The 67,557-nt window shown below is 33.7% G+C and overlaps 3 protein-coding genes across 5 annotated transcripts; 2 read left to right on the forward strand and 1 right to left on the reverse strand.

Moving 5' to 3' along the window:
* Nucleotides 1–25,378: 25,378 nt before the first annotated feature.
* On the reverse strand, nt 25,379–31,939 carry LOC120068510 (WD repeat-containing protein 43). 2 transcript variants are annotated; one of them, XM_039020306.1, is made up of 13 exons: nt 31,737–31,939; nt 30,778–30,871; nt 30,101–30,244; nt 29,860–29,975; nt 29,522–29,676; nt 28,661–28,749; nt 28,020–28,563; nt 27,628–27,780; nt 27,029–27,186; nt 26,828–26,907; nt 26,606–26,717; nt 25,778–25,852; nt 25,379–25,686 (listed from the first exon to the last, which is right to left on the reverse strand). In XM_039020306.1, exons 2-13 carry the CDS (start codon nt 30,865–30,867, stop codon nt 25,525–25,527), a joined length of 1,878 nt encoding a protein of 625 aa, XP_038876234.1. In that variant the 5' UTR covers nt 30,868–30,871; nt 31,737–31,939; the 3' UTR covers nt 25,379–25,524. The 2 variants fall into 2 exon arrangements, with proteins under 2 accessions (XP_038876234.1, XP_038876235.1); XM_039020307.1 differs by having other exon boundaries at nt 31,778–31,933.
* Nucleotides 31,940–34,484: 2,545 nt separating this feature from the next.
* LOC120068539 (pumilio homolog 24) lies at nt 34,485–41,372 on the forward strand. 2 transcript variants are annotated; one of them, XM_039020353.1, is made up of 18 exons: nt 34,485–34,688; nt 35,237–35,547; nt 35,717–35,770; nt 36,290–36,351; nt 36,442–36,523; nt 36,613–36,736; nt 36,863–36,946; nt 37,421–37,535; nt 37,612–37,762; nt 37,880–37,993; nt 38,108–38,179; nt 39,177–39,227; nt 39,318–39,368; nt 39,479–39,586; nt 39,684–39,857; nt 40,224–40,298; nt 40,389–40,642; nt 41,016–41,372. In XM_039020353.1, the coding sequence occupies exons 2-18, from the start codon at nt 35,278–35,280 to the stop codon at nt 41,149–41,151; spliced, it is 1,977 nt and encodes a 658-aa protein (XP_038876281.1). In that variant the 5' UTR covers nt 34,485–34,688; nt 35,237–35,277; the 3' UTR covers nt 41,152–41,372. The 2 variants fall into 2 exon arrangements, with proteins under 2 accessions (XP_038876281.1, XP_038876282.1); XM_039020354.1 differs by lacking the exon at nt 34,485–34,688 and having other exon boundaries at nt 35,493–35,547; nt 36,215–36,351.
* A 6,237-nt stretch (nt 41,373–47,609) lies between these two features.
* Nucleotides 47,610–55,761, forward strand: LOC120067274. Its single transcript, XM_039018808.1, has 7 exons — nt 47,610–48,221; nt 49,188–49,385; nt 50,091–50,363; nt 53,059–53,161; nt 54,007–54,125; nt 54,720–54,896; nt 54,985–55,761. The coding sequence occupies exons 1-7, from the start codon at nt 47,931–47,933 to the stop codon at nt 55,738–55,740; spliced, it is 1,917 nt and encodes a 638-aa protein (XP_038874736.1). The 5' UTR covers nt 47,610–47,930; the 3' UTR covers nt 55,741–55,761.
* Nucleotides 55,762–67,557: the final 11,796 nt, after the last annotated feature.

The raw sequence follows: 67,557 nt of genomic DNA on the forward strand, positions 1-67,557 counted from the left end.
AAACAATAATATTAGAAAATGAGGATGCCATGGCAATTAATTGAAGTTTTATTCAATAGAAGTTGGTTTCCAAATCTTTTTCTTTACCTATTCTAAAACAATTTGGACTAAGAAAAGGGAAGTCGGCATTCTTAATAAAATGTTTCTCTTGTTTTCTTTTTCTTTTTTCAAATAAAAAATATTTGGTACTTATAAATTATAGCTAAATATAAATGTAGTTTAAATTACCGCTGCATAATAACTTGCCATGTTGTTTCTTTTCCAAAGTTGTGATGCTCAATAAATTTTAATTAAAAAATATATTAGTTAGTTTAAAGGTTCTAAAAAAAGGTAGGAGCTAATTGAAATTTAAATCTCTAAAGCAATTAACATCTCTAAATATGGTCAATCTAAGTATACTCAATTCGTCAAGACATGTACTGCTCTTAATTATAAGGACCCATTTGAATCGTAAGTATTGTTTTATAGGTATAGATATTAAATATTTGGAATTTGAATGTCTAGAATAATTAATGTTTGTGTTTAGATATACATGATAATTAATATTTGGAAGTTAAATATGTATGTTTAATTTACCAATTTTGTATATAAAAACTAAAGTTAAATAATTACTTAGGGACTGTTTAGAGTGCTGAGATAATATAAGATATGAGAAGTTTTGATGTCTGGAGAGTTATGATATCTAGGAAATTTTGATCGAGTATGATCAAGTATGTTCAAGCATTGAGATGATATACGATATAAGAAAGGAAAATGACGGTGAGATACGAAACATGTTTCGAAAATGGGTCCACAAACAATTAAAATCGGTGAGATAGGATAATGAACGAGATGATATAGGCATCTCATGTTGGGCCCCCAAACAACCCCTTAATTAAATACAAGAGACTAATTATTGTAGTCATCATATTAATTTAGCATTATTTGATCAATAAAAATAAAAATAAATGATTACTTTTATATTAAACCTTTATTAAACATAATTAATTAATTAAAATTAATTATTTAAAATAATTAACTTATTAAAATTAATTAGAATATTAATAATAATCATCATCATAAGAATAATTTATATTAAATAGTTAAGATAATACAAAATATTGATTGTATATTAACTGAAATTTATTGAATCTAATTAATATATTTATATTTATTAATTAATTAAAATTAATAATAATGAATAATTGATATTGATTTATTAATTAATTAAGCTATATATTTACTAGTAATCTTGGTATTAAAAATTAATGTCATATGTGTTTTGAAGTTCATAAAACTGGAATGATGTGAAACAAATAGAAATATTAAATATTTGTCTAAAATTTCATGAAAATATTTGCGAAACAAACTGTCCTTAAAAGGTTAATCATTTTGTTAAACATATTCAAATTTTCTTCCAATTATAAAAAAATCATTCTTCTCTTTGGCATTTGAAAATTTGCTTATTGCTTGGGAAAAGCAAAGTCCTTAGGCTAAAATAAAAGAGCTAGTAATAAAACATGCTACTTTTCCCTTTTGATTGAGTTTGTTCTAGGATCTATTGCATATAAAACAGGGAGACATGTAAATAATTAAAAAAATTTAAAAAAAAAAATCATTTTCTAGCCTAACTCTAGCAAGCTTTAACAAAAATTCTAATTTCTTACTAAATTGGTAGATTATTAAATAATTTTTCTACATCCATATAACTTCATGAACTTTTAATTTACAAAAGAAGTCTCATTCTCTTTTTGTTATATATGTGATAGAATTGAACTCTCTTGGTTGATTTTTTTTTTTAATTCATTTCAAAATATTATTGGAAATTAAACTAATCTTCTATGAATTTACTTAATTCGGGCATTTCAATAGTAATACTTGACTGCAATCTTATTTGTTACATGTGTTGGTCAAATTTATCCAACATTTGAGCATAGTTTATTGGATAAGGTTCGAACTATTATGAATCTATCTTCCATTCCTACAATTATTCAATTAAAAGAAAACTTGGTTTCACTAAATTAATAAAAAATATTATATTTTTTTAAAAAAAAAAATACTCTTAATCTCTAAACTACAAATTTAATACATATACGTAGTTTAACCTTTGTAATAATTTAGTTGGTTCTATCATAAAAATTTAGAGAATTATTTTACCTATAAACATATTTTTTTCTCTCGTTTTCACTAGTAGAACTATCATTTTCCTTTTATATGTGCATCTCCTATACTTCATATTATATGAAATAAAAGAAAATAGGAATGGACTTTCATTTACAAGTTTTAAAAGTGGAGAAAAAATAATAATTGACATGAAACCATAACCAATAACCCACCCACAAATTAAAGTAAACCACAATTAATAAAGAAATCTTATTAGGTATGGACATACATGGAATACAATAGATCATAGTCCAATAAGAAATATAAGCTACACTAATTACTTGATACGATTTTAAAAGAAAATTATTATATAGATATATTTTAAAATGTATTTTTATTCTATTATTTTAAGGAGATTTTAAAAGTAGAAAAATATGAGAAATTGTTTACATAAAAACAAAATTTTAATTTTTTTATATTGAAACTGATAGAAGTCTATCAATGTCTATCAGTGATAGAATTTGATAAAAGTTTTTCACTAATAGACATTGATAGAAGTCTATCAGTGTCTATCAATATTTTTTTTTTTACTATTTCTGTAAATAGTTTAATATTTTTTCTATGTGTGGAAATTTTCTTTTATTTTAATAATATATTGAATCCGTGGATTTTAGTAAGGGATTATTGGCAAGAAAAGGATAAAAAAGAAAAAAAAATAACAAAGAACAAAGTTATATATAAGAACAATTTAATTGTCATGTGCATTTGGGGATTCCGTATAAGAATAAACATCTAAAAGAAATTAGTAATATTTGGAATTTGTTTATGCTTGTGAGTCCATGAAAATACTCCAACAAAGTATTTTTTATTTTTTATTTTTAACAATAATGTGGATGAAAAAATTGAGCTTAGATTAATTATACGAATGATGCTAGTTGAATTATGCTATTTTTTAAAAAAAAATCTTAACCAACAATATTTTGCATCTTCCATTGTGCTCGTTTAACTCATCATGGGGTCTAATTAGCTTTTGTCACATTGAACAACTCAAAATTGTGTGGCTAATAGCATTACCAATATGATAATTACTATGCAGCTTTCACAGAACTAAAAAACTATATTTCTAAATTAGCTTTAGACTTTGATATTATTAATATAAGAATTCAAAAATCCATCAAATATCGTCATCACTAGTCAACTCGACATAGTTAAAATCGATTTAGATATATATTCATATCAAGAGATCAAAAGTTTGAATTTTTTCTCATGGAAAAAAAATAATTAATAGCATTTGTTATGCTAAAAAACATGTATGGTTGAAATAGTTGCATTTGTCCCATATAGAATAAGGATAGTGGTGAGGCAATGAAAGTCGTAATATAAGCCAGATTTTAATTAATTGCTTTTTCTTAATAAAGATTAATTGATAACTTTTTTCAAGGGGGAAAAAAAGATTTATTTGAAATAATTTTAGATACAAAAGGAATCATACATTTATAGATGCATGGATCATGCGTATATTCCAACAGAACACAAAAATTAATTTCTTAATATATATGAAATATAAAGTAATGCATTTTGCTCTATGTTTATTTTTATTGTTTTTATTTGTTTTTTTCTTCCTATGTGTTGTAGAATCAAACGCAAGGAAATCATTTCTTTTGTTTGCAAACAAACGAGTAAAGAAATCAAAATAAGGAATTAGGTTAAAATGCCATTTTCACATTTTTTATAATTTGAGATTTATAATTCTCTCCTGATCTAGGTTCGTTCTATTTACTTTTGATCAATCTTAAAATTAGTTTTTTTTTTATTATATGTTTAACATAAATATTAGAGAAATACAGTATTTCATCTCAAAACGAATTGCCGATGAGAGAGACGTATATCTTGTAAAGATTGTGAGACATGTTCATCTTTTCGATGTTGGTTTTTTATCAACATGTCTCCTCAAGATGGTATCTCTTTGTGGATTCACCATTCTTGGATCAAATTATTATTATTTTCTCTTTTGTGGATCAAATACTCATTTTGGGTTTCATAGATTTTGATGCAGAAAAACATATTGTTCTATTTCAAAACCAATTATCAAATGAGAGAGGAATAACTCATGTGTATCTAATACAAACTCTGAGGTTTTTTTTATCTTCTCATTGTTACGGATCTTAAAAAATAAATAATATTCTCATTAAGAAAAGATCTAATGTGAAGAATATATTTAATTCTTAACATTTTAGGGGAGGCTATACATACCCTTTTTTTTTTCAAGAAAAAAACATAAACAAACAATAGGGCTGAGACTAATTTAAGATTTATTGAGAATAGAAAATATTTTTTTCCTTTCATGAATTCATTGATGTGTTGGATGTCCTATTAAACTAATCTAGATACATCACATAAATATAAAAAGTAAAAAAAAGAGAGAAATAAGTTTATCGAAAAAGCTATATGTTTGGCTACCAATGACTTCAACATGTGGGATGGAGTAGAATCACACCTTTGATCTTTGATCGAGAGAGCGTATATATCTTTATCAAGTAGAATAATGTTCCATTTAACGTTGCTACTAATAATTTAAAATATTATTTTATCTCTACTATAAATAAATAGGATAGATCCATCTTCAAACCTAAATTAATTAAACCATGACTTTATCTCATACTCGGAAAATGACTAGTGGTACCAAAACTCTAGAGACTTCTTGATCTTTTTCCTATCTTATACTTCACAATTTTAACAAAATAAGCCCTTCTTTAATCACACCCACAAAAGTATATATAGATAGCAAAAATAAAATAAAAAATAAAAAATATTACAAGCAAGACAATTGATTTCCCTAAATGGTTGAAAGTTTAGGCTACCACGTTTTTGTGCATACATGTAGGAGATTACAAGATCCGTGAACATTAGGGATTAGGTTGCCTATTACACATATTAATGAGAGTATTAATGGCTTTCTCATTTGAGTTTTTTAAGTTGAATGACGTATAGATGGGAAGATTTAAAATTCTGACGTCTATTGAAATTATATTTTGTTTTAATCAATTGAACTATACTCAAATTGACAAGTTGATGATATGTTGATCCAGAAATATCACTGTCTGAGATCTCATTAATCGCATATATTGAAATATTGTTGTTGTTATATTGCTTTTTGAGATTCTGTTTGAAGTTGATCGATACACATCACCCAATACATAACTTTTTTTTGTGGCCAAGAGCAAAAGTGGTGGTGGGGACTTTATGAGAATAAATCAGTAGATGTAACCGGCCTAGCTAGTATCATCCTTTCAAATGCATGAAGATGAAAGAAAAAGAAAAATCGAAAGATTTGTGTGTTATTGTCATTTTTATAATCATTAACAATGGGTGGTATTGAAAATAAAAATTGTATTCTTTTTAAATTTTTTCTTATCAATCCAACAATGTTATAGCATAGACGAGACTTTCTTCTTTTATTTAAATGAAAATTTTTCGTTAATATTTATGGCACGACGATGAAAGTAGGAGTTCATCCATCTTATTTAGATAATGAAATTCTATAACTTTTTTCAATATGGGAGATTTTCAATGCCCTCTCAAGATGGTGCTTTTTTGGGTTCACCAATCTTAAATCGATTTTTTTTTTAATCGAATGCATGTGTGGGATTTATGGGACAATAATACCATATTAGATAATATGAGGTTTCATCTCAAAATCAATTGACAATAATAAGAGTAGCTTATTTATCTTAGAAAAATTGTAATGTCTCTTAATTTATACGATTTGATATCCTCGACATAAAATAGTAGTAATTATCGTGGTGAAGTAATTGTAAATAGAAGGTATTAAAGAGAATTATGGGAAGAATGATCTTGGAGAACCCTACCTCTCAAAGTTCTGGTTGGAGAGTCTAGGCTTCTCAGAAGGTGCTTGGATTTTGACCTTTGTAATGTAATTATTTTAATTTGATGTTTGGTTTCAAACTTTTAAAATGTAACTTCATATATTTAAAATTAATTTTGAGTTATTATATTTTATTTTAAAATTAATTTTGAATTACCAAATAACTAAAATCAACGTTTTAAGTTTGACTTAACAATATGAAAAGTACCAACAAATATGCTTCTATTTTTCCTTTTTAATAGTAAAACAACGGGTAAAATACGTGTTTGGTCGCTAAGGTTTAGAGTTGATGTTTATTAGTCTCTGAAGTTTCAAAATGGACATATTAGTTCCTTTGTTTTTGCAAAATCATTCTTAATGGACCCGGACTATTATCTGTTAATTTTTTAATACACGATCAAGTATCCGACCTCTAAAGAGGAAAACTATGTCAATTACTATTGAGCTAAGCTCATTTTGGCTCATATTTGAAGTATATACTAAATTGTTACGTGTTAAAGTTCTCTAACCAAATTATTACGATTATTAAAATATATGAGACTAAATTATTATACACAAAAATTGAGGGAAATTGTTATTTTATTAAAAGTCCATATACCAAAACTAATGGATCACTTTGGACTGTTTTGGAGTATATTCATGCAAGTATTGCGTAAAGCTATGCAATGACATTGGGCAAAGTCAATGTCACATCGATTCTCTTTTTTAAAGTTGAGGATAGCTTACGATCAAAGTCCCAAACTTACATTTGCTTTCTCAGTTGGATTTCTGTTACTCTTATTGTACCTTTCAATTTAACCAATGAATGTTCTTTTCACAACTCTAAACTTTGTGTTCATTAAAAAAAATAATAAAAAAAACAAATAAAAAAAATTACATTTAGGCTATGTTTACTTTCAGGTTAATCCATCAATGTTAATTTGAAAATTGAGCTCCATTTGATTATGTTTGTTGTTTGTCGGTATTTTATAATTGTAACAAAATGTGACCTCCGCTATGAAATCTATAATCAACAAACGTAATCTTATTGCGAAGGAGAGGGCACTACAAAAAATATGGGCTTTGATGTTAGTTGAAAAAGCTAAAAACAGATGTACAATTTCAGTTTCTTAAAAAAAAAAAAAAAACGAATCTTTAATGTCGATTTTAAACCAACATTAAAGACGAGACTACAATGTCGGTTTAGAACTGATATAATAGCTACCCATTTATTGTTTTTTCCCCTTTAATAAAAATTTCTCTTCATTTTTCTACCTTTCTTCTCTCTCTTTCTAACAAAGTCTCCTCTCTCCCTCAGAGCCCTCTCGAGCTCGTGGCCAAGCCTTCACTATCTTCCACCGCCATTGTCAGTCCTTCAAATCTGCATCGACGTCATGCAGTACCGTTCGCCAACATCAGCATCAACGTCGATGACGTGTAGATCTGTCAGTGTGAGAGATCCGCTCGTTGGCATCTTGCATATCCGTTCACCAGTGTCAGTATTAGCGTCAACGTCATGCAAATCTTTAGATCCGTCAATAATATGTCGGATTTGCTTATCTGCATCATGATTCAGCTCCATCTACTAGGTCCGCCGCCTGTTCGTCAGATCTACTGTTCTTCAACCCCGATCTTAGCTCAGATTAGTTCCAATGATCAAGCACCGGGTCAGATCCATTCAAGCTCCAATTTTTTTGAGTGGTTTGCTCAGTTTCGTTCGTCGTCAAGCTCCAATTCCTCCTCGTTTTCGTTTTCAAGGTCAGTACTGAACTTTATTTGATTACTATTTGAAATCATTTTTTCCTGTAGAGCGTTTTCTGATCGTCTATAGACAATGCTTCTTCATCCTCAATCGCCAGCAAACACAGAGATGCAACTTCTCTCTAGGGTGAGGAATCCCGCTATGGCGGTGGTGATAACGATAGCGATGATGCCGGTCATTTTCATCGCATCAATGTCATTGGCTTGGTCAATGAGCAACTCAGTTCGAGGTGATGTGAGGATCTAAGTTTCGCAAGCCTTGCTCTCTGTTCTGATTGTCACACTTTAGCTAAATATATCAAAGATTAAGGCGATGTGTTTAATTCATTGGTTTTTTACACTGATTCTTGATTCGATTTTGAATTTATTGTTGGGGTTGATGCCCTAAATCTTGTGGGTCCTGTAGTTTTTAATTGTATTGTACAAACAATTTATTTATTTAATAAGATATGAGGTATTTTATTCGACATTTAGTAGGATTAACCCACAAAATCAATAAATAAACATCCAAGGTTATCTTCTGTAGCTTAAACATGTATGTAGAGATATACGGGTGGATTATGTTTAAGTGATAACCTGAACGGTTTATAGTAAATGGATAAGGTTGGGTATCTTATCCTAGCGATACTACGAACACGACCCGCTTTGTAGATGTTACAATTATTGTAAAGCTCTACAAATGATCTAATCCTGATCATTCATGTAGAAACATGTGAATGAGGGTGTTCTATATAAAAAGGTTTGTATAAGACTGGACCATGAAATGAATAGTCTCATTATATAACACCGTTAATAATAGAGACTTACATTTCACCAGGATGACCATAGGTGACATGACCTGATCCTGAGTGAGTTGTGAACTCCTGCCTATGAAGGTTGTCCTTTAATTTTCATGGGTGAGAGTGGCCATTTCGATGACTCAATATGCCTACATTTTGGAGATTTTGTCTGATTGGGGAGATGGAAACACAACCAAACAAGATGGAGTTCACTCATTCCCTAGTGTCGGGATAAGTAGATAAATTGCTCCCCTAGGGGCTGATTCCGAGACTTGAACAATATGGCGCCACACCCTCTCTTAGCCCGAGAGAAGTTTGGTTATAGTTGGACTATGACTTACTATTCATAGAAGGATAAGTGGTACTTAAGGAGATAGATCTAACTACAGGGGCAAAACAATAATTTTGCACAGCTGTACTTACGAGCAATTTGTGAAGGATCATCGCATTGTTGACTGGTTATATCCAATGGACATAGAAATATATCTGTAGTACGAAGAGTGCAACTGTTGGTCTTTAGTGGAGTGACCGAAAATTAATGAAAGTTAGGTAATTTAATTAAAAAAGTTTAATTAATTATCCAAGTACCGTTAGAGCTTCAATCTACAGGTTCATAAGGTTCCTTCGGTAGCTCAACTGGGGTTGTTGAGAATCAAATTAATTTTAGATTAATTTGAATTGTTCAAATTAATTGAGGGAATTAATTATATATGATATAATTAATATAATACATTTGATACATTATAATATAAAGTTTATTTGAGAGGAAATAAATATTCGAATATGATTCAAATATTAATTATATGAATTCATATAATTAATTTTTAATATAAATTTGATTTATATTAAATAATATAACTATCGAGAGATAATAAACTATGGATTATATTAAATGTGATATTAGATAAACTATAGGTTACATATGTTTATTTTTTTTGATATAACATAAGAATATTTATATATATATATTTATTTATATATTTATATAATATATTTTTTTTTAAAATAGGGAGGGAGTTATGTAACTCCTTCCACATATCTCTCTAATTCATTGACGTGCGAAAGTGGGTAGTTGAATCTTTTTCTTCTTCTCCCAAAAACACAGTGAGTATACGTGTGAGTTCTCTCGATCTCTCTGCTCCTAAGATTTTACTGCAAATTTTCCTCCCAAAAGATTACTCTCTCCTTCTCTCAAGATAATATTCAGAGCTCACAACTCCTATGGATTCTCAATCACAAAAGAGAGTACAAAGGTTCTTTTGTGGTAGTGTTCGCATTTGGTGGAGTTGCTGATTTTGTTCGTGTTTCAAGGTGGTTTCGTGATCGGATGGAAAGGGTTTCCTGAATATCTCTAGACTTCAAGGGTTAGTATCTTTGAACCTTAATTTCATCCTCTATGTATTGTTCTTGAGCATGCTGTAGTTTTCTTTGTAGAATGCATTATAAGGTTCTGAATTTTATCTTTCTGTGTAAATTAAAATTTGGGCAACGATCTTGCTTCTGTCTGTTTTTCACAAACCTTCATGTGGTATCAGAGTGGCGTTTTTGGTTTCCAATTTTTAAATTTCTAGAATTAAATTTCATTATTGGTGGGTATAGCATTTTTTGATGTGTTTCATGTTGATGAATGTTGGTTGTGCAATTTATGGATGTTTTTATCGAGATTGGACTTCAGATTTACTATTTTCTTTACAAATTGGTTTGTAAGGGCCTGATGTTTTAGGCGTAATTTATGAAATCGAGTCTGTATTTTTTATGTCTCATGTCGTTTGTGATTGTGTTGGTGAAGTTTTGAAGAAAATGAGGCCCAAATCAAAGCAAAGATGGTGGAAATCGCCACTATACAGCAGCGTCGCAACGTCGTGCTCTAACGTTGCGACGCTATGAAGAGGTGAACGAAAGAAATAATCCGTAGTGTAGCAACGCTAGGGCACAAAATTGCGATACTTCAAGATGGAATTTTCACGTAGTTCACTCGCGGTTCGACCAGTTCGCGTGCAGTTTGTGGGTTCGAGTGGTTCACATGGTTTGTGGCTTAGTTCACCTATTTTGGTTCGATTCAGTTGCTTATTTTATGTAATAATTAGTTTTTTAATTAATTAAATTAATATAAAAGCTATATTAATTTAATTAATTGTTTAGAGTCCAATCCGGGTCCATTTATTGCTCTTTAAATTATGCATTTGATGTATGGTTTATATATTTTATTTATATGTCATAATGTATGCAATATAGAAAATTCCACCATAGGTTATGCATTTAATCATGCATCATAAGTATTATAATATAAATGTTATTATATATGTTATAATATGGTTGTATGATTTAATTTTATAGCATGCTCATTCATCATATAATATAAATGTTATAATATATAATGCATGCATTAATAACATTATCATGCATCATTTGTATTATAATTGTTATAATATATAGTAAGTAGTTTGGATGAATGTCATTATTAATTTCATTACTTTAGTATATAAATGTTATATATGTTAAGTAATGAAATTGAAATTGCATGAAGCATGTCATTACTTTAGGTAATTTATAAAATTGTTATAGTTTTCCTAAGTATGATTTCGAATGCAACGTATGGTTTTAATTTATTTCATTTGATTTTATCATTTTTATAATTAAATAAAATTAGAAATTAAAATCAATAATAAAGAATTGTATGCAAACTTAGGTTAAAATCATTTTTCAAATAGTTTAAAATATGATTCACATAGACCTAAGTTCACAATATTTCTAATATGATTAGAAATTAGTTTAATTTTTTTTATCAGTTTAATAGGATTAAATTGGTTTTTAATAAAATATCAAAATTGTAGCAAATGTACCTATAAGGGATCTTTGTCTAAGGCTAGTTTTGTCTAGGTTGGGGTATTTAAGCTAACAGAAATAGAACATCCCTACCTAGGAACTAACCTGGAAGGTGAATTAGATAGATTCACTACAAGCATGCAGTTGTTGGTTAAAAGTTTATTAAAATGTTTAATGAGCATTAATCAAAGTTGTTTAACTATCCAAAGTAAGTATTACTTTTGGAAAACTTAAACAATCACTTAATAAAAATAAATAGTGTCTTTTTCCTAAGTTAAATTAACCATAGGTAAAACACTCAGTGGGAAGAAAATGGGTTATATGATACTTCGTTGTTCCTATCACGTTTCTCCCTCATAGTTCACACGGTGAGACCTATACTTGGTCTCAAGGCACCTTTGCTTGTGCCCCCCTACAGGTGGTGTTTGTATAAGTCGATACTAAGGTGAATTGAGAGAGTGTTTATAGTAAGTCGTACATGTTGGGTACGAGCAAATGAAAAGACCCAAGTGTACATCTTGGAAACCCTTTCTGAGGTCTTGGCCATGAAGCATGAGCCCATGCTCACTACCTGTGAGATTATGGAGTCCCTGGGGAGAATTTTCGAATAACTGTTTGCTCAGCTCAGGCATGACGCTCCTAAGTTCATCTTCTATGCCCGTATGCAAGAGGGAGCCTCTATTCAAGAACACGTTCTGAATATGATGGTCTACTTTAATTTGGTTGGGATGAATGGGTCTATCATTGATGAGGCTATTCAGATTAGTTTCATCATGGAAACTTTACTTGAAAGTTTCCTACAGTTCTATAGCAATACTATTATGAATAGGATTGACTACAACCTAACTACCTTGCTCAACGAGCTACATACTTTCCACCTTGATGAAAGTCAAAAAATAGAAGGGTGAGGCAAATGTTGCTTCGTCCTCCCAAAAATTTCTACAGAGGTTCAACATTTGGAACTGAGTCGGTGCCTTTCTCTTTTAGCACCAAAAAGTGAAAGAAGAAGAAAGGTGGAAAGGGGAAGGCTAACCTACTAGCTGCTGCCCAAAAATGGCAAGAAGGTCAAGGCTGCAAAGGGAATATGTTTCCCATTACAACCAGGAGAAACATTGAAGAAGGAATTATCCCAAGTATATGGAAAAAAAGAAGAAGGCCAAATAAGGTAAATGCAATTTACTTGTATTGGAGACTTGTTTAGTAGAGAATGATGATTCGGTCCGGATAATAGATCCAGACGCCACTAACCACATTTGTTCTTCATTTCAGGGAATTAATTCCTAGCGGCAGCTAACACTTGGTGAGATGACGATGCATGTAGGAATTGGGCACGTTATCTCTGTGATGGTAGTAGGAGGACTCCAGCTTACTTTACAGAAAAATTATATTTTGTTAGAAAATGTATATGTAGTTCCCGACTTAAAGAGGAACTTAATTTCTGTAAAATGTCTTATTGAACAAAATTATACTTTATCTTTTTCTATAAATAAAGTGTTTATTTACAAAAATAATATTAATATTTATTCTGCTAAACTAGACGATAATCTATATATGCTAAGATTGTTAGCAACTAAAGCTCTCCTAAATACTAAACTGTTTAAAACTGCGGTAACTCAAAATAAAAGATGGAAAATTTCTCCTAAATAAAATGCCTATCTTTGGCACCTAAGATTAGGACACATAAATCTCAATAGGATTGAGAGACTGGTTAAGAATGGACTTGTAAGTGAGTTAGAAGAAAATTCTTTACCTATATGTGAGTCATGCCTTGAAGGTAAAATGACTAAAAGATCTTTTATTGGAAAAGGTGACAGAGCCAAAGAACCTTTAGAGTTTATACATTTAGACCTTTGTGGTCCGATGCATGTTAAGGTAAGATGAAAGTTTGAATATTTCATCATTTTTACTGACGATTATTCTAGATATGGGTATGTCTATTTAATGCAAAATAAGTTTGAAGCCCTTGAAAAGTTCAAGGAGTACAAGGTTAAAGTTGAAAATATATTAAATAAAACAATTAAAACATTTTGTCTGATCGAGGTGGAGAGTATATGGATATGAAATTCCAAGACTATTTGATAGAACATGGAATTGTATCCCAACTCTCAGCATCTGGCTCAATTGAATGGTGTATCAAAAAGGATAAATCGAACCCTATTGAGCATGGTTGGGTCTATGATGAGTTATACTTTCTTACCTGACTTGTTTTAGGGATATGCAGTATAGTCTGCAACTTACATTTTGAACTTCGTTCCATCCAAAAGTATTGCTATAACACCTTTGGAATTATGGAATGGCCGTAAAGGTAGTTTATGCCATTTCAGAATTTGGGGTTGCCCAGCGCATGTGCTTGAGACAAATCCTAAGAAATTGGAACCTCATTCAAAATTGTGCCTATTTGTAGGTTACCCAAAGAAACGAGAGGTGGTTACTTCTACGATCCTAAAAATAATAAAGAGTTTGTGTTAACAAACGTACATTTTTAGAAGAGTACCACATAAGGGAGCTAGTTTGTGTCGAAAAACGTACTTTTTTAGAAAAGGATCACATAAGGGAGCATAAGCCCCCCAATAAGATAATGTTAAATGAACTTTCTAGTACTACTGAACCTTCAACTAGAGTTGTTGAAGAGCCCAATAGCTCAACAAGAGTTGTTGAAGTTGGTTCATTTAGCAGGTCACATCCACCTCAAACGTTGAAGGAGCCTCGACGTAGTGAGAAGGTTGTGAACCTGTCTATTCTTTTTATTGGATTAGCAAAAACTTTAGCTATCATAGTTGACGATGATGTTGAGGATCCATTATTTTACAAGAAGAAAATGAAAGATGTTGACAAAGATGAGCGGATCAAAGCTATGGATCTTGAAATGGAGTCTATGTATTTCAATTCAGTTTAAGATCTTGTAGATCAACCTGATGGGGTCAAACCTATCGGTTTCAAATGGATCTACAAGAGAAAACGGGGTGCTGATGGAAAGGTGCAAACCTTTAAGGCTAGACTTGTGGCAAAAGGTTATACCAAAGTTGAGGGAGTCGACTATGAAGAGACTTTCTCACTTGTTGCCATATTGAAGTTCATCCGGATACTCCTATCCATTGCCTCATATTATGACTATGAGATTTGGCAAATGGATGTCAAGACTGCTTTTCTGAATGGCTATCTTGAGGAGACCATATATATGGAGCAGTCTGAGGGATTCATAACCCAAGGTCAAGAGCAAAAGGTTTGTAAGCTTAATCAGTCCATTTATGGATTGAAACAAGCTTCTCGATCTCGGAATATAAGAATTGATATGATCAGAATGGTGATCAGCCTTGTATTTACAAAAAAAAAAATCATCAATAATTCAGTAGTTTTTCTTGTGTTGTATGTAGACGATATCTTACTCATTGGAAATGATGTAGGTCTACTGACTGAAATTAAAAATTGGCTAGCAACCCAATTTCAAATGAAATATTTGGGATAGACACAGTTTGTTCTGGGCATTTAGATCTTTAGGGATCGAAAGAACAAGGCTCTATCTCAGGCATCATACATTAACAAGATGCTTGTTAAGTTTTGGATGCAAAACTCCAATAGAGGTTTGCTCCCTTTCATGCATGGAGTTATTGAAGGAACTCTTATACAAGAGTACATTTGAGCGGAAGAGGATCTTTCTAAAGACATTGTGACAGAATTACCACATGTACATTCAAATAGACAGATATGTATTAAACGACAAAATTACCGGTATGCTTAGAATAATAAATAATAAACAAGAAAACAAGAAAACTTACTAGTTGAAAAACCTTTCTCCATAAAAAATCTCGTTCTCTCCAAGCGAACGGCTCCTCTCGCTCTCGCTGGAATGTCAAGCAATCGTTCATCAACATTTGGTCGTCTACACATGAATGACCTCCACACGAACAGAACAAAGATGAGGATGACACCATCACTTGGAACCCTCAGTATTTTAGGTGTGAGAATCCAAAGAGTGGGCTCTATTGGAATATGGTAGAGAGGATGAGGATATGAACATCGTATAACATGACCAAGCAAGTGGGAGAAGGGCAGGATCTATCATATAGACTTTGTTTGATCGTTTAAAAGAAGGTATACAATCGTGTAGTAAAAAGGTTGCGATCGTATGGAAGATCTTTAGTAATCGCTCGGGCGCTAGACGATCATTTAGAAAAATGTATGCGATCGTTTAGAAGATGGCGCACGTGTATACAATCGGGTAGTAACTTTGAGCTATCGCATACTCTCTCGGTTAGGTGCCAGTATACACTATGCTTGAGCGAAATACGTGATCCCTTGCAAAATGAAAACAATTTTCATTTTATTCTTCAGTTACGAAAACTGATTGAAACTTCCCACTAACACACGGTTACGGAGAAAACAACGGCCAATTATCCCATAATTTTCCAATTAATAATAATAAATATAATCATATTATATTCATTAACCTATAGTTTGATATCACATATCAATCATAGTGTTGATAAATAATATTTGTATCCATTTCCTCCAATTAATGCATCTTATACATAAAGTCAATCATATCAAATATAATTAACCAGTTCAATCATATCATATATAATCGAACTCCCTCTAGTCAATTTGAACATTTCAAACTGACCCAAAAGATGATTCTCAACTTGAATCCAATGAGTTATCAAGGGGACCTTATGAACCTATGACTTGAAGCTCCAATGGTACATGAATAACTGACTAAACTCTTTAGCCACAAGATCTACCATTCGTTAACTACTAGGAATGCCACTAAAGACCGACAGCTGAACTCTCCTTACCACAGATATATTTTTGTGTCCATCAGATATAACCAATCAATAGTACGATAATCCTTCATAGATGCTCGTAAGTACAGTTTGGCCAATTTACCGTTTTGGCCCTTTAGTTACATTTAACTCCTTAAGTGATCCCTCTAATGAACAATACAACATAGTCCTACTATGTGTAGACACCTCTCGGGCCATGAGAAGGTGTGTGGCGCTACATCGTTTAAGCCCGAGATCAACCCTTAAGGGAGCAATCTATCTACTTACCCCTGCTTCGAGAAAGAAGTGAATTCCATCTTGTGTAGTTGAGTTCCTAGCTCCCAAATCAAACGAATCCCCAAAGTGGTAGGTTTGAGTCAACGGCCAGTCCACTTGCATCCATCCAAATCAAAGGACCGCCTTCAAAGGCAGAAGTTCCCAACTCACTCAGGATTGAGGTCATGTTACCTATGGTCATCATAGTGAAGTGAAGTTTCTATCATGAACGACGTTATATAATGAGACGTTAACACTTCGTGGTCAGGCCTTATACAAACTCTTTGTATAGGACGCCCCTGCTCGCACATCCCCATATAAATGATCAGGATCAGACCATTTGTAGCAAGTCACAACACTTGTAACTATTCTACAAAGCAGGCCGCATCCGTAGCGTTATCAGGATAAGGTTTTCCTCCTAGATCCATATACTACAGACTATTTTTGTTATCACTTAAGACATGATCCGCATGTATGTCACCACATACATGCTTATTTTAGTTTATTGGTTTGTGGTAAAGCAAATAAAAAATCCAATGTTCAAAGACAAGTAGTAAAAAAAATATCATATATTATACATCACAAGCGTTCGTACAAAATTGTGTTTACAAACTACAGGACATGAGAGTTTAGGGTATCATCCCCAACAGTTATTTTGTCTAAGGAACAATGTCCTAAGACACCTCAAGAGGTTGAGAAAATGAGATGGATCCCCTATGCATCGGTTGTTGATAGCCTAATGTATGCGATGTTATATACTAGACCTGACATCTGCTATGCAGTGAGGATAGTCAGTAGATATCAGTCTAATCTAGGATTTGATCATTGGACTTTTGTTAAGAACATCCTCAAGTATTTTCGAAGAATGAGGAACCAAATGCTCGTGTATGATTCTAAAGATTTGATCCTTACAAGCATGAACTCTAATTTTCATACTGATAAGGATTCTAGAAAATCCACTTTAGGATCAATGTTCACTCTTAATAGAGGGGTTGAAGTTTGGAGAAGCACGAGGTCATTGCTGACTCCACTATGGAGGCTGAGTATGTAGCAGCTTGTGAAGCTGCCAAGGAAGCTGTGTGGCTCAAGAAATTCCTGACTGATCTAGAAGTGGTTTTAGGCATGTCAAAGCCCATCACCCTTTATTTTTATAATAGTTTTGTTGTGGCTAATTTCCGAGAGCCTAGGAGTCATAAATGCAGGATGCATATAGAGCGGAAGTATCATCTCATTCGAGAAATTATGCATTGAGAGGACGCGATCGTCACGCAGATAGCTTCGGCACACAACATTGTTGATCCATTTATGAAGGCCCTCACAACTAAGGTGTTTTAGGATCACCTGCAAAGTATGGGTCTACGGGACATGACATATCTAGTCTAGGGTAAGTGGGAGATTTTGTATAAGGTGCATATTATGCCCGAGTTTCTTATTTTGTGTACTTTTGTATTATTTGAATTTTATTATGTACACCCCACTAGCTTTAGGACAAGTGGGAGATTGTTGGGGTTGATGCCCTCAATCTCATGGGTTCTATATTTGAATTATATTGTATAGAAAATTTATTTATTTAATAAAATCTAAGGTATTTTATTCGACATTTAGTAGCATTAACCCATAAAAGAAATAAATAAAGATCCAAGATTATATTTTGTAGCTTAAACATGTATGTAGAGACATACAGGTGGAATATGTTTAAGTGATAACCTAAACAGTTTGTAGTAGATGGATAAGGCTGGGACCTTAGCCTGGTGACACTATAAATATGGCTCGCTTTATATATGTTACAATTGTTGTGAAGTTCTACAAATGATTTGATCCTAATCAGTCATGTAAAGACATGTGAGTGAGGGTGTTCTATATAAAAGGGTTTGTAAAAGGCCGGACCACGAAATGAATAGTCTCATTATATAACACCATTAATAGTAGAGACTTACATTTCATCAGGATGACCATAGGTGATGTTCGTGTTCCTCGTGATCCGAATTAGGAGTGTATTATGTGAAGAAAATTGAAAAATAGGGTGGAAGTAAGAGTATGAATGATGCGTTGATGATGCATTAGTGATGCGTGCAGGGATGTGTGACACTCCTCTTTATGCGTTCAAGTTTTCCTGAATCAAATCCAAGTATAAATCTAATTCAGGTTCCTAGTAAGTCCAGGGTCGAACTCAGGGATTTAGATAAGAGCTAACGCAGGGTTTTCGTTGTAGCTAATGTAAAAGGATCCTAAGTAAATTTTGAATGAGTTTTATCTACACTAAGTTTGTTGCATGCATACAAGAAGATGCAAAAGTTCAAGTGGAAGACGGGTTCATGTAAAAATGGTGTTCAGTGAAAGTGTTATGCGTTGATCTAAGTGAAATGTACACGTGCGAGAATGTGTTGTGGATGGAAATGAACTTTGCTTGCTTATATTCCAAGCATGTGTAGATGCGTTAGGTTTTTGCTTAACTTTTATTCAACACTTCTCAATGTGAATGCCATATAAATTCCTATCTCTAGGATGCATGCATCAATAACAGAAAGCAATGAAATGCTAGTGCCTCTATCTCTAGATGTACCAAGCGTTTTGACTTAATGCTTGCTTGCTTATTCTCTCGAATAATTCAAGCTAAAATAACTTTTACCAAGTAATTATGTTGGCTTAAGCGTTTAGAATTTGAACTTGCATGAAGTCATAGATGCATCTAACATATAGCGAGGAATAAACAGTAGCAAAGTAGTTGATCAAATATGTGAATTCATAAAGACCCAAATTGTCTTTGCAATATCAATGCTTAATCGAATGAGAAGAGGAGAATGGAATTGAGATGAAAAGAAAAGAATCAAGTTGCAGAATACAATCTCTTGTTCTCTTTAGCTCAATTTAAATTTGTGTACAACCAACTTGTGGAAGAAGTGGAAGAGAATTCTCTCTCGAGCTAGGTCTCCTTCACTCCTTTGATCAATGGTAGAGGTGGATCTTTTCCTTTTTGCTTTCCTTGCAGCAGTAGCAGAGCTCTAAGTCCTTCTAGTTTTTGGAACTATACACAATGAGTTGATTACCCTTCTTCTGGTGTGATTTCATCTATTTATAGGCGTTGCTCTTCACTAGCTTAATGATGAGGCAGCATTAAATTCCATACCCTGGTCAGCCGCCTAACATTCAGACACTTTTCAGATGCCGTCAGTCAGTTGCACATGTTTGCAAGTGGTGATTTGACACAACAGCCTAAGTCAATGAACCTTTGCAGTGTTGAAATCCCTCCGACACATGTCCATGCATTATCTTTGCTTGCGACTTAGAATCTTTGTTGAAATCCTATGATAATATGCATTAGTGACACATCTTTTAGCAATAAACATTCTTTTGTATAGGTTTAGTAGTGTTTGAATAATTCCATGCGTTTTCTCTAAGAATGATGAGATTTTATCATTAAAAATCCTAATTGTTCCAACTTTTGAGAGACAATAACTTGTATTTCTACAAGTTATCACATCCCCAAATTTTGAACAATGCTCGTCCTCGAGCATTCCAAAACAATTCTTTGTTATCTCCATTGTCTTAAGTATGCAGGTTTCACATCTCATCATATTTAAATTATAAGCTTTTGAGATTGGCTTCTTGAAAATGTAACGCATGTTTGATTCTTTTCTCAAAGGAAGAATGTTTTATTTCCAGTGCAACAAGCCTTTTGTCAATAACTCCTTTCGCTTCTCAAAATATTCTCGTTTTTCTAAACTAGGATTGCGTTAGATGCTTTCTTTTTAAACCAGATGCAGGTAAGAAAATATGAATTATGGACCACCCATGCGTTGTTCTAGGTGTCTCACTTTTGTTTTGGATTGCCCCCACGGGTATATGGAAACTATTTTGCTAAAACTAAAATTGGTGTTAAAAGTGGTATTGCATAGACTTATTAAGTTTGTTCATTTTCTAGCAACGTAATGGCTATAGCCAATTAGCTCTATTAAGCATCAACAAACTAACTGGCGAAAACTATGCTAGTTGGAAACACACGATCATAACAATATTAATCATTAATGACTTGAGGTTCATCCTTACGGAGGAGTGTTATCCTATGCCATCTCAGAATGCCACTCGAAATTTTCGAGAGGCTTATGAGCGTTGGACATAGGCGAACGAGAAGGCCCGAGCTTACATCTTGCCAGTCTAAATAACGTTTTGGCCAAGAAGCATGAGCCTATGGTCTCAGTGCGTGAGATTATGGAGTCCCTGCGGGGAATGTTCGGACAACTGTCTGGACAACTCAAGCATAAAGCTCTAAAATGCATCTTCAACTCCAAAATGGAGGAAGGCACCTCTGTTCATGAACATGTGTTTAACATGATGGTCCACTTCAATGTGGTGGAGATGAATGAGTCACGCATCGATGAGGGCAGCCAGGTTAGCATCATTCTGCACTCGTTACCAGATAGCTTCCTGCACTTTGTCAGTAACGCGATACTAAACAAAGTTGACTATACCTCGCCTCAACGAGTTGCAGACATTCCAACCCTTGCTGAAAAGTAAGGAGGAGAAGGTTGGTGAGCCAAATGTTGTCTCGTCATCAAATAAGTTCCATAAGGGTTCGATCTCAGGAACTAAGTCTGCACCTTCTACTTCTAACACTTCCAAGTGGAAGAAGAAGAAGGGTGGTAAGGGGAAAGGGAAGGCATTTATTAACCCACAGCCTGTCGCCCAGCGGGGTAGGTGACCAACGCCGGTTGACAAGTGAAAGTGTTTTCACTGCAACCAGGATGGGCACTGAAGCATAACTGTCCTCGCTGGATCAAGGAGAAGAAGAAGGCTAAGGCCAAGGCAAAACAAGGTAAATGTGATTTACTAGTTTTTGATACCTGTTTAGTGGAGAATAATGATTCTGTCTGGATTATTGACTCTGGGGCCACTTATCATGTCTGTTCTTCTTTTCAGGGGATTAGATCCGAGCGGGAGCTTGAGGTTGGAGAGATGATGATGGGAGTAGGCACGGAGCACGTCATCTCAGCTATTGCAGTGAAAGGGCTCCAGTTGACTTTACAGAAGAAGTTTATCATTTTGAATTATGTTTATGTAGTTTTTGAGTTAAAGTGGAACTTGATTTCTATAAAGTGTCTGATTCAGTGTAAATATACGTTAAATTTTGATTTGACTAAAGTGTTTATTCATAAAGATGGTGTTGAGATTTATTTAGCAAAACTGGAAAACAACTTGTATGTGTAAGGCCGTTAGCAACAAGTTCCCTCCATAACATAGAGATGTTTAAAATTGTCGTAACTCAAAATAAACAACTAAAGATTTCTCCTAAGGAAAATGCCCAACTTTGGCACCTTCGATTAGAGCACATCAATCTCAATAGGATTGAGAGGTTGGTGAAGAATGGATTTCTAAGCGAGTTAGAGGAAAATTATTTATCGGTGTGCGAATCATGCCTTGGCAAGATGACTAAAAGATCTTTTACTGGAAAAGGTTATCGAGCCAAAGAGCCTCTAGAGTTAGTGCATTCAGACCTTTGCAATCCGATGAATGTGCGAGCCAGGAGAGGCTATGAGTATTTCATCACTTTTTTTTATGATTACTCTCGGTAAGGGTATGTTTATTTGATTCAATGGAAGTCTGAATCCTTTGAAAAGTTCAGAGAGCTCAAGGTTGAAGTTGAAAATGCATTGGATTAGACAGATTAAAACACTTCGATCGGATCAGGGTGGTGAGTTTTTAGATTAGGAGTTCTAGAACTATATGATAGAACATGGAATCGTTTCCTAACTTTCAGCGTTGGATACACCTCAGCAGATTGGTGTAGCGGAGAGGAGAAATAGATTCTTGTTAGACATGGTTCGATCGATGATGAGTTACGCTTCCTTACCGGACTCGTTTTGGGGTTTTGCAGTGGAGATTACAACTTATATCCTCAACTGTGTTCCTTCCAAGAGTGTTGCAAGAACACCTTTGGAGTTGTGGAACGGGCGTAAAGCTAGTTTGCATTACTTTCGCATATGGGGTTGCCCACTACATGTGCTTGAGATTAATCCAAAGAAACTAGAACCATGTTCGAGGTTGTGCCTCTTTTTAGGCTACCCCAAAAGTACACGAGGGATCCTAAGGAAAACAGAGTGTTTGTGTCTACGAACGCTACCTTCTTGGAGGAGGATCATATTAGGGAGCACAGTCCACGTAGTAAGATCGTGTTGCATGAACTTTTCAACAAAACTACTGAAACTTCAACAAGAGTTGTTGAAGGGCCTGCTTCATCAACAAGAGTTTTTCATAGAATTTCATCTAGTAGGTCAGTTCCACCTCAAAAGTTGAGGGAACCTCGACGTAGTGGGAGGGTTGCGAACCCACCTATTCGCAATATGGGTTTCATGGAAATCCTGGCTATGGTAGCTGATGGCGAGGTTGAGGATCCGTTGTCTTATCAGAAGGCAATGAAGGATGTTGACTGGGATGAATGGGTTAAATCCATGGATCTTGAGATGGAGTCGATGTATTTCAATTCAGTTTGGGATCTTGTAGATCAACCTGATGGGGTAAAACCTATAGGTTGCAAATGGATCTACAAGAAGAAACAGGATGTCGATGGAAAGGTGCAAACCTTCAAGGCTAGACTTGTGGCACAGGTGGAAGGAGTCGACTATGAGGATACTTTCTTGCATGGTTGCCATGTTAAAGTCTATCCGCATCCTCCTATCCATTGCCTCATATTATGACTATGAAATTTGGTAAATAGACATCATGAGTGTCTTTCTGAATGGTAATCTTGAGGAGACCATTTATATGGTGTAGCCCCGAGGGATTCATAGCCCGAGGGACTATGATGTATTGTTCATTAGAGAAATCAATGGTATTTAAGAAGTTAGATGTAATTACAAAAGCAAAACGGTAAATTGGTCTAGTTGTACTTACGAACGATTTGTGAAAGGTCGTCGTACTGTTGATTGGTTATATCCAATGGACACAGAAATATATCTGTAGCGCGAAGAGTGCAATTGTCAGTCTTTAGTGGAATGTCCAACAGTTAATGGATGGTGGATATCGTGATTAAAGAGTTTAGTCAGTTATTCACGTACTGTTGGAGCTTCAAGTTACAGGTTCATAAGGTCCCCTTGGTAGCTCAATGGATTCATGTTGATAATCAGTTTTTTGGTTAATTTGAAGTGTTCAAATTAAGAAGAAGAAATTTGATTATATATGATATAATTAAATTGCATCAATTATATAAGATATAATTGATTTAATGTATTAGATACATTAATTGGAGGAATTATTATTAAATGTTATAAGGGAGAAAAAGAACTATTGTTTATATATTGCGTAAGATATGATATTAAAACTATAGGTTATGAATATATTATTTATATTTTTAATTAAATCAATTATGGGATAATTGGTTACGGTTTTTTCTCCCAATAACCAACTTGGTGGGAAGTTGTGATCAGTTATAATAACTGATGGATAAAATGAAAATCGTTTTCATTTTCACAAAAGGCGATCATTATGCGATTGAGAATCGTATGATCAAAAGAATTAGCTATACAATAGCTTGAGAGCATACACGATCGTGTAACAAGTTTTCTATACGATAGTCACTTGTTTTCTAAACGATCGAGTACACAGTATATACGATAGGCTATAGTCATCTCCCACTTACTCGATCGTCTATACGATCTGTTAAATTCCTCCTACCCTCTACTAAATCCTACAGAGCCCACAACTCCTGGATTCTCACACTAAGAATACCAAGGTAGCCTTCTGGTGGTGTCTACTTCTTGTTCAACGTTCGAGTGAGATTTGTTCTTGTTCAAGGAGATAGTTAAGGCATGACGTTTGTGTTGGTGAACGATTGTGTAGTAAGGTCTAGGGAACCAGAAAAAAAGTTCTTCAAGGGTGAGTTCTCTTGATCCTTAGTATTTCCCTTTTGTAGCATGCTGTAATTTAGAGTTTTGCATAACTATTACTATTTGATTGTAAATGTGTATGTTCTTTTACAACAGGGTTTGGAACGATCTCGCTTCTGCTCACTGGTCTCTTTGTTAAGAATTCCTTCATGTATGTAGTCGAAAAGTATGTAATATATAACAAAAAAATTATTAAATGAAAAAAAAATAACTGGAACATTTTCCAACAAGAATTAATGAAAAATAGAAATTTGTTCTGATTTAGTTTCATTAATCCGAATAATTAATAGAAAAATGAAGATATGGGCCTAGCAAAAGAAAAATTTGGATAGGATAATCCTTCAAATGTAGAGGAAATGAAAGTGAAACTATTAAAGAAATATGGTGACATTTCATTGGTTGTTATGATGACGGGGAAGATCTAATTAAAAAAGATTCATGACATAGTAAAAATATTAGAACAATAGGAAGAAGAAGATGATAATGAAATTCATGGAGAAAAAATAGCTAGAATCAAAAGTTTTGATTTCGCTTTAGTTTCTCATTTTATTATACCATATTTCTACAAGAAATGTAATGAGTTAATTGTTGTTCACTACCCAAAAAAGAAAAAAAAGAAAAGTTTTAAAAATTAAAAGAAAAAAATTGCAATTCATATTTCATTCAAACAAAGATGTGTAGAATTATTGAATAAAAAGGTTTCAAAACAAAAATAGTAATTATAAAAGCATATTATTTAGAGTTTAAAAAACTACATCAAATACCAGACATATAAACTCAACTTTGCTCGGCGCTCCAAAAAGTCTCTAACTTGTTGATTATAGATGTATGTATTGACTAGTTAAAGTATGTTTTGGTTTAAATATTATTTAAAATGGACATGAATTGGAATGATTTTTTCTCTTCTACATGTTCATAAAATTTTGATCGCTCACAACTAAAGCCCAATTTAGTAACCATTTGATTTTTAAAACTTTTGCTTGATTCACAGGTTTTTTATCATAATTTTATCATATTTTCTATATAAACTTTCATTCTTACTCAAATTTTAAAGACAAAAACTAATTTTTAAAAACTACTTTTTTTGTAGATTTTAAAATTTACCTTTCATTTTAAAAACTCTTAAAAACGTAAACAGGAAGAAACGAGTAGATGAAAGTGATGTTTATTGATCAAAATTTTCTCATATTGCCAAAATTCATCATCAATCGTTACAAAGTAACAGCAAAGTATATGATTAAGCCTATTTGATTTCCTAAAATTGATCATTACAATTACAACATGATAAAAAGAATCTAACTCTCATCATCACTACTTAATTCAGATTCATTTTCTTCTTCCCCGTAAAAAACATCATCGACTTCGTCTTCGTCTTCGTCATCGCTGCTCTCACTTCCATCTATTTCGAGACTGTGTTGTATGGTTTGATCAGTTTTGTTGGCCGATGCCCTTTCAATCTGTCAAATATGTAAAGTAATGCAATCCAACATAAGCTTTTCAAGAACCCACATGAAATAAAATTACCTAAACGAAAGTGAAATGACTCACTTGTGCCAACACCAATTGCAAACGACCTGATAATTGAAGAAGGGGTTGAACCGCAGTCTCTTTGGATTTAGTAATCTGGAAGAGGAAATATATATATATATATATAATCAGCTCTCAAATACCTTTCCTCTCTTGTTGTAATGGAAAAAAAATTATCCTTTCAAAAGTGGCAGATCTATACATTGAGATTTCTTAGTATAACTTGAGATTAAGAGATGCCGATTTAGTGATGAACTTTAAATTTCATTCCATGTATTCTTATACAACTTTAAATGTTCAAATTTAATCCCTATACTAGCAGTAAATCTTAAATTAGTCTTTCGAAGTTAAATTAGTTAAATAACAATACTAATTTTTATGCAAGAAAAGAGGCTATATAATTTGTTTCTAAAATCCAATAAAGAGAAGGTTACTGGACTTTTTTTCCTCGGAAAAATAAACGGAAAAATAACATTAAATATTATTTTTAAGATTTATTGGTGTAAATTTGGACAAAGACTGAAATAGAATTGAACTCTAAGGTAAAGAGACCAATAGAGTATTTTGAACCTAACATTAACTGTTAGTAGCTATTTGATCACAAATTTAAAACAGCTTTGAAAACAAAAACTGAACCGTTTTCAAGATAGTTATCCAAACCAAACAACACAACACCTAATTGATCTGACATCCAGGTAAGAGCAAGTTCAGTACTAGAGATATCTCACAATGAATGAAAATAGGACAAGGAGAGGAGGGAAGTAACAATGTCAGTCAGAGACAACAAGACAAATTGCTAACACCAAACAACGAAATGGATAACAAGAACGGAAAAGCACAACGGACTACCTTAAATAAAGAATCTAGTATCTGAGCCGATTGTTCTTGAGACAAGATATGTTGACTGTGATTCAACAATAAACTATATATCCATGGTAGAACATTCTTTCCACTATGCAACCTGAGGCAGGCAAGACAAGTCACTCAGTTAACCAAAGTATAGGGTTTTTCAAAAGAAGTAAAAATGAATCACTTTTCAAGTTGCATTTCCAATGTGTAAACCTATGTTACCTATATTGCCAGATGCTAACCAAGTTTCCGAGTAACTTGCATGCATCGCCTGGTGCTAACGATAAAACTGCTTCTCTTAACTAATCAAGAAAATTGTAATGTGTGTTATGAACAATGAAATTAAATGAAGAAAAAAAGTAAAAGAACAGCCATTTGTGTAATGAAATAATGATTAGTGTGAAATTGAGAGTCATCCCGGACCTTTTTCTGTGACATATTAACTTCGAGATCAATGCCCTTGGATATTGCCAACTTAAGAATGGACTCCGATGTATGATCATCTGTACTGTGGAGTATGCCTAACGATCGAAGTTGGTCCTCCATGCAAACTGATGCAGAGTCCTCAACTCCGCCTTCATCTGGTGCAAAGAGAATTGACAACCGGATCAGATAGAATCGTTTTACGGTAAACTATTGTACACCATCATAAATCATAGATAAGAGAAAAACATTGCATTAGAAACAGTAGTCTCTTTAATGTCTCTGTCAGATGTATATGAATTTAGACCGTGTTTGATTATTCATTCACAGAAAACTCAAGTAAGATCCTTCTGCAAAAGAAAGAGGTGAACGTTTTCACTTTTGGTCAGAGAAAAACAGAAAATGGTTGGGAATGATTTAATGCAAAAGTACACTTTCTTGTAGCTCCCTCATTTCATTTGAGATCTAAGTCAACATTATTGGGGCACCTCATTTCATTGGAGTCATGATCTTCTGTAAATTTCATCTAGCAATTGATTATCCATACATACATTATACATATAACCCTCAAATAACATAGCTCAAATTTGCATCTGTACCTTCTACTTGGCTCCCACTGTCAACCAATTGAGTCATCACATCATTGCGGTCAATGTGCAAATCTTGATATAAGGTACTTTTCTCTTGAGAATCGAAAACCTTCGGGATTGGACGTAAGGCATCTTCAGCATTAGCTCGATCTAATGCAACGACTGCACCAATATAAGAGAAGTGATTAAAGAGCAAAAAGGCATTACAAGATTTGAAAATAATCCATCTTTAAAGCAAATCAACAGTTTAATGTAATGAATCTCTTATAAATTCGTTTCTTGTGCAAGACTTATAAACAAGGTACTGATGAAAAAGGAAAATAATATAGTAAGCAACAGTGTTATCTGATGTCATAACATTTGCTAGCTCTATGGGAAGCCATAAAAGTACAAGGTCTCACCTCCACCCTGTACATCTAAACCCTTCTTAGATTTTCCAATCGACTGACTGGGCAGAAGAATTCCTTCGTTGGAGCTGTTTAAATTTATGTCAGTTCCAGATTGGACTAAGACGTTCTGAAATGAAGGCTTCACTAGCAATCCATGAGCAAGGAACACCTGTCCTGATCCAGACTTAGGAACTCCTTGTAATTTTGCAGCATAAATTGCAGGTGTCACCCGGTTTTTACTCTTTGAGGAAATATCATTATCAGAAATCAATATTTTAGTAGGCTTGGCACTTCGTAACTCTCCAAGATTCTGTCCATACCATAAATAACAAACACCAATTTCTGATATGGCCAAAATGTATAGAGCAGTTTCATCACCTCCATCATTTGAACGTCTGCTGTCCACAAAGATGGCAGGATGCTCCATTGCAAGAACACAACTAGCTGATTGTTTTTTCCCTCCATCTAAACTCCAAACAACAACATACCTTTCACCAACTGCAGATGAAAGGATGTACCTTCCATCTTCGGTAAATACCATACATCGAACGGCTCCCTATTTGTCAGAAAAGAAACTATTATTCCACTAGGACTTGAAACTCATGCACAAACATTAAAAGACCATCAAGAAAGGTAAAGAGCAGAATACTCACAGGATGCCCCGAAAACTTCTGTATCTTTTTGTGATTGGAGCAGTTGAAGATCTTCATTTGTGAAGCTGCAGTTGCTATTATCTTGCCATCTTTACCAGCCAAAAACCAAACCAGACATGTTCTCAGTCAAATATTATCTGATACTTAAAATACTTTTTTCTTTTTCCTTTTTCATAACTGGGGTATCTTCTCCTTGTATTATATTCATAGCCCACCATAACTAAAACCTAGATTCCTAGAAATGGAGTTTTCTTTTATACATATATAATTTCATAGCACACCCAAAGACTAGCTCCTGAAGGCTCAAATCAAAGACCTTATATATCTTTCTAGGTAATTGGAGTTTTCTTTTATACATAAATAATTTTAATGTATAACCAAATTTACATTAAGAAAAATCAAATAGAAAGACATACAAAAAAGGAGCTCACAAGAGTGGGAGGCTAGCTAAAAAGGCCTTTGATAAAATAAAATGAGACCTGATGGGTTTAAAGGAAAAAAAAAAAAAAAAAACCGCCACCGAAGCCCATAAAGAAAGTTAGAAACATGAAATCTAAAAGGGATCAGATTGCACAGAAAACACTTGAGCTCTCTAAAACTTCAATTATTCCTCTCTTCAAAGACCACACAAACAGAACACTCCCTAACTTGCCACAAAAAGCTCTCTCTCTCTAGAAAGGTGAAGCGGAGAAGGAACACATCTATCATATCTTTGCAAGTTGCAACCCCTATGTCTAGCCAAGTAAGACTAAATTCCTCAACAAACCAATTCCAAATTCCTAGGTCACTGGAGTTATGTAAGTCAGTTCTTTGTAAATTTCTGATTTAGCAAAGAAATGAACAAGGTAAGCATGTGAATACCTGGTGAAACTGAAATACAGGATATTGCCTTTGTAGAAGCCTTGAACTTCCTCGACAGGTTTCCCGTCAATGAATCAATTTCGCATAGCATTCCATCAGCACCAGCAGTATAAATCCATGAACCATGTGCAGGAAATGAAATTGATGCAACACCCCTGGCATAAAAGAACAATGACTAAATGCAACACAACTCTAATACCCCTGGATTAGGAGGTCATAGTGGTTCATTCAACTTCATTGTTAAGAAAGAAACTTGCACCTTCCTAAGGAATGTTGTCTTCTAAGAGAAGAGTGAAGGGACTAAACAGGTGGTACTGTAGAAGAGACTTTGATCTTACCCAGGATGACAATCACTAATTTTCCACTTCAATTCACCAGCAGCTACGTCAAGAGCCAAAACATCGCCACTACCAGTTCCCAACAACAACAACGAACATTGACGCTTTCTTTTTCTCTGCATTGGAATAAAAATGCACGTTTAACAATGACAGACTAAAATGCCTGAGAAATAAAACTAAAAGTTTAAATATTCAAGAACTCGTAATAAGAAATTCATTTATATAATCCATAAATGAAAACCTTTTTCTCCAATGACAACCACTTCATGCATTTGTAATCAACTGATAGATGCCCTTTTTCTGGTTTCGTGAGTATGCTTGTTGAATCAGATGTAAAGAAGTCTGCAAACTCGGTCTGTATCTGCCCCTTCAACGTGTCCCAGATCTAACATAAAAATGATTAAAAAAAAATAATCATATTTCGGGATAAAACTGAATGCTAACAAAATTGCAGTAGGCTATCACTGATTCACTATCCAAAAATGAACACGCCATAGATGAAACCTTAATGTCCCATGTTTTGATATGTTTCTTTTATGTCTTTTTTGAAACATAATATAATATTTAGAAGATAGTTCCTACAGTACATAAGCTAGGGCCTCAATTTTACTGGCAAATAAATCATACCTAAGAAACTCACTTTTAGTTTTTAACTAATGTTTAATCAGCGTTCAACCCAAAAGCTTAAGCTGATAAATTGAGATATACTTAAAATCTCATACATATTCTCAACACTCTCCTTTTATGTGTGAGATTGGATGTAAACTATTAAAATCTTAACCTAATAAATTATGGTAGGTTTAATCTCTTATGTAAAAGTTTTGCAAAGTAAACACACAATTACAATTCAAAATACAATATACAGAACACGTCATGGTCTCCACATCCCTGTTTGGCATACAGTGAAGAAAAAGATACCTTGATTCGACCATCTCCAGAGCTAATGGCAAAGAAGTGCAAATCCGGACTAAAAGATGTCAATAGATCTATGATATTTGAGAACCCCATGATTCTGAAACGTAAAAATTAATCATAATAATAATTATTGAATAAAATCTTTTAGAAAATAGAATAACCATATATCATAAATTCATACCTATATCTATACTTCTATACTATCACTATAAGTCTATATGTTACCCTGAACATTTTCCAACTTTTTAAGGTTTGGGGTCCGTAATGGAATGAGTTTGTAATGTAATCCAAAATCCATGTTTGGATTGAACGCTTTAGGCTCGATTTGTAATACCAAATTCATTCTGTTCTACAGCTTTCAACCCAACCCTCTTTCCACCGTTTTCACACTTCACAATCTCACTTCCATTCTGCCCTCAATTCCTCGTTCATTCCAACACTCCTCTAATTCCAAATAATCCTGATTACATTTCAACACTCCAACAGCCCCTAAATCATGTACGTGTATTACGAAGCTTATAGATGGCTCTTATTTCAAGTAAATTCAAAAAATCATTGATGATTGATCAATATGAGAGAGAGAATCCCAGTTTCAAAGAGACTCACTGTCTCTTTTCCAATTACAATCTAATTTTAAATATATATATATAGTAATTCTAGATAAATAAAGAAGAGGGATATGCTGGAAAATTCATGGTGGGTAATGCTTTGGACGATAAACAAGGCAATTTTCAGCAGAGACCAAATAGATGTACAGATGATCAAAGCAAGAAATCAAAAGGCAGTCCGGGAAGTCCCAATTTTCAGCAGCTGAGTTTGTTTTACGTTGCTATTCTACTATTGTTATACAAAACAATAATATTAATCATACTAAAATTAAACAACTCCTTTATTTCATTGGACAGTTCCTAATTTCAGTTTTCAAGTGAGAAGCAAGACATAGATGTAGATTGGGAGAATACCAGTGCCGACAACAAGAGAGTAGAAACTCAATGCAACCCACCAGGAGATATACTGCGGCAGCACGAGCGGAGGACAGACGGCGACGAGGCGGCGACACTGAACTGCTGAAAGGGAAAGAGAAGCCGGCTAAAGAATAAGAAGAAGCTGAAGCACGTGAGAGTGAGAGGAAAATGAAAAGGGTTTTAGCCGTTTAGGTTTACGCTTCCTTCTTTTTTTTCTTTTTCTTTTTTTTTCTCTCTCTCTTCCTTTCTTTTACCGTACGGTGGGGTGGATGTATTGGATTGACAGAGTTTTTTTTCAACAAAAAATAAATTTATTTTTATCTCTTTAATTTTTTTTTTTTTTTTTACATAATTGTATTATTGTTATTATTATTATTTTGCATAGTTGTATTATTTAAGGCTTTTTTATTATAACTGAAATCTTTATGTTAGCATTTTTTTTCTAGGCAAAGCTTATGTTTAGCAATTTAGCATCTTGCTTGAAAGCTTATTTAAAAATTTTCTTCCATTATTCAAAAGATACCTCCTTAAGGACTTCCTTCCCCACAATTTGTATGATTGAGTTACGTTCAAATCAAGAAAAAATAAATGGAAAAATTTTGTAATTTTTATAGCCAGTTTGGATCACGATATTATTATATGGGAATGAATAATAAATATTTGGGATTTAAATATCTAGAATAATAAATATATGTATTTAGATGTGCAGTATAATTGATGTCTAAGATTTAAATGTTTGTATTAAAATTTTAAATAGTGATAAACAGGAAAAAAATCAGGAAAATAACAAATTAAAGCTAATATACAATATTATTGCCTCATTAATTTAATATTAATATATTTATTTAAAATATTAAATAATGATGTTATTGCTATAGAAGAAGAAAGATAATAACTTTTTCTGACCCAGCGAATCTTTTCTCTCTTATGCACAAGTCCATAAAAAATCCCGATAATAAAAACCCACATTTTTTGGGACTCTTTTTTACCTAAAGATAATTAATACCCAGGATTTTGAAAACTAAAATTCATAAAACATATACATGTGATAATTTTCCTCATAAAAATCCATGTAATGTTCCGTGAACCAAACAGGATGTTAAGGATGATTTTTCTGCACTGTTTCTAAAAAAACATGGATAATCAAAACAATATAGAAAGAATAACTTTTCACATTCGTGTCATCAAATCATCCACTTTTCATCATCTTATATTTCTATCCCATTCCAAAAACATAAACCAAATGCCCTAATTCCACTAAGTCAATGCTTGTGAACCCACTAAAAATAGAAACGCTAAGAGGCCGTTTGATTGGAGGAAAAAAAAGGTGGAAATGAGAATGGTTTTACAAAGCTCATGTTTGGTTGGTATGATTTGTTTATTTATTTTGAAAAAAGAAAATCCTAGGTATTTTTTATCCACATAAATGGAAAAATTGCATACCCATTGAGAAGTGTGGGTTTTCATTTATTCTTCCGCTTCCTACCACGATTTTTCTTCCTTCCAACTGTGAAAGCGATCGTATAGCATTTTGTTACTTAGCGATCGTGTAGCATTTGGTAAGCGATCGTGTGGTATTTGGTAAGCGATCGTATAGCATTTTGTTACTCAGCAATCGTATAACGTTTGGTAGGCAGTCGTATAGCATTTGGTAAGCGGTCGTATAGCATTTGGTAGGCGATCGTATAGCATTTTGTTACTCAGCGATCGTCTAGCAAAGCTCAGTGATCGTGTAGCCGAGCTCAGCAATCATGTAGCATTTGGTAAGCGATCGTATAGCGTTTTGTTACTCAGCGATCGTGTAGATAATTTAAGCGATCGTATAGTATTTTGTAAACGATCTTGTAGCGGAGCTCAGCGATCGTGTAGATAATTTACGCGATCGTATTGTTACGAAATCGAAAATTAAATAACACAACAAAAATGAAATGTAGAGATAGAGAAGATCGACACACATATATACGTGGTTCACTAACAGCGTGTTAGCTACGTCCACGGGCAAAGGGATAATAATATTATTAGAATGAATGTTTTCAGAAAATTACATCATAATGGCGCCTCTAAGGTTAGAGAGTTTATATAGCGCACTACTCTAAACTCTAGGGTCATAATCGTAAATAACTACAAATAAATAAATGTGCTGAATACGAATTATTTCGGGCATATGATAGGGACAAGACCCTCAAACTATCTCATACAATGGTATGATATTGTCCATTGTTGGCATAAACCCTAGTGGACTTGTTTTCACACTCTCAAATTTTTTTTAACTCCCATATACTATTCCTTGTTTTCCATGCACAACCAAACATAGTCATCCTTGATTGTCAGTAATTTTATTCCCAGACATATAATTTCTAGACATTCTTAATTTCTGGGCATTGAGAAAACCTCAATCCAAACGGTCCTTTAGAGAAAAGACGAAAGAGAAAAATTTTGTGAGTGGCATTTGCTAATGAAAATATTTAAGTTTAGTTTAATAAATTTAGGGCTGAATCGAAGTAAATGTTTATTATTGATTTTTTTTTTTTTTTTAGAAAATCTTAGTCTGCATTACTCGTCTAACCATGTACTTAACTAAATCGATCGTTTATTTGATTTTTTTTTTTTTAATTTTTATTTAACAATTTATTAGTAGGGAGGTAGGAACCAAACGTACCTAATACAAAATTCGGACTAAAAAGGTAATTTTCTAAAGTAAAATAAAACTCGAAATAATATGCAAATAAATAAAAGAAAGAGAAACCTAAACCCTTGTATCCGTCATAAACCCTTGCGTCTTCATCTAGCATTCACGTGCTCCCCCCTTCTTCTTCCTCTTTCTTCACCCCCTTCTCCTCCTCCTCCCGTCCAGCAGCTCATTGTCGCCGCCGCTTCCTCCTCTCTTCGGTTCAGTGTTTCCACCGTCGTTTTTCTTCCGCTCGTGCCGCCGCAGCTCTCCTCTAGCGTGTATGTACTTATTTTATACTTTCTTCGGTTCAGTTATTTGTATTCTCTCAATCTCCATATTTGTCTTTCTTCTCACAACTTGTTTAGTGAAAGTATGGATGAGTTGTTTTGATTTTGATTTTTTTAATTTACAATAGCCGGAAAAAGAAAAACTTGCGGTAATTTGGGACTTTTCGAACTACCGTGTGTTACCGTCTTCCTCTTGATTTGTTGCATATTTCTGTCAATTGAGGCTTTGATTATCTGTTTATCTCTTTGGTCTCTGCTGAAAATTGCATTGTTGATGTGACCATGAAGCTTTCAGCACACCCCTTCTTTATTTATCAGAGAATCAGTCGAAGTAATATATCTCGCTATCCAGTTCTCTTTTAATCTATATTTGTAATAGTTGGGAATTAGAAAAATGTAGTATTGATTACAATAATTGCAATTTACGGAATTAATATTACAAATATTGGAATTCCCAACGTAAATCTGGACTAATTCAACTCGCATTCACAGCCGGAAAACCCTTTTGTTCCTCTCCTAACCAAATTTCTTCTTATCAGAAAAGTAGCCTCAGCCTTAAAATCAGACTTCAAGTCTTCCAATGGCGCCTAAGAGCCAACAGAACAGTAAACCCAAAAAGAGAAAGCAAATTTCAGGCAACAAAGGTTCCTCTCATGGCTCCAATTCGAAGAAACCGAAGTTTGTCAATAATAAGCCCTCAAAGTCCCCCAACCTGGGGACTGTTGGTAAACCCTTCAAACCGCCCAGAGAGAAAGAAAATCGGCATTTCAAATCAAAGGTTGAAAAAACTGAAGCTCAAAAGGATAATTTGGTGCCAACTACAAATCGAGATCGTCGAGTTCAAGCTAAGGTTTGTTCCTTTTCTATAGTTTCGCTTTCACTCTATTGAATGCATTTTATTTTATGTTGGTTGATTTTTAAAGTTTGTTTCAATCGTTTGTTCAGCTTGACGAATTGCTATTGCATTTAACAATTCTTTCGAAAGAAATTGCTCAAGTATTCTTTCTTCATTCCATCAGGAACTTGCAGAGGCTAGGAAGAAGAAAAGGAAACGGCATTATGATTTGGAACATGTAAACTTCGCAACTTTGATTAGTTATTTTTTCTCCATTGATTCATGAAGCCTTTAGTTGGTGCCGAGGATAAACAAAAACAGCTAAAATGTGATTAAGCTATATTTTCCTCCCGCTCACAACTGCACATTAATGTGATTGGTGTTTTGAGACAGGAGTGTAAGCGGTTGAAACCGAAAGTTAGGATGAGGAGAACGGAAATTAAACTGAGTGATCCAGGGGTGGGGGACTGAGAGTGAGGGACTGAGGGAAGGCTGAGAGGAGTGGGCAACCAAAACTATCACTGACTACTGACTTTGGTTTCCATCAAATTTATGGGTTTAAATTTGCGCCTCTTTTTTTTTTTTTTTTTTTTTTTCCCTTTTTCCTTTTTAATTTATAATTCAGTTACACAGTCATGTTTTCATTAGATCATTTATTGGAACATTATCAACTTAACTGCAGATTTTGAGGATCCAAAGATGGGTAGGCTAAGTTTTCTTTTAATCCTTCCTACCCCTAACTATCCAATGTGTGCAGGAGCTTGCACATCTATGGGAGGAAATGAGAAAGCGTGATATCACTAAAGAAGATAGATCCAAGTATGACTATCATAACCGAGTTACTTTACTCTGCCTTCTCTCATATGATCGATATTACTTTTCTTAAATATTTTCCTGATTGAATTTCAGATTGATAAGTAAAGCATTAGAAAACATGAAGGGGAAGATCCCTGAAATTGCAGGTTCCCACGTATCATCTCGTGTGCTTCAGGTGAGTTTTCCGTGCAATAGCTCTACTGTTCTTCACAAATTTATATATTTTTTTGTTCACTTTTAATTGTGTCTGGTCTTCTGCTGTAGACTTGTGTCAAGCACTGCACAGATGCCGAGAGAGAAACAGTGTTCGAGGAACTTAAGCCTCATTTTCTCACTCTTGCGTGCAACACTTATGCAGTTCATCTGGTGAAGAAAATGTTAGATAATGGTATGTATGTTCTTATCTTATCACCTTCGTTTCTTACTACTTGATTTCTTCTAAGCAAGGTACTTTGTGATGTGATATTATTATATACATATAGGATCAATGATTTTCTGCATGTTGTGTTTATAGCCTCGAAAAAGCAGCTGGCAGTGTTTATCTCCTCTTTACGTGGCCATGTAGCTTCTCTTCTTCGTCACATGGTTGGATCTTTAGGTACTTTTAAGTTTCCCTGGTGCTGCTCATCCAATAACTTCAATTTTTAAGAATTACTGCATGACTTGTCACATAAACGACCTTGCTTGAACAGGATCTGTTTCTGTTATATAGGTTGTACCACTTGTGTCCTTGAGTTCTAAGGAGACTTATCACATAAACAACTCTAATTAATTCTTGGAATTGTAAAATCCTGCACTCATCCCATCCTTCTTTTGGATTAATGTTCCACCAAGTTTTACAAACTGCTTCTGTCTTATTTTTTTTATTTTCTCCTTCCTTTTTTTTCTCTTTATGAACTAGCAGATGGAGAGCTTTTAATTTGTTCTTATTCATATAATTAGTTCTATCGTCCGTTTTGTTTTTGTTTGTGAAAATATTTTTCTATAAATGATGCAACTCGAGCATTTATTTGAATATTACCTATGTCATTGTTAATGTTGTATTTTTTTTATTTTTTATCTTTCTTTGCAGTTGTTGAACATGCATACCATTTAGCAAATGCAGCGCAGAAACAAACTCTTCTACAGGAACTTTATTCATTGGAACTTCAGCTTTTTAAGGATCTGGTCTCAGTGAAAGAAAGCAGGTTAAAGTACTTGGCAAATTTGGTTATTTTGTATTTTTCTCTGGCTAGCTCTCATTGGAATTATGTTAACGTGCAGGTTAGTAGATATAATTTCAAAATTGGACATTCAGAAAGCTTCAGTCTCACGACATATGACATCGGTTATCCAGCCAATTTTGGAAAAAGGGATAGTTGACCACTCTATCATACATAGGGTGTTAGTGGAATACTTTACCATAGCTGATAAGGTGTTCTAAGATTTTCGATGTTCGATACTATTATTAAGAACCAATCAGAAATTCCTTTAGGAGTTATAATTTCTTTCTAAAGATCTCTCTTTTTTCCTTAAATCAATTTGTTGGAAGACATCTGCCGCAGATGTAATCCAACAGTTGTCCAGTTCACTTCTTGTTAGAATGATTCACACTAGAGATGGATCGAGGATTGGTATACTTTGCATAAAGCATGGCAGTGCTAAGGTTTGCCTTTAATCTGTTTCTTGTATCTTATAATCAAAACGAAAAAACTACCTAATTTGTATAACATATCTAACACTGAACAAGTTTGTCGTCGTCTTGGGTTTATTACCTCAGGAAAGAAAGAAAAGCATCAAGGGAATGAAAGGCCATATGAAGAAGATAGCACATGAGCAATACGCAAGTATGGTAAGCATTACTTTTTAAACCATGCCTACTAAACCCTGTTATATGAACTTCTAGAGAGTAGAAAACATAATCTTCTCTGTTTAAGACTGCAACTTCACTGATTTCTCTATATCAGCTGATATCAAGCAGACATCAGTTTAATTACTGAAAAAAACAAAAACAAAAAACAAAAAACAAAAAAAAGAACAAAAATGCAAAAAAGCAAAAAAGCAAAAAGCAAAAAAAACAAAAATGCAAAAATGCAAAAATGCAAAAAAGTAAAAACAAACAAACAAACACTATGCCAACTTCTTAATGTGTGGTTGACAAAATTGAACTGAATCAACTAAATCTATCTAATAAACTGGACCGACAGTTTCTTTCCCCTTTATAAATTTTAAAAAATTAAAAAATTAACAAATTTATTTTTAACTGAATAAACCAACTTGGTTGATTATGTTTCATTGATTTCTTTTCTTATTTATATATTTAAAATTCCGCATACACTCTTGATCTTATGTTATATGAGTCATATGACTCATATCAAGTGTATAGGTATTATCTTCAAGTTTGTGTATTTTAGCATGAACCATTAGTTTGTGTATATTAGCAAATTTATTTTTAACTGAACAAACCAACTTGGTTGATTATGTTTTGTTGATTTCTTTTCTTATTTATATATTTAAAATTCCACATACGCTCCTGATCCTATGTTATATGAGTCATATGACTCATATCAAGTGTATAGGTATTATCTTCAAGTTTGTGTATTTTAGCATGAACCATTAGCATAAAGTTGGTTCAAATCACATGGAATTGTGCTACTTTTTCTGTTATTACTTTGGAACATTGAGGTGCTTGATGCTTTTTTCTTTTTTTTAATCTGGTTGTGAATCCACCAGCGTGAGGGTATTGCCTCCCAATCACATGTACCAAGTTGTGGACTATTTTTGTACCATTAATTTTCCTTTACCAATGAAACAAGTGCTCTCATGTGATTCCTCTTCTGCTCTTTCAGGTTCTCGTGTGCATTATCTCAGTTGTTGATGATACAAAGCTTATTAGGAAGGTTAGTTCTTAATTCTCTCTTCAAAACTATTGTTCTACATGTTTATTTATTCTCTGATACATATCATAAGTTAGATTTCATGTATTTCAGGTTATCATTAATGAGCTTGAAAAAGATTTGAAGGAGCTCATTTTGGATAAGGTTTCTATTCTTCTTTTCATACACTTTCCATATCAAAGTCACCGTTTCTCCATAATATAGTCCTTTTCTTCCCGCTGATTATTCTTTTTATTCTACAATTTCATTTTCAGAATGGAAGGCGTGTATTACTGCAACTGTTGCATCCAAATTGTTCGCGCTACTTCAGTCCCGACGATCTTTCTTCTTTAAATTTATCAATACCTTCTCTTTGCAACAAGGTAATTTAACAGTTGTCGGTAATTCCATTTTGCACAGCTAATTCTTACTTTTGATGCAAACCACCAACATTATAACTAGACTCTACCTTCTTCTCAGAGTGAGTCGGGAGTTGACAGAGCTGAAGAGAAGGTGGAGTGTGACACGAGCAAAATAAAAGGTGAGGTTGATGGAAGCAAGGTTTCTGCTGAGGGCTCTGAAGTTGTGGAGGGTGGTAAAAAAGATCCTCTTATCAGAAGGCATGAGTTGTTGGTGGATAGCGGGCTCGCTGAGGTTTGTGTTTGCACATTGTGTCATATTGATATATTTCTTTGTGTATGAAACATGATGCATTAAAAATGGAACGAAAAGAGGAACACCCCAACAGCCGGGATAGAGAAAGCCCTCTGAGAGAAACCTATAGACAAAAAAAGACACATACTTCTGTTTTGTCTTTCAACCACCATCGATGAAGAAGCCTATTATCAATCTTTCCTAGATGAGCAGAGGATACATTGATAGTTTACTGGAATCTGTTTCTGCTGTGTGGTCAACCATTCACTTGTTACCATTGCTTTAATCATGCTGCATAAATTTAGTTGTATAATCACATTAGTAACCTGTCGTCCATATTGACTTGGAGTGCTTTACATTTTACAGAAGCTTGTAGACATATGCATCAACGATGCTGGGGAAATATTAAGGTCAAATTTTGGCCGAGAAGTGATGTACGAGGTATATTATACTAAAACAACTCAATGTCTAGTATTCTTCTTCCATCTGTCTAGTTGGTTGTATGGATTTACTTCATCTGCCTGCATTCAGGTTGCTACTGGGGGTGCTGATGGCATTCTTCAACCGAAATTGGGTGAAAAGTTGAGTGCTTTGTATGAAGTTATTGCTTCACTTGCAGCAGAGCCTAAATCTGAAGACGCAGCCTCAGAAGATGAGCATGTCTTTGAAAATTTCCACTCTAGTAGGACCATAAGAAAGCTAATCTTGGACTGCCCTGCTTTTGCCCTCACTTTGTGGAACAAAGCACTTGAAGGGAAATCCAAAATGTGGGCCCGAGGTCACAGGTTCGTTATAAATTATTTTTCCATTTTTTGGTATTTTGAACCTCGATGTTAGTTCTATACATTTAATTCCAACCATATCAAAAGTGTTACCAAGCCCTTCTAGATCTGAGTATGTTTGGAATAACTTTATAAGTGCTTTTAAAAGTCACGTTTCAAACAGGCCATCATATTTTCCAAAACCAAAGTTGAAACCATTTCTTGAAAACCAAACAAACTAAAACCAACAAATATTCCAACCAGAAAACTGAACCAACCAACAAATGATATTCTAAACCAACTCGACGGTTTTGGTTTGTACACTTAGACCAGTATCTTGTGATTAAATTTGTTATCTAATGACATCGTAACTCGTTCTTTTTCGGTGAAATTATAGCTGTAAGATAGTTCAAGCTTTCCTGGAATCCTCGGACTCCAAAGTACGTGAGATTGCAAGAGTAGAGTTGCAGTCCTTGATAGACGAAGGTGTACTCAAAATCCCAGACACGAAGCAGTCTGCCAACAAAAGTTAAATCCCAATTTTGTTTGATGAAAGGAACTCAAATCTCCATAAACGTCCACATACCAGAGGTACTGTTAAACTACAGCATATCCATTGAATTGTTGTCTCCGGAAATGGGTCCGACTTCTGAGGTAGAATTGTACCATGCAAGTAGACCCTGTTCTCCAAAAAACGATTATACATTTCAAACTCTTAACCAGCTTAAAAGTTTTGTCATTTGCTTTGAAGTTCCATACTTTTTTTTTTTTTTTTTTAAAGTTATAGATTCATGTTCAATTCTATGAAATATCGTTTCCTTCTCCATATCAATTAGAGAGTTTAGCCGGTCGCTGAAACCGATGCTGATCAATATCGATTTAAGAAAAATTTAAACCAATGCTGAAATTGGTTTTTTGAAAACCGAATTGACAAATCAATGAAACCAACTATCAAAATGTCTAAAATACAATCAAATGGATAAAAATGGTCAAAATTTATAAAAAAAAATTAACCAAACTGTTTTTTTGGTTGAGTAAGTGGGATGAGGATATAAACTTTTCACCCTTTGATCTTGAGCACATCTTATCCAATTTAGTTATTGAGCACATGTCTTATCCAATTTAGTTATGTTCATGTCAACACTAATTTTTTATTTTATAAATTATAGAATTGAATGAATCAATCTGGAAGCTGGATTTAAATCAATAAAACCAATGAAATTTTAAATGGAGTGGATTTTTTAGTTGAGTTTAAGTAAATGGTTTGTTGTCAAACACGAATATGGTTCAATTTATATAAAGTTTGTTCAGACTTTGAAGTTAATAGGTTTGATCTCAGTCGGCAGGCCTAAAAATGTTGAATGGATAAAATAATTTTTTTTCTTTTAACAAGAATGGATAAAATAATAATAGGCATGGTCACATAATCTCATATAATTAAAGATAAATACGAATGGCCAACCAATGGCTGAGGGCAGTATTTAAACGGGGGCAATTTTTAGATAATGCTATCACAACGAAAACGAAACTGCCTGTAAAGTTTTCTGGCGTGTCCGGTCGGCGGTCGTATCCTCAGATGAGAACCTTCTACCCTATTAAAAATTAATGCCCAATTTAATATTAATATTAACTTTATTAAAATCAAAACCATCTAAAGATTCTAAACAACATTATTATTATTATTATTATTATTATTATTATTATCTAATAAGAAATTTTTAGAGCTTATGAGTTATGAATCTGACCTTTAAACATACAAACTAGAGCTTTCAAACTTGTCCCCTCTACTATTTCAGTAGGTATCAATGGGCCTATGGCTAAAGTTTTATTATTATTCTTTGTTTTGTTTTGTTTTCATAATTTGATTGGAGCCTTTTTATTTCTTTTGTTCATCAAATGTATAGACATTATGTGAAATAGTTGCAGGCTAAAATTTGTGATGATATAATTATGTGTTTAAAGGAGCTTGATGAATGGTTCAAAGTGCCTCTCTAATTTAAATAAAAAGATATATTTATACCACTTGGGTGATAGTTTTATTGGAACCACAATATATATAAAAATAATAATAAAAATAAAAAAATCTCTCTTTTATTTCAAGTTCAACTTATAAAACGGAGGAGTCACATCTATAATCAATGATACTTTAATTAATTGAATCATTTCAAATTGGTCCCAAAATGACTAATTTAAAATAATGATACGTCGGTAATATGTCGATATGTTTGAGATATGAATTGGTTGCCTTAATTCTCAACTTTGAAAATACTCTTCCCATCTAAACGATGTAGATATTCTTGAATGTCAAGTTGATGGACAAGCACATTTAGCAATCAAATAATAAAAGTAAAGCAATAACATTTGCAATTATTTATTTTTATTCCCGCTCATAGTATAAAGTCTAAACATTTTTTCATGCACTGTATATTTCATATATGTCATAGTTTTTTAACTATTTCATTCTTTAATTTTGGACCAGTTTATCCTTTTTATCATTATTTGGTTTATATTTTTCTTCATTTTAGGAGATTTAGTTTATTTTTTCTATATTCCTTGTTGAAAATCCATCACCTCTCTCTTAACATCTCAACTAGCATATATCATAATTTTTGTATATTTACAAATATATTAAAAAATGTAAATACACATTACATATATTGTTCGGTATATAAGACAATATATAATACAAATTATCTTGTTCATGTATTTATCAAATATATTTCTATTTATTTTTAAAAAAATCGAATGTATATCAAATATATTGTGTTGTATATATTACATATCGTTTTCTCCTTTAAAGTTCCATCTCAATTTTTGAGAGTATTTGTTTTTGCTTTAGACATATAATTTCATTAAATTCAACTCTAAATTAGTTAATTTTTACATTTGACTCAAAAAGGAAAGCAATGTCCAAGATAAGAAGACGAATCTACCAAAATTCACTAATTTTTTCCCCTAAATTTAAATGTAAAGACGTTTTAATTTTATATCAAAAATCTGTTTTAATTCATTAAATAAATATCACAAAATATATTTTCCTAACATTTATTTACAAGGTCAAATTCGTAACAGTAAAGATCGCAATACATCGTGACCAGAAAAATAATGATTTTATTATTATTTTTTAATTTGATTTTAAAACATCGATATGGAGTAGCATTTTTTGAAGTGGAACTACCAAGGTTTCAAAGTGGGCCCACCTCCCCAAGCTTCCAATCCAATTTTGTTTTTATTTTTATTTTTATTTATTTTTGTTTAAGAGCTCCGATCCAAATATGGACAGCTATTGATATTTGTCATTATCTCCTGCCCTTCTTCAATTTCATCCATCCATTTTACACTACAACACTTTTATTATTATAATATAATGGCCACTCCACTTGCGGCTTCAATACCTTAATCTATTTCGGTGATATTTCGAGTTTTTTCTAATTATTATAAAACATTCTATTACTTATGAAAAGTTAAGACCCTTATTTGTTCTGTGTTTTTTTCTTTTACAGCATTTCCACTTATATGTAGCCAAAAAGTAAATATTGTTTCTTTTTCTCTCAGTTGAAAAAAACAAATGTCAATTATCTTTGAATTATTCGTTCATCTTGATAATTACACGTTAAAATAAAAAGATTAATTTGACGTAATGTGTAAGAATGAGAATACTATAAGTGATTGAGATCATTGCTATCATATATTGAATCTTAAATTGGTTGTTCGCAAAGAAATCTTAAAATAAATTATTAAAATAATTTGTATAATCAAAATTTACACATTAGTTTGTCAGTTAATTTAAATTAACATGTTGTGAATAGTGCCACATATGTATTTTTGTTTTTACCCATCAACCACAATTTTTGTAGTTTTTTAATTAAAAGAGAAGCTATAAAATGGTCATTTAAAGAATTTTTTAATACTAGTTTGAACTATGTCGTTATATATATTTTATAACATTGAAAATGAAATGTAAATGTGTTAATTAAAATAAGATTCTTATAACTGAATTATTTATATATATATATATGAGTTTTTAAAAAATTTCATATTACTAAAAAAAATTGAATTAATGTTTTTTAAAACATTTTTTAAGTTTTGGAATTCAATTTTTTATCTATTAATTTATGAACAAACTAATCATATTTAAATGAACGAACAAACTAATAATATCTACATTTATAATAAGAAAATTTTAAAATAAAATCTAATAATTTTGATTAGAAATAAAAATCTATTTCTAATATATTTATAACAACTAATTAACTAATACACTATAAAAAACAAATCTATAAAAATTAGAGAGAGTGGTTTAACAGTTTTTTTTTTTAAAAAAAAAAAAGAAAAAAAAAAAAGAGGAGACATCCGATGCAAACTAAATATTTAAGTAAACTATTTATAGAGGAGATTTAAAATTTAAATCATAATTTGATTTTACAAAAATATTTTAGATAGATGGATTTTTTTTAGGATTTTCTCGATGTTGATATTAGGTAAAGATAAAATGTGATTTTTTGTATAAAAAAGTTCACGTGTTAATGTGAAGTAGAACTATTTTTGTAGTTTTCAAAATTCGGCTTCGTTTTTTAAAACATGAGTAGAAAGTAGATTCACATAGCAAGAAATTTAAAGGCGGTAGAGGTGTTTGTAGGCTTTGTTTTCAAAAACTAAAACAAAAAACTCAAATGTTTACCGAGGCCTAAGGGATTCAATAAAACTAATGTGTCTGATCGAATATTTAGAAACTGTATTATAATTTAAATAATTGTTTGAAAATTGTTTGATACTGTATTTTTTTTATAAATCATAAAAGTAGTTACCCACTAATATAATATTGACAACAAACTATTATTAATTAATTAATTTATATGATTTATGCTAAACGAATTTATATGATTATTATCTTGTAATATTATATAATTTATAATACATTACATAATATATAATACATTTTAAAAAAAAAATTGAATTTATAACATTATAGTATTTTGAAATGTTTTTATTTCTATTTATTATAAATTTGCATTTCAAAATTAAAAAAATTTAAAATATGGCTACAATCAGAACATAAAAAACAAAACAAAAAAAATTACACACGATTTGGATCACAAAATTCGAAAATCAGATGTCAGATGGTCTCCCAAACACAAATTTGTTGAAATTTTGAAAACATTAAATAGAATATGGAATCTCAACATTAAATAGAATATGGAATCTCTACTAAAGAGGAGGGGGTGTTTGGTTCACAACTCATGTTGAGTTGAGTTGGTTTGTATGGTCCACCAACTTTAAATGTTGGTGGAGTTGAGTTGGTATATTTTATAAACCCACTCCAACTTACCCCAATTCTTCCTTTATTTCCATGTTTTCAATAGCTCTACCCATCAGTCACTGTCACACTCCAAGAACTAACTTCGGGCTCCGACAACCACCTTTGATGACGACTCCAAGCTTTGACAACCATTTCCGATGACAACTCCATCAACTAACTCTAGGCTCCGATAACCACTTCTTATGACAATTCCAACGACAAAATCCAAACTCTGACAACCACCCTTAGTGACCCAACTCTGACGACCGCCTTCACGCTACTAACTCCGACAACAACTCCGATCAAAATCACCTTCGATAATCACCTTTGAGTGAGCAATTCAAACGACCAACTCGAGGCTTCAACAACCACCTTTGACGAAAAACTCCGACAACCAACTCTAATACCATCTTCATGCGACTAACTTCGGACTTGACAATCACATCCAACTGCAATCTCCAGTAAAAGTTATCTTTGATGATTAACTTCGACGACCACTTTCGCCCAACCAACTTCGGGATTCAAAAACCACCTCCAATGACAAACTTCAACAATTAACTCCAGTACACATTCATGTAACAAACTTCAAGCTTTGACAACCACTTTCGACTACAAACTCCAACAAAAACTATCTTCGATAGTCAATTTTGACAACCACTTTCGACCACTATAAGACTAATGACGGTTAAAGTATGTTGTAGGATTGTTGATTATATATATAAAAAATATTATTTTGTCTACATTAAGTGTAATATTTATACATAATAAAATCACATATCAAATGAGGGTTAAAGAATATTTAGACGAAATGTATATATGTAGTTAAAAAGTATGTAACATATAACAAAAAAAAACCATGAAATGAAAATAAAATTTCTGGAACATTTTCCAGCTAGAATTAGTAAAAAATATAGATTTGTTATTTGACGATTCTCTAAATTTAGAAGAAATGAAAGTGAAACTATTAGAAGAAATGTGGTAACATTCCATTTACTGAGGGGGATTTAATTAAAAAAATTAATGACATAGTAAAAATATAGCAACAGTAGGAAGAAAGAAAAAGAAGAAGATGATAATAAAATTCGTGGAGAAAAAATAGTTAGAATCAAAAAATTTTATCTCACTTTAATTTCTTATTTTATTTAATAATATTTCTACAAGAAATATGATGAGTTAATGGTTGTTTATTGTCCCAGAAAGAAAGAAAGAAAGAAAGAAAAGTTTTAAAAATTAAAAGGAAAAAATTGCAATTCATATTTTATTCAAACAAAGATGGGTAATAATAATCATAAAAGCATATTATTTAGAATTTGAAAAATTGCATCAAACATATGAACTCAACTCTGCATCCTAAGTACAACATATGAACTCAACTCTGAAGTACAACATATGAACTAAACTTTGCATCCCAAGTACAACATATGAACTTCAGACCTCTTACGTCAATTCAGCATCCCAAACTGTCTCTAAATCTTTTCAATATCGGTGTATTTTGTATAATTTAATTAGAAAAATAACATAATTTAAAAATATATTAAAAAACAGTAATTTAAAAATCAAATTCAAGTTTTTCGTCAGAAAAAAGAAAACGAGAGAGAGAGAAAAAAACCAATATCCTTGACTTTATTGTCAAACTACTTATTTTTACGCTTTTATTTGGTTTCGGCGATCGTAATTCGTTACCCAAACACCGAGCATACCTTTACAATGACGAAACTGCCCTTACCATCGTCCCAGACGCCATGTAAAGATTTACCTCTGCTTTTCCTCCAAACAAACGCAATAATCTCTCCAGATTTTAGGAATCATATCCGCCTTCCTGAATTTCTTCTTCTTTTCTTCTTCCCCCTCTCCTCTATACTTCTCCAATTTTCGAAGCCCTAGATTCATTCGCATTCGATTATTGACAGATTTGCGGTTCTTGTTTGAAGTGTTAATTTTGCAACACAAAATCATCGCACTTCGAGTTTTGATGGTTTTTTCTTGAGGTTTCAATCTCAACAATTAGATACCATGGCGGCCGGCGCAATGGCAACCTATGCGGGAGCCGCCTTGATTATTTATTACCTTCTGAGCCGTAGATTAGCAGCAAAAGGCGATGAAGACGATCGGAGCGATAATTTGTCCAAATCGATTAGATCGGGAAGGAGAAGGATCTCTCGGAGGCCGGCTCAGGCGCCGGCGACGTGGTTTGAGACGATTACTACTCTATCGGAGACTCTTAGGTTCACATACTCCGAGACCTTAGGCAAATGGCCGATCGGCGACTTGGCATTTGGCATCAATTACTTGATGCGGAGACAGGTGCACTCGTTTTTCTTTTAGATTTTATTTTTTTCGATTTGTCAGACACCGCTCGCGATCTTTCTCTGGACGACGCGCATTCGCTTGTGGTTTGTTTTTCTTCTGCATTCGGGTTCGTTTCGAGAGTGTGAACATACATAACATTCCGGTGGTAGTTTGAGAGCCTCATTTCTTCTTCACACAAGGACGTTGTTTTTTATTTTTAGTCTTGGTATGCCGTAATTTATTGTTCCTGTTTTAGATTCCTTGGTGCTTGTTTTCTGGTTTTTCATTTGTGAATGCCGGTTGTTTTCCTTGTGCTACAACTTGAGAGTGAATATACTCAAGAGGTTATGTATACTTTGAGTCTGGATTTAATCGAGGTTATGTCAATCTAGTCCTGTTCATATCAAGAGTGTGAACTACATAAAATTCCGGGTCAGTTTAGATCCTTCATTTCTTGAATGTGGACTGTAGGAAGTTGTTTTCATCAATAAGATACTTGACATGTACTAATTTATCCTGATTGTTTTATATTTTTCTGTCTCTCTCATTTCTTTTTCCTTTTGTTGCACGTTTGTTAATTTTTGAATGCCTGTTGTTATCCCTGTACTGAACACAAAAGAGATTTAAGTTATGAGGTTATGGACGTAGCGTTGTTACTCTGCCACAACTATCGATCTTTGATTGTTTGACGTGCATGTAATGGCTTGGTTGTTTATTTTCTCCTCTGTTCCTGTTCGTATCAGGAATATGAAATGCACAAAATTCCCGTGGTCGTTTAGGAGCCTCCGTTTCTTGATTGTGGATAGAGGACGTAAAAGTCTTCATATGCCGTAATTTGTTGTTACCAAATTAGATTTTCTAGCGTTTTTCTTTCATTTCTTCCAGATGATTTTTATTTTCCTTGTACCGGAACTTGAAAGTGAATTCATTTCTGAGAACATGTAGATTTTGTAATTTGGACTTATCGACTTTACTGTGCAGGGTAACTTACAAGTTGCTAACGTGTATGCGGGCAACGATAGTGTACAACTTAAAGGTCCTGAGATTATCACAGAGCTGAAGAGTTTTTTGCGGTTGCTCACCTTCTGCATGCTTTTCTCTAAGAAACCGTTCCCAATTTTTCTGGAATCTGCCGGCTACTCTCCGGAGGAAGTGCTTATTCAGAAACCAAAAGCAGGGGTATTTACCCTTCTAGAACTTATTTAGATTAAAGCCTTGCTTCTCATACGTTGATTCAATAGCATTATTAATATTCTCCTAGGACAACTGCGTTATCAACATTATAACAAAATCAGTCCAAAAAAATAAGAGTTTTGTGTGATGACCATTTGTATTTTTTGTTTTTTACCTTTTGAAAATTAAGTTTATAAATACCACTTCAACCTCTAGAGTTGTTTACTTTATTGTCTACCTCTTAAGGGTGCTTTCAAAATTCAAACCAAATTAAAAAATTAAATAGGTAGTTTTTTAAAAACATGTTTTTTTGTTGTAGTCTTTTTTTTCCTTTTTTCTTTTTTAAGTAAGAGAAAAATGAAAGGTCCTAGAAATGATTTCATTTTTCATTTTTTGTTTTTGAAATTTATGCTTGTTTCTTTTCAAGTTTTTTATTAGTTTACACCTTTGTTAAAGAAACACTTGAATTTCTAGTCAAAATCTAAAAACAAAAACAAGTTTTTGATTTTTTTTTACTTTTTTATTTTTTATTTTTAATTTTAAGTTTTGATGCTTGCCATTTCTCGTAATAGTTAAATATCTTCTTCTATGATAACGTGAGTTTTAGTATTTATAGAAATTCTAACCTTTATTGTTTCCGGTGGTTAGAATTCTTTATTTGACTCGACTTTTTTTACTATCAATTTTAAGTACTACCTTTAATAATTGCAGATTTTGAAGCCTGCCTTTACAATAATTCGTGACAGTAATTCAAAATGCTTCCTTCTATTGATTCGGGGTACTCATAGTATCAAAGATACATTAACAGCAGTAACTGGTGCAGTGGTTCCTTTCCATCATTCAGTTTTACATGATGGCGGGATAAGTAATCTAGTTCTAGGATATGCACACTTTGGGATGGTTGCTGCAGCTCGTTGGATTGCGAAGCTAAGCACTCCTTTCTTACTCAAAGGTCTTGACGATTTTCCTGACTACAAAATAAAGGTACGTTATTTTCTTACCTTGTCTCCTTCTATTAAGCAGATTTTATTGGCTGGTGAAAACTTCTGTTTTGTCTACCATATTTCCATCATAATCGTGGTTGAATTGACAAATTGCATTTCTTTCCCAGATGTTTCCGAGATGCCTTATGTTATTCTTTTGGGATTTTTTATTTATTGTGAGGCCTTTTAGTTTTCTAAAGTGTTTAGTTACATATTTGAAGACAATTGGCTTGTGGTGATTATTTGTTTTGAAGACTTCTGTTTAGTAAGAAATGAAAGAGTGTTAAGGGAGAGAAAATCAACAAACAACCTATATCCCCTCCTAAGAGAATCTAAAAGAAGCTTTCACATATTAAGATTGAAGAAAGGTTGTAATTATAAAAGTATTCCTAGGACTAAAACCCCCCCATGAAGCTGGCTGCTGTAATTTGTACACTTCAGGAAAACCTATCTTCGTAAATCCTTTATTTTCTTTCCAGCCACATGCCATATAAACGCCCTAGCTGCAGAATTCCACAAAATAAATCTGCCTTCTTGAAAGACTTCAAGGAGCCAACCTGAACCATCTATAGTTCTTGGCAAGCAGCCATTCTAAATCCAAAGGAAGTCCCACCCGTTGACAGCAAAAGACCAGTGGCGTAACACATGGTCTAGATTTTTTTCATTCGTAAGGCATAGGCGACAGACAGAGGGTGCGACAAAGCCCAATTTTTACGTTTCCACTGTAATCCATCTTGAACATTAACCCTCTGTGGGCTTAAAGACCTCAAAGAAACCTTAACTTTCTTGGGACATTTGAAATTCCAGTTGGCATCAATCAGCGAAGATTTCACTTTAGGGACTGTTTTCATCATCTTCAAAGAAGCAGACTTCGTAGAAAAAGTATCCCCTGTTACAAGAGGCCAAAAAGCTGTCCTTTCCTTCACCAAAATGCACCACGTCGAGAGCTTTAATCAAACCAATTTAGCCCTCTAAATATCAGAAAGACGACCTCATCTGAGGCCAAGTTCCCAATCTCTTGCCTCAACATGCTAGCATCCAGCTTATGGCAGCCTCTGGTGGCTTTGCCTTTTAAGTCCAATAACCGGAAGAAAAAGTGATATTTCCTGGCTGGCTATATCAAATCACGCTTTGCCTTTCGCTTTACCTCTAGGTTTGAGAGTCTTCCAACCACTCGGATGTTCACCATTGATGCTTGAATTGGAATGTCTGAAAACCGAGAATTCCATGATGACAGGGTAGTAATGTTTTTCCTCAATTCACCAGGTAACAAGGCCGACAGCTACCATCCCAGAAAAAATTCCTTGTCATCTCATTCGTGGCCCCCTTCGGAGTTTCATAATCCCACCCATCCACATCTCTACACGCACACATCCAGCTTAATGTCCCATCGCAAAGGGAAATAAATCTTACAAGAGGACTCCTCATCGTAGTCTGAATACAAATGTGTACGCCAATAATCCGTAAGGGTCCATGTAAATGGTAAAGGGCTTTGAGAGAATGGGTTTAAGGCCACCTTAAATTTTCCTTAGCAACCAATCTACTAGAATCAAGTAGTTAGTTTGTGAGAATAATTTTTGTACTCGCAAGCTAGCCTTTGACACCATGGATATTAAAAAGAAACAATTAAAACTGACAACAAAGATTTTATTAGCATACTCAGAAGATCCATTGTAACATCCGAGTTCTAGGTAAATTAAGTTAAAGTTTCTTAAATTATTGTTTATTTGAATTTTATTTTTGATAGAAGATTTATGTAACGCTTGAGTTTTGGAGGAGTACATGAATGAACTATGATTACATCTAAACAAAAGGGATCTGGGAATATGAAAGTATGATTAAGAAAGACTTAAGAGAATTAAAAGTTACTACCTATATCAACAAGGTACATCTTTCTTTTCGTTGGCTCAATCATAAGAATTCAAACTCCAAAGTTAAGCATGCTTAGTTTGGAGCAATTCTATATTAAGTTACCTCCTAGAAATTTTCCTAAAGAGTATGTGAATGAAGACAAAACATGCTGAAAGAACTTGTGTTAGTTTGTGGAGATAGTCTTCACTCTTAGGATGTAGGGGAATGTTGGGGTCATCAAGATTGAATCCTTCGAATCTTGATCTGAATTCTGGGCGGGGTCTGGGGCCTAGGGCTTGGGATGTTACATCCATCAGTCCTTGGAAGAAAGAACCTGTTTAACCTGCAACCACTAGGAATGTGAACTAAACTAGATAAACCTGCCATTTGCATGAGGGTCTAGGTCTGCCGTTTGGGACTCAACTGTACACATCTACCCAAAACACCATTGACAGGTTGACAAGCAAGTTAATGTATTTAGTTATTACAACGATAACCATATTAAGATTTTCATGTGAAAACACCTTTGATATTTCAAGAAATGAGTATCTATTCATCTTCAACAAAAGCACGACGATGAGATGAGGTTAAATTTAAATAATGAAAAGATAGGATCACCCACCCGAACTTCTTCTAGTTTAAGACGAGACTTCTAAGCTGGTCAAAGTCGAAGTAAAAGATGATGTACGCTAAAATGATGTACAAGCCAAATACTACTTATGAATTATAAAATAAAGAAAACTATTCTAATGAGCTGTTTTTCTCTTTTGAAGAAAAAGTAAAGAAATAAGAAAATAAAAAAGTCTTGGATCTTACATTTCTAATGCTTAGATTTTAATATCCAGATTGTTGGGCATTCTCTTGGTGGTGGAACCGCTGCTTTATTAACATATATTCTTCGAGAACAAAAGGAGTTCTCCTCTAGCACTTGCATCACATTTGCTCCAGGTTTGCGAACTTCCTCCTCCTTTGTTGATATTCCTTTCTTTTCTTGTATCATCATGTGAGATTTAGATTTCTTTGTTTTAATGGTTTTAATAGCTAAGAAAAGCAATGCATTTCATCCATGTTTTACAATCGTTTCCTTTAGTCATTGCTTTGTTTCAACAAGTTTCAAAGGTTCTTCGTTGATAAAGAATAAGATTTGTTGACTATCTTGAGCAATTTTCTTTGAAAATAAAAGGGGAACATATCGGATGCTATTGCAATAATTATAATAAAATATCGATGTAGATATTAATATTAAGATTTCACTTTTACAGGTATATTAATGAATATATTGATAAAATATCGATGTCAATGAATATTTCTGTAATTTTAAAAAAATTATAAAATTTATTTAGATCAATAATTAAGCATTTTTATATTGGAGATACCAATGAATATTCTACAAATATATAAAACTTTTGGGATTTGCCTCTATAACTTCATTATAAATTAGTTATGACCCAAACATCTCATGCATTATCAACCATAAGAATAAATCGAGACTATTAATAGAAAAAATAGGTATTGCGTGCTTTGAAAAGTGATGATAAACTTTAATGTTCGGAGACTTTCTAGGGGTAGAGTATCAATCAACTAGGAACTTATCTTCTAACCATAGCCTTTGCCATTGCCACTTGCCAACATTATTTTTTAAATTATTTTATTCCATCGAGATATCATTAACTTTTTTTCTGACGTGTATTTGGTTATTGCATCCCTTTGCCGTGCCAGTCTTATTTTTACTTTTTTGCAAGTTATAATAATCTATTCTTGGCCGACGTGTATTTTACCACGATTTGGTGCAGCTGCTTGTATGACATGGGAGTTGGCAGAATCGGGTAAGCAGTTCATCACTACAATCATTAATGGTTCAGATCTGGTCCCTAGCTTCTCAGCGGCTTCTATTGACGACTTGCGATCTGAGGTAATGAAAAAAAAATTACAATTATTATGAAATTTTATGTTATTTTGTTTTTTCTTTTCCAAAACAAAAAACTTGTAAATATATACCTTTTTATATAAAATTAATCGTTATTTTTTGAGTAATTTATAACTTCACCGTTATACCTTTACTTTCATTTTCCCTTCTCCTTCCGTTCTCTATAGCCTTCCTTTAACGTTATTTTTTCTTTTTGTCTTTAAAGTTTAATAGTGAATTTTCAATTTATTATCTTTGTAAGCTCTTTGAAATTTAAAATTGTTTGATAGATATTTTTCAATCAATTAAATTTTCAATTTTCAATTGTCTAGTAGATATGTAAAATTTAAAAGATATCAAATAAGTCAAAAACCTAATAGATTGAATTGAAAATTTGGGAATCTATTGAACAAAATTGAAAATTTAAAGATACCTAAATTTGTATTTTAAATTGATCTTATTTTAATGATATTTATATAACTTTTAAAATATGTTATTGTTGAGTACCATATCATATTTTCTAATTTCCTGTATGCATTACCATTGTTACTATTGGTTATGATTGTATGCATTACCATTGTTACGATTGGTTATGATCAGGTGACAGCATCATCGTGGCTGAATGATTTGCGAGATCAGGTGGAGCGTACCAGGGTTCTCAATGTTGTTTATCGTTCTGCAAGTGCTTTGGGCTCACGCCTTCCATCCATAGCTACTGCCAAAGCTAAGGTTGCCGGTGCCGGCGCCCTCCTTCGTCCAGTCTCGACCACCACCCAGGTCTCTTCATCAAAATAGAAAAAAAATAAATTGATCTTTCCTCTCATTTTGTTGTTTGATTTGACATTGGGATCTACATTGGTTTTAGGCCGCCGTGAAAAGTGCAGTTGTGAGAACTCGCTCTTCTCTATCTTCTTGGTCTTGCATGGGCGCCCGCCGAAGAAACGGTGGCATTTTATCAAATCCCACAGAGGAGTTGCCCGAAGTTCCTCTAATAACTGAAAGAAATCACGAATCACTATTAGCTGGGGAAGTTACAATTAACGCAATCGAAAAGAAAAAGAAGCCAGAGTCTGGCACTTCAGGTGATGATAGTTCAGATCGCGACACGGATGAGGAGCGACACCACCTCATTACCGAAGAAAGAATGATCGCCTCAACTGATGTCGAAGACATTACAGATGGTGAGTTGTGGTATGAACTGGAAAAGGAACTACAACGACAGGAGAAAAAGGTCGATGTTACTACTCGAGAAGCCGATGTGGCTACAGTAGCCAAAGAGATCAAAGAAGAAGAGGAGAGTATGCTTACCGATGTCGAGGGAAGCAGTGAAAAGCCATTGTCTTCTCTAGATGCTTCGGAAAATATACGTTTTTATCCTCCCGGGAAAACCATGCATATTGTTTCCATTCCCTCATCGGACTCCGATAATTTAGTTCAGGATGATGACGAGGAGATTATGCAGGAAAGAGTTGGGATATATGAGACACCTAGAGAATTGTATAGTAAGCTGCGTCTCTCTAGAACAATGATTAATGATCATTATATGCCTATGTACAAAAAGATGATGGAATCATTGATCAACGAACTCGAAAAAGATGTATTAAGCAATTATGAAATGTAAATAATTTAATTGCATCTCAAACCTATAAGATATAAATGTTTCTAGCATTAATACAGGTGCCCATTGTAAATCAACCAATTCTTCAAGTAATGTCTTTAGATATTGGGAAAATTTGGGCCAATGACCTAATATTTCGGTCCATAATGTCAAATGACCCCTTTTTTTAAAGAACTGTCAATTGATCCTCTTGTTTATGTCATCACGATATGAGATTACAAAAGTACCCCTCTAGTCTATACGATACTCGTGCGCTCAAACTCAACCATCGTCCCACTCTGCTCAAAATTATCATGCAAGTGTCCGAAATCGAAATTCTCTAATGGGTTAATGAATTTAATTTGTCTTGCATGTTGTTATTTAGGTTGGTTTTTTTTGATCGGTCGTCACATTCATAATTGATTTCGGGGTTTAATCGGTCGCATCTATTTTTTATTTTGGGCTTCGATGATTGCATTGGTTGAGGACGAAGAAAATATAGTTAGAGTCAGACAAGGTAGTGGACAAGTTTTGTGAGAGCGAGATGGGATAGAGTGAGACGGGCGAAAGCGAGATGGGCTAGAGCGAGATGGGCTAGAGCGAGATGGGATAGAGCAGACGGGGTTAGAGCGAGATGAGAGAGAGCAAGATAAGAGAGAGCGAGATTAGCAAGATTAGCGAGAGTGAGACTTTAACAATATGTTTTGTTAGTGATTTTTTAGTACGAATCTATTAACTGATAAATTAATGTTCATACAATGTAGGAGTAATTTAAGATGTCAAATTCTTTGAAAATTCGTGAAGTTGATAGGTTTCCCGGGCAAGTAACGTGCCTGGCTCACGTTGCCAACGCCAACAAGATTGTAAAGGGGAAGCTTACCAGAAGGCAGTTAGAGATGTTCAAGAAAATAGTTTTTGATTGCTTTGTAGACACTAAACTTGTATTCAACAACCCATTAATCCACCATATGTTATTGAGGGAAGTGAAGAAGTCAGGAGTGGACTTAATTAGTTTTTTTGTCAGAGGAAAGGTCGTCACATTTTTTAAGGACGACTTTTTATTGATCACTGGTTTGTAGCGGTCTCCTATGCAAGTTGTACGGAGTGAGGAGTCCTCACAAGAACTTTTGATGAGATACTTTGGTAATCGGTCGACCTCAGACGCATTCCACTTGAATTTACTTGAAGAAGAATACAAAAATTTGGTATTTGAAAATGACGATAATGCTGTTAAAATTCCCTAGTATATTATTACACAGAGGTTGCAAGGATGGGTAAAAACAAGCAAAAGAATGTTATTAATCGCACTCTATTTGACGATGTTGAAGACAAATATTACTACAACAATCTTGATTGGGGTACAATTATTTGGCAGAGGACACTCGACGCCCTGAAGACTGCACTAGATGACAAGGTTAGTTTATACAAGGAGAAGGTGAGGGGAAATAAGAATTATGTTGTGAAGTACTCGCTCCGTAGATTTCCCCAAGCATTCCAGGTAGATGTTCCTTAACTTAACTTTATCTTTGGTTTAACATCAACATAGTTACAAATTTGAGTTGTTTGGATTTAGGTGTGGACGTACGAGATCCTATCGTCAATAGCAGGGAACGTTGCCACTCGAAAGAGCAAGGTACCATGCCTCGTATATTATGGTGGTCATGCTCCCACTCGGTGTCATTCAAAGCACTTGAGAGAGAAATTTTTTAGTCTCAAAATGTAAATGTAATCTATCTAGCCACAATATGTTTATTCGGTTGTTAAATGTACACTAACCATCTTACTGCGTTTCTTAATGCAGACAAAAGTCAAATCTTGTCATGTCCGATGCTGAGAAGGAGTTTCGGGATACCCCAATTGATAGACGGGCTGTAAGACAAGCACACTCTGACACCGAAAGTTCAGGGAGCTCTAATAGTTCAAAGAGTGGCAGTAGTTCAGAGAATAGTTCAGAAGGTGGGGAAAGTGAACATTAAGGTAATTCAGAAGGTGGAGTGAGGACGACGAATCTGATGGGGACTAAGACATCCACCAACCTACTTACACCCCTTGCGACGATATGTTTCATGATGTGTTGGTGGGTGACGTACGTCTTGAGCCGGTGAGTGACGTATGTCCTGAGCCTAAGGAGGAGTGTTCTGTCCTGGAGGTTTCGGGCCACAGGGAGGGAGGCAATGTTGATCCTGATGTATATTCTTTCCTACGAAGCATTGACAACTCAATATCGAGCTTGGATACCCGTGTATCAAACTTGGAGATGGACACGAGAGACATCAAAGCACAATTGTCAACTATTTTGTCTCTATTACAGTCTATGAAGGGTTCCACGGTGTTTGAGGCGATGAGGTCTCCCACTCCACAGACAGGCCACGATGCTACCATGTCCCCCATTCCGACTCTATCTCGGTCACCCACCCAATCTGTACGTAGGTCATCTACACCCCACCTGTATGTAGGTCACCTACCCCACCTCCACCTATTCTTAACCCACCTCTACCTCTCAATTCATCTGTACAGCTTGATATCACGACCTCCTCTAACACCCTACATGTCGATTCACAGGTATAATCATTATGTGATTCGAAAATTTCTTTCTTCATATTTGTTATTCAACATGTTCACCATTTTGTTATATTTCTGTAGGTTATGGTCGAGAGTAGAAAAATAACACGTAAAAGAAAGGCTGTTGATAAATACACACCTCCATTCGAACCAAAAAAGAAAATAACAAAAGAGAAGAAAATGGTGCAACTTCCTTTGGATCGTCCAAATATTAAGTACCTTCTCCCTGGGGTACCTATGATACAGTTTAAAGTGACGATCCAATACTTCTTGGACCATGAGGTTCTAACTGCTATATTTAAGGAAATGGTGAACTAGATTGCCGATAAGAATACAGACAACGAGATTCGAGAAAATGCAGTTCAACCATTATCCAAATTCCTTTTTTAGGAGTTGACCGAACCAAGTTCATGAGTTGAGTGTGACGTAAGTATACAATCCTTGTCCTTTTTATCGAGTACATATAGTTTACTCCCCTCTCCTAACGTACTGGATGCGGACCCTAAATATCCTATTTCTGTTCATAAAAGATAAACTCTATAGGCGACCAGACATGTGCATGGCCAGCTTCACCATCCTGCCAATTGGAATAACGGTAACCATTTACTGTACTTCTGAATAGGAATATGTTGGTTGACTATTATGTGTTTTTAATGTTCTTTTCGCCGTGTAGAGTCACCTAAATTCTCGAGATGAGGTCTACAAACATATTAAGAACAAGTCGACTTTGCATGCTGCCATAACATAGGGGGAAGAGACCTTACCGGATTATGTCATGGGTAAATTCGATGTCAAGTGGTTAGATGTGGACTTCGTGTATACGACAACAAACATCGATCAACATTGGATGTTGATTGCATTCGATCTAAATAGAGGCTGGTTGTTCATATTTGATTCACTACCATCCATGACATCGAAGAAGAAGCTGGAGTCTTTCCTTGAACCGTTGATTTACACTCTACCATCGCTTCTTCACTACTGTGACTTGAAACGTTGGAAGCCGGGCATCAAAACGTCTCGTTGGAAGATATCCCGACCTACCTCTATGAATACATAGCACAGGTTGTTAAATTGTGGAATATTTGTTGTAAAATTCTTAGAACATTTAGTAACTGGTAGTGCTTCATCTGTAATCACTCAGGATAAGATGAGTGACTATAGGATGCAATTGGCATGCCAATTGTGGACGAACACTCCATATTATTGACATACATGTATATTATGTATATCATTGATGTAATTTTACTAACATGTTATTTCAATTGTTAGTGTAGAACTACCATAAATAGATTAGAAGATTCATTCATGAATAGCTACCAAGTTAAACTTATAAAAGGGAGAACGAGATAAGTGAGACATCTGAAGATATTCATGAATAGAAAAACTTTAGTAATTAAACTTATAAGCGAGAAATTTTAAAAGGGATTACAAGTGATAGCGAGATTAGTGAGAGAGAGAGCGATATATTTCCAGAATGGTTCACGAATAGCCAACAATTTAATTAAACTTATAAAAAGGGAGAGCGAGATAAGTAAGATATCTGAAGAGATTCATGAATAGACAAACTTTAGTAATTAAACTTATAAACGGGACATTTTAAAAGGGATTACAAGTGAGAGCGAGATTAGCGAGAGCGAGACGTTTCCAGAATGGCTCACGAATAGCCAACAATTTAATTAAACTAATAAAAGGGAGAGCAAGATAAGCAAGATATCTGAAGAGATTTATAAATAGACAAACTTTAGTAATTAAACTTATAAGTGAGACATTTTAAAAGGGATTACAAGTGAGAGCGAGATTAGCGAGAGCGGGACGTTTCCAAAATAGTTCATGAATAGACAACCACTTAATTAAACTTATAAAAGGGAGAGCAAGATAAGCGATACATTTGAAGAGATTCATGAATAGACAAGTGACGCATAGAAAATTACAGTTCTGAGGATTAAAAATGGCACATAGAAAGTTACAATTTTGAGGATTTGTGAATAGACAAGTGGCACATAGACAATTACAATTGACCGACATTTGAATAATTTGGATTAGAATAAGTAGGTCGCTTAGACGTGAGCGGTTCACTGCAGTTTTGTCGATTATGCCCGTAGTTCCCACACCTACCGCATTTTATTTGTTTGCTTGAACAAAAATGGTGATATTGTTCCTCCATGATTAAGAATTTCCATTTTTGGGAAGTATCATGATCATCCAATAAGAAGGATTTCAATTTTTTTTAAATTAACAATTTGAACCTCTTGATGGTATTCTTTGTACTCTTCATCTCCCGACCTGTACCACTATTCTAGGAGGTGCAATATGCTTTTCCATATATCCCAGAGGTCTCTTCCATTTAGATATGTGACCGAATGGATTTACGGGCTCTACATAAGTAGCCATGAGGAAGTCGACGCTATAGAATGGACTGCACAAACCATGGATGGGAATGTTTTGTTCTCGCGCAACCATAATTGCATGCGAACATGGGATACCGAGTGAGTCAAATTCCTTGCATGTACATTCCTTCGTATGAAGGTTCACAATACCATCCAATCGATTGTCCCACACATGGATCTTATAACAATCAATCGGCTCAACTCGATATCGTCTGCCATTGTCACACTCAGTTGTTAATCGATTTTCACAGTAGTCCGAGTATGACGTTGTTCGAGATGCCCAATAATTTCTCCATTCATAAACCATGACTGGATGAGGCCTCGAACATGTTCCAATAAGCACATTATGGGCAGCTGTCGATATTCTTTGGTCAATGAATTGAAATACTCTACACTATAGGATGTCATGTTATCGTATCTTCGTTCTTTTGGTAAACACGCGCCCACCTTTCAAGACCAATATCCTCCAAATATTTTGATACTGCACCATTTCGAAAAGTACATAGTTGGTCCCAGTGTGCTTGGAACTCTGACATGCAAAACGCCCTGGCTACATCCTTGAACATCCCAATAATCATATTGTCCTTAAAGTTCGAAAGAATATTATTTTCTAGGTGATATGTTCACAATCCATGAAATGCCGTGGGAAAAATTGTACAAATGGAATTGCCAATAGATACTGCTCGATTGGACACGAACACTAAGTTAGGGGGTTCTCCAATGGCACACTTCAAGTTCGACATAAACCACTTCCAAGCTCGATCAGTTTTATTGTCCACTATGGCTTATGCTAGTGGATAAACTTGATTGTTTCCATCCATTGAAACGCCGACCAATATGATCCCTTTGTATTTTCATTTCAGATGCAATCCATCAACTATTATTATAGGCCGACAACTTGAAAAACCTCTAATACAAGGCCCTAATGCCATAAACATGTACTTGAAATGGACATCATTTTCAAGTTTGATTTCAAACCTTGTACTTGGATTCTCCATTTTTAACGCTTCACCATATGCATGTAAAACAACATACAACTCTTCTGGAGTACCCCTAGCAAGAGCATAAGCGGTTTCCTTTGCACGCCACGCCTTATTGTAACTTATGTTTACGCCGTACTCTTTCCTCATATCTTTAACGATGCGATGAGGTTTATAAACACGTCCTATGCCTGTAAACTCGTCTTTGATTAGTTCATCAACTACTGCAGCCGTTGGTTGTTTATGGTCATGATTTAAAATTTCAATAGAACATGTGTACGACCGCATATACTTCGTGATCTTAAATATGTCACACCCTTGAATTTTCACTGCACAAAGGCTCCACTTACAATTATCCTCTATACATTTGACAGTAAACAAAGACTTAGTTGACTTCCTTTCCTTATATCCAAAATTATTGTTTATGGACAGAATAAACAATCTCATTTTTAAATCACTCTTACTCAAAAAAAATTTGACCAACTTCAACATCTGTCTCAGATGAAGAGGTACCAGGCAAATCAATTCCCCTCTACGACATGAAGACATGGAATTCAATCCTACTTATCTCTCAGTAACAGCTGCTGTAGATCTATGCACCTCTGAAGGACCACAGTCCATAGAATTCAATCCTACTGATCTTTCATTATCAACCACGAAAGGATCACGCTCTTCTAAAGGACCACAATCCATAAAATTCAAGCCTGTTGATCTTTCATTACCAAGCACAGGTTCGTTACATTGAGTTTCTCTTTCAAAGTCCACTGTATGAATGCTATCATTGTCTATTGATAATGTTGATGGTTGAGTGTTCATAGACAATGGAATATCACCCTCTTCTCGATTAAGCTCATATGATATCTCATATTGTCTATCTACACCTACACCATCATGACTCATATTTACATTTCTGTCGTGGTATGATTTTAGCGTTACATATAGTTGAACTCTAGAAATAACATCCTGGCAAAGAAGGAAGTGAACATCACCGTCATTCCGTATGTACTATGGAGGGGCTTCAAAGTCAAGCTTATATTTAACTCTCATAACAACATTAAACTTTAAGCAACTTACATTTGCAACACTATAAATGTGAGTTTTAAGTTCTTCATACTTCAAGGTAATAGGCATAACGATTCCTATTAGCTCGCCTCCAACATACAAATTTTGGTTCTCATCCCAATGACCTTCGTATCGAATTAGTACACACTTTTCTGTCATCCTACAAAGAAAAAGAACATTTTTTATTAAACAGATAGTAATACACATGGATCTCTCGCGACTCTCGCTCAATCTCGCTCTTGCTTTCACGCTGTTGCTCAATCTCACTCTCTCCCTGTCACTCAATCTCTCTCCCTCCACCTTTCTCGTTGTCACTCTTTCTCACACCCCATTCACTATGCTATTTACATATCTTTTTTTAGACCACGTTTTTATAGACACCAATTAAACCAAGTTCAAGAAAAGTCCGTTCCGTTCTGAAAAACCCATTCTGAAAACTCCGTTTGGTTTCGAAAAACTCCGTTATGGAAAACCTTCTTCAATAAATCTCCATTCAACAAAATGACAATTCAAATGAAGTTTAGATTTTAAAGATTTTACTATATATTTTGCTGTGTATTAATGATTTTAAGTTGTAGACAGATTTCGTGAAAATTTGAAATCAATCGTAAAGTGACAAACAATCACATCACGATGGAAGATAAACATACAGCGAAAGCGAGATCCAAGTAGCGAGAGCGATACAATTATCAAGAGCAATTCTTGTAATTAGAGATGTCAAAAAATCTGCGGGGTCGAGGCCCCGTATGGACCCGCCCCGAATACACGGGAAATGGAGGAGGGAGTGGTGAATTTTTTTTTCCCATTTACAATTCGGGGCTGGGGACGGGAAATATATTCCCCATCCCCGGCCCCACCCCGCCCCGACTTTGTATATAAATTATAGATTTTGAATATATATATATATATATATATATATATATATATATATATATATATTGTAGGCTTTATTAAGATAGTTATGAATGTTTTAATAATTTAAGTTCAAGATTTTTTATTTTTAATTCTTTAGATGTTGTAATATTTAAAATAGGATGCTCTAAATGTTGAATTTTAATTTTTATAAATTATGAGAATAACATTTTAATTATATTTTTTAAATTGCATGTGTATTATTGTTTTTTAATTAGTAAAATTGATAATATTTCATTTAAATAAAAATTCCATTGAAAATGTTTAAAAAATGGTAAAAAAAACTATATTTAATTGAAATTAAAAAAAAATGTTAGAGAAAAATAAAAGTGGGGAACTTGATCCCCGCAAAATCCCCATGGGGAATCCCCGTTCCCCGAGAGGAAATTCGCGGGGACGGGGAATGGAATAGGGGGGCGGGGTGGGGACGGGGGAAGTCCCCGTCCCGTCCCGCCCCATGTGACATCTCTACTTGTAATCTCATATCGTGATAATGTCAACAGAAGGTCAATTGACAGTTTTTTAAAAAAGTGGTCATTTGACATTATGAGCCTAGATATTAGGTCATTGGCCCAAATTTCTCGATATTTTTAGAATAAAATCTTGTTTTCGTTCTTAAATTTGTAATCCATTTCTTTTATGTCCCTTTTAAAGTTTAATTTGATTTGCCATTTATTTGAAATGAATAAATAAATTACTTAATTCAATTATTCAAAATTTTGGTTTAAAACTTCAAATACTTTGTTGAGAGGTCGTAAAATTTCAAAATCTAATACAGTTTATCTTAATTTAAGTTGGAATACTATAGCCCTTATTTTTTTAATTTGGTTCATTTTGGTCTCTATATTTTTAAAATGTTCATTTTGGTCCTTATACTTTCAAACTTTGGTTTATTTTGGTCTCTATATTTTCAAATATTTATTTTGGACTCTTTCAACTTTGGTCAATTTTGGTCTCAATATTTTTAAAATATCCATTTTGGTCTATATAATTTTTAAAAATAAACATTTTAGTTTCTTTATGTTCATTTTTATTTCAATTTGAAGGGACTAAGGTATTTCTTATATTTCTTATAATTTATCCTACTTTTATTCATGTAAAGATTATTCTACAAACATCAGTTTTTTTTTTTTTTTTTTGGCGTGATGCATAATGCACAGCACTCGATCTCCATCTCGTAACACACCCAGGCTCATGTATCTTCATGACAGCAGGAAGCCGCCATTCAATCTCCATTGGCAGAACACCCAATATCTGGAAAAAGACATCCCAAACTCCGAGTAACCAATAAATAGTATATTTTGGACTGAGAGGTGACGCTAAACCATCAAATTGAAGATGGTTCTTTTTTCAATCCCATGAAGAAGTTTGTAAATAATATGATGTCCAGTTCATGCCAACAGTTGAGGTCCAACTTCCATATTTGTTGTACAAAATAAAAGACCATCAAGATGAACAGATCTCATTAAAGGTAAATTTCAAGGTCAAGGTAGAGGTAAGATAATATGGGCAAATATATCGAGTTTAGTTGAGTTAGATAAACAAGATTAATCTATGATGACGGTTTGTAGGAATCAAACCAAATTAACTATTATTGAGAACTGGTTATAAGTTATAACCAAACCAATTGGTTTTCTAGGCTTCGGGCTCATTAGGCCTAATTCTAAACCACCCATTCCGAATCAAATTTCAACTAAACATTCAAAATTTAAAGGTTTTTAGCCTACAGATATCATTTTTTTTTTCTGTCAATAACCTATCCATGCTAAATCAAAGGGATATTAATATAGAATAAAACTTTCTGGTCAAGTTGGCTTATCCCAATTTTACAACACAATATAGTTCTCTGTGTGTATACCTATCAATAAAATAATCGAACCAAAAGTGTGTGTGTGTCTGTGTGTGGGGGGAAACCAATTACTTGGTTCTTTTTGTGGGGGTTTACACCCACTCCTAAAACAAATGTCCTTGGAAAAAAAAAGTAGAAACATTCATTGATGCTGCAATGTTCTGGCCTCGAACCATACAAAAAAATAAATTTCTTTAGCTTAATTTAGTTCATGGATGGTTTGGATTCATTAAAGGTCTTAACTCCATGGCTAAGATATAAATTATTGTTTACAAGCTCAACATAAAGACAATATGTTAAGATTGGTCATGTGATGATAGTTTTGTTTGGTCAATTATTAAAAGAAAAAAAAAGTTTGGTTATCTTACAGTCACATTCATTCAAAAATACCTAAATAAAACAAAAGTTTATATTAAAACATGAGAAATATATGGATAGAGATTGTTAATCAAGATAGTAATACAATTATATACTTATGCAGCATACACATGTAACCAATTTCAACCATCCCGTAATACTGCATTTAAGTCATTACGACCTAAATAAAAAAAATTTATCATTTCAAGTATGTGCTCAATCAAATTGATGTGAATCAATGTCTACGTCTTTTATGTTGTTTATGGCTCATTTGAGTTTGATGGTGTCCGTATACTACTACTACAACAACAACAATATCATCATCGAATATTGTGGTTACTTCAACAATGTTATCCACAAATCCTATAGCCAAGTGGTATGACGTTCCATTTACAAATTTTAAAAAATAAATGTGATACATAGTTAAGCACAATATGGTTAAAATTTCAAAATCGCAAATGTAATTATCTACAAACTTTTTTCGGCACCTTTGCAATATCCTCATTTTCAGATATATTTAATGTGACACTTTCAACAGACTTTCTAGGTTGATGAGATTGTTTGCTATGACTTTTGTCTTTTGAAACTTTAACACTTCCAACATTCTCTTCTTTAGATGCTCCTTGAGTTTCTTGACTCATTTTTTCTTTCCTTTTATTACCCTAAAATAATGAGATTGAGAAACAAAATCACCCACCTCTGATACCCAATGCCTTAGGCAAAATATCTAAAGAAATGCACCTTTAGCGAGCACACAAAAGAGAGCTTTTCGAAAATCGAGCTAGGGAGTCTTCCTTGCCAATTGGTTTAGAAGTATATACTACCCCTAAAGAGGACTCATTTACTTGGACTTGATCCAGGTATTCTGAAGTTTCATCCTCGCACTCTACCTTAAAGGGCATTGTCCCTATCAAGTGAAAAGATTAATATCTAAGGCTAGTCAGACAACCAAAACTTTCTCCACTGACGAGCGTAAAAACAAGCTTTTTGACTAGTGTGATGAATTAAATATTGTGCAGAACTTATAATATGTTTTACAGAATTAGTTAGTTCCAATACATAAAGATCAAGATATTTTGCCTGAGGCATTGGGTATCGAGGAACATGGGGACATGTAAAAGGAGTGGGTGATTTTATTTTCCAATCTCAGTATTTCAAAGTAGTAAAAGAAAGATCGAAAATGAGTCAAGAAACTCAAGGAGCATCTAAAGAAGAGAATGTTAAAAGTGTCAAAGTATAAAAAGACAAAATACATAACGAACAATCTCATCAACCTAGATAATTTGTTGGAAGTGTCGCACTAAGTGCATATGAAAAAGAGGATACTGACAAGGTGCCTAAAAAAAGTTTAGAGGTAATAGTATTTTTGTGAGTTTGAAATGTTAACCATTATGTGCTTTTATGCAATCCCATTTATTCTTTTAAATTTGTTAAGGGCACACCATGCCACAGTAGCCATTTGATGATAATGTTGAATATTCAACTATTAAAGTATTGATAGACATTGTCATGGCAAAAAATTTGACAATACAAATTCAGGTGAAGGAAAAATAGAACCTTTAAATCGAGAAATTGGCAACTTCGTAACATAGCCTTGTAAACTTGTAATTATGATTGAAGAGGAAAAAAAATCTCTTTTTCATTTTATGAGTTTTGTTATATATTCTTTTTTTTTTTTTTTTTTTTTTTTTTTTTGAATTAGTAACTTGTAGTAGGATCATTCAACAATTAA

The sequence above is a fragment of the Benincasa hispida genome, chromosome 12, assembly GCF_009727055.1.
Source record: "Benincasa hispida cultivar B227 chromosome 12, ASM972705v1, whole genome shotgun sequence".
Taxonomy (NCBI): Eukaryota; Viridiplantae; Streptophyta; class Magnoliopsida; order Cucurbitales; family Cucurbitaceae; genus Benincasa; species Benincasa hispida.

Coding starts and splice junctions, on each gene's coding strand:
- LOC120068510 (XM_039020306.1), bottom strand. CDS start 30,867: ATGGGGTTCTCAAATATCATAGATCTATTGACATCTTTTAGTCCGGAT. Junction 29,976..30,100: donor GGTTGTCATTGGAGAAAAAG/GTTTTCATTTAT, acceptor ATTCCAATGCAG/AGAAAAAGAAAGCGTCAATG. Junction 26,718..26,827: donor GTTAGCATCTGGCAATATAG/GTAACATAGGTT, acceptor TGCCTGCCTCAG/GTTGCATAGTGGAAAGAATG.
- LOC120068539 (XM_039020353.1), top strand. CDS start 35,278: ATGGCGCCTAAGAGCCAACAGAACAGTAAACCCAAAAAGAGAAAGCAA. Junction 36,737..36,862: donor GAAGAAAATGTTAGATAATG/GTATGTATGTTC, acceptor TTGTGTTTATAG/CCTCGAAAAAGCAGCTGGCA. Junction 39,228..39,317: donor ATACAAAGCTTATTAGGAAG/GTTAGTTCTTAA, acceptor CATGTATTTCAG/GTTATCATTAATGAGCTTGA.
- LOC120067274 (XM_039018808.1), top strand. CDS start 47,931: ATGGCGGCCGGCGCAATGGCAACCTATGCGGGAGCCGCCTTGATTATT. Junction 50,364..53,058: donor TTCCTGACTACAAAATAAAG/GTACGTTATTTT, acceptor TTTAATATCCAG/ATTGTTGGGCATTCTCTTGG. Junction 54,897..54,984: donor CAGTCTCGACCACCACCCAG/GTCTCTTCATCA, acceptor CATTGGTTTTAG/GCCGCCGTGAAAAGTGCAGT.